Here is a 72,089-nt window from a genome sequence, read left to right as displayed (position 1 = left end):
GACTCTGGGCGGCATGTCCCGCGGTGTCTTGGCCTTGGGCGCTGCCTTGCAGCAACAATCCGGCGCTACCTCAGCCGAGGTGTGGGGGATGGGCATAGGGGCTTTCCGCTGCTGGGCCTTCGGCTCGGAGCGGGTCATCGGCTCCGGCTCGGGGAACTTCTTAGGGGATGCCTCCGGTTCTACTTTCGGAGTCTTCCACGGTAACACCTCCGGGGTGTCGCGGGCTCCGGCTACAGGTCGGCCCACTTGGGCGGGGACGCTGGGTACTGCTACCGGTTGCGGTGGTAGCAGGCCTAGTGGCGGGGTCACGGCCTCCGGGACGGGTGGCGAGGGAGGCAACGGGGAGAGAGGGCTTGGACCGGGCCCCACAGCCGCGATGACCGGCCTTCAAGGGCATCGGGACGTGGGTCACTCACCCTCCCTTTCTCCGCTTCCTCCTCGCGTCTCCGCACGGTGGCTACAACGTCCGCCATGTCGGCCTCCCACTCCTCCAGGAGGAGCTGCATCCTGACCTGCAGCCTTTGGTAGAGCTGCGCGGTTCGGATCTCCACCCACGCCGCGGTTCCAGGCGCGGGGGCTACGGTGTCGCGGGACGGCATCCACATGATGGCTTCTTCTTTTGCTTCCAGGAACGGTTTGTTTGCAGAGTCCTGGCGTCCGTGCCTTTATAGCCGCAGCTACATGCGTCCAGCCGCCATCGCGTCCCCCTTAGCTCTTTCCGGCCCCTCCTCTTTTGGGGCGGGGTTTTGGCCTTCGCGCCTCGACTACTCGAGAAGACGCTCGAGCGGGAACTTTTCGCGCCAAAGATGGCGGCTTCTGAAATTTTTCTGCCGGATACCTCCGGCGGTAACAAGGCGCACCTCTACCAGACGGCAGAGCGGTAAGATCCTGTTCGTGACGCCAAGTTGTCGCGGGCGGGGAGGAGGGTGTCAGCACACTACGCTCACCCCTTCTGCTCGGGTCCGGCGGCTGCTGCTCAGTGGTGGCTCGAGCGGTGGGCCGGATCCCGGGGGTTTCTCGAGCGGCACTCCTCGCCCGTGAGTGAAAGGGGGTTGTTGGGTGTGGGGATGATTATTGTTCGTGACGCCACCCACGGTTGTGGTGATTTCACCACCGCTGCTCTATACGGGGCTCCCGGGGATGGTGATGCGGAACAGCCAGGTGTTGTGTTGCCCCTCCGTGGGTAGGGGTTGGTGATCCCGGGGCCCGGTGATGGTTTGGGAGATGCAGGGCCTGGTGGGTGCAGGGACGCGGGGGCAGCGCTGTGCCTTGCGGCACTGTGGTACTCACTCAGCCTGAGACGTGACACAGTTTTTGCGGTAAACCAAATGGCTGGATAGACGGTCCCACGGACGGCTGCACTTGCTCTCCCGGTAGTTGACGGTGATGTCCCTTTTCCTTGCACCTTGATGTACTGGTTGGTTGCGATGGGTCCCCACCGGTAACCCGCTCCCCGGCTTCAAGCTGGACCGGGGGAGCTCTACTCTTTGCCCGCAGGCGCTGGCCCTAAGAAACGGGTGCCTTGGCGGTGGCGGTGTCTCTTCTATACTGGCTGGGCTGTTGCCTTCAATCGGGACTTTGTTGTTGGGGGATCTACGTCCCCTTCACTGACGGATTCGGCAAATTTGGCGACTCCTAGCCTTGCCGGGGTCCGAGAGGCCCCTGCCCTGGTGCTGACTGTCCTTCGGAACACTGCTCCAGACCGCCGGGCACACAGCCAACGGGGTCCTTCCAGGAACTTCCAAACGGTCCCCCTCCAGACAGTCACCGCCGTTGCTGACCTTGCTGACCTGGCCCTACACACAGCTGGACCCTTCAGGCTTTCTTTCTCTCCTGTCACCTCACTTGCTTTCCTCCTTTCCTACTTTTCTGCTTCCACTACTTGTTTACTCCTTCCACTTCCTCCTCCAAACTCTATCTGCCTGGTTTTCCCACCTCCAGAGCTGTGAGCTCCTCGGTGGGCGGAGCCAACCGCCTGGCCCACCCCCTGGTGTGCATCATCAGACTCCTGGAGGAAGGCAACAAGGATTTCTGGTTAGCTTTGTTGTTCCTACCTGGGATGTGGGGTGTGGTTGTGTGTGACCTGTGTCCCCTGGCTTGCCCAGGGCGACACAATACCAAGCCTGATGAAGAGACCTGAGAAGTCTGGGAAGCTTGCTATGAATTTTTTTTTTTTCATCAGACATACAAGATTATAATGTTGTTTCTCTCACTGAGAGCAATCATTTCTTATTATTACACATCATTACATTTATGGCCATCTATTTTTTTAAATCAAACAAATTTTATTAGGTACAATATAGCCAGAACAGATCATGGCATCATCAAGATACACTATAACTCAAGGTTCACAATATTCTTTATATAACTAAAAATGACCCATCCCTTTCTTCCCTCCCCACCCCGTCCCAATATTCTCCATAGCTAAAGTGAGAAAAATATGCAATACAAGTTATGCCAAATACAATATCATAAAAGCAAACAATTAAAGAGCACATGGCTGGTAAGCTCATCAGAAACCACAGAAGGGCTCCAAATCCACTCACCCCATTGTTTACCGAACTTTGTAATGGCGCCTCTTTTAATATAAATTTTTTTCTCTATTAAAATGGTATTATTTAGGCTGGCAATTATCTCGGACATCCCAGGTGGGCTAGCGGCCAAACAGTGTCTAGCAATCTTTTTCATTGTCTGATACAGACTTTTGGATACTGCGAGTTGTGTAGCAGCAGGGCCGACCTCCTCTCCTACTGACATGCCCACCAGGGCCGTTAGGGCACTCGAAACCTGGCCGGTTCTGTTCCAGGAGGATGTCACGGCAGCAGGGCCCGACTCCGTGAACCTGGCGGTTTTGTTTTAAATGAGTGGGGGATATTTACATGGAATATGCGGCAAGATATGGGCCACTGTACCGCCCCGGGGCTCGGCCGGCTGCCGAGTCGCTCGGATCCGTGCTCGTCGGTGGGTGGCTCGAGCTCCTCCTGGACCCGGGGGTCACGTCGCTCTGAAGGGATGCTGGCGCTACGTGAGGGGTGGTGTTCGGTGGGGAGGTTCATGGCCGGGACCGCAGTTGTTTGAGGGTTAAGTTCGTGACGCCACCCATGGGTTGTGGTGAATGTGGACACCACCGCTGCCGTTAACTAGGCTCCCGGGGATGGTGTTGTGCAGCCTGGTGTTGACCCCTCCGTGGGCAGGGTGTGATGGCCCCGGGGCCCGGTGGTTGTGAGGTGCGGGCGGGATGGTGTGGTGCGATGCGCTGCCCGAGGGCACTGTTGTACTCACTATTATAAATACACCGGAGTCTCTGGTAAACCAAAAGGATGGTGGTTGGTGCCCGCAGCCGGCTGTGCTTTGCCCCTTACTCAGGTTGGTGGTCCCCGCCTTTCTCCTGCACCTGCGTAGTAGAATGCTGACTTCCTTCACTTCAGCGATGGGAGTCCGCTCCCCGGATAGTGGATGTCGGGGAGCCCGTTTGCCCACAGACGCTGGCCCGTAGGATCTCTATGCCTGGGCGGTGGCTTTCTATCCCCCTCGTTGGGCTGTTGCCTTCAGTTGGGACTTGGGTGGGAAAGATCCTAAGGTCCAGACCCCAATCAGTGAATTTGACTCGGTCCAGTGGCTTCTGGGCCTCATACTGGGTCTGAGTACCCCTCCTGGTGCTCCAGTTTCCGTTTGGTTCCCCGGTTCGGTACCGGCGGGCCACTACCCTGTCCCGGTTGCTGACGGTTCCACCGGCTGTCTTCCCGGCTCCTGCAGGCGGCCACCACCGTCTGCCTCCTGGCCACAGGGTATCCGGGCTCCTACCCAGATCCCTGACAGACGTTACTCCTCTACTCTACTTCACCTCCTCTCCTTTTCACTTCCCTAATGGGTCTCTCTGTTTTTCCCGCCTCAGGCTATCCGAACTCCTCGGAGGGCATGGCCAACCGCCTGGCTCCGTCCCCGGGTGTGAACGTCAAGACCTGAGAGGGGTGACTCAGGGTTTTTAGGTTGGCTGATGATACCTTTTTAGGGGCTGGTGTTTGTGCACGGGTTCTACCTGTGACTACCTGGCTATTCCAGGGCGTCACACTGTAACGGGGGCAGGGGGCGCCTCAGGGGTTGTAGTCGCGGTCTCCCGCCCAGGGGGCGGCAGGCTGACCCCCGGCCCGGCCGTCACTGTTAAAACAGGGGTGTTGTTTGTGGGGCAGAGTGTGGGTGGCAGGGACGCGTTTGTGCCGGTACCTGAGTTCTCCGTTACGCCGTTTTCCCTCGGCTCGCCAGCCCCTTCATCAGTTACAGAAAAGAGCCACTGACAGGCAGCTGGTAAACTAAGAAACATTTTATTGAACGAGGCTTCCATTTTCTGTTACACTTCTCAGCAGCAAGTTACTTCAGTACTTCACTTTAACGTTACAGATTACGTTCCTTCCTGACGGTTTCCCCTTTTTGCTGACGGTCACTCTCCTTCACCTGCAGGGGACACTTGTTAACCCCCTAGTAGCTGTACTCTGAACCCTGAATTACTGCAGGGCAGATCTAGCACACACTACCGGTTCCGGATGAGTTCCCACTCCTCTTTACACCTTTCAGCATCAAGTCACATCGGTTTACAGGTTACACTTCTTGCTGACGGTTTCCTCTTTCCCCGGTAACTTTCCCTCGCCTGCAGGGGACATGCGTTAACCCTCTAGTAGCTGCACACTGAACCCGGATCTATAGGGCAGATCTAGCACAGACTACCGGCTCTGGATAAGTTCTCACCTCTCCACTTCTTTGTCAGGGCACTAACCTTCGCCTGCAGGGGCCACTTGTTATCCCCCTGATAGCTGCACTCCACTCTAGTACACACCACCGGCTTTGGGACTAGTCTTGACTCTTCCACTTCTTCTGCCACTGCACCACTTCCACACTCTGCCCCGGCACCTCAGACTCCTCTCTTCAGTCACATCCGACTACTACACTGTCCTGCACACACTGCTCTGCATTCAGAGACCTCCCTTCCTTCCTTCCCCACCTAGGCTGCCCTCCCCTCCTTCCCTGCCACTGTTACCAGGGGAACCACTGCTCTACACTGGCACCTAGTGGGGAAACAGTTTATGACAGGTAACATTTTACCATCAACATTTACAATTTGCCACCATACTACTGTGGCGTCTTCAGGGGGGGAAAAACCGCTCCTTCACTACCAGGGGTCCGACTACCCCTTACATTCCTCCCCTCTTTAACCTCAGCCTCCTGGCGAGGTTCGTACCTGCAAAACAATACATGTAGGAAAACACAATACTTAAAACACACAGACTGGCACACAAGTTTGGTGCCCGGAGTCCCTCCAGGGAAGCTCCTGGTCTTAGTCGCACATCTGCCCGGAGGCCCTCCTCAGGCGCTCCCGGTCTTAGCTGACCTTCTGCCCGGAGGCTATTTCCAAGCGCTCCCGGTCTTTGGGTGGGCAGAAAATAACAAGACAACAAGATTCCTTCTTAACAGTCACGGAAGGAGTCCACGCACAGCTCTGCATTAAGCTCCTCCCGGGTTCAGTACTTTTAACGATACTTGAACTGTAAACATTCGCCGGCTCCTAACAGCACCGGCTCTCAACAACAAACAGCATTCTCTTCCGGATGACCACCTCTTCATGCTGGGTGATATGCATGCAGCCATTCGGCCCGCTAGGCCCTCACAGGGTTGGAGAGGGACTGCCCAGGTAAGCGGGGTAGCCTACAGTACGGCTCATAACATGGCTGTGGCTCCAGTGCTTCTTTCCTCATTTTGGCCCATCCTCCGCCCCCGGCTTCACTCACCAGGTCCGCACAGTGTTGGCGACGCCTTCTGCTTCTTGCAGCACCGCCCACATCTCCGGACCTCTGCAGCTCACAATGGGCGTCATGGGTCTTCTTGGGGCTGGTACCTCCCCTCTTTGGGGAGTGCACTCTGGGCTTCTTCCTCTGCCCAGGCCAGCCCAGCACTTTTCGTTTGACGCCAAATTTTCGCGCCTCCGCTGAGTCCATGAGGACGGCTGCCATCTTGCCGCCATCTTGTGGCCTGTTCAGCACGTCAGGCACCACTTGATCTTCCTCACAGTTTTCAGTCGGGGTCTCTTGCAGGGGATCCTGCCGACTACGCCAGTTTGTAACGGGGGCAGGGGGCGCCTCAGGGGTTGTAGTCGCGGTCTCCCGCCCAGGGAGCGGCAGGCTGACCCCCGGCCCGGCCGTCACTGTTAAAACAGGGGTGTTGTTTGTGGGGCAGAGTGTGGGTGGCAGGGACGCGTTTGTGCCGGTACCTGAGTTCTCCGTTACGCCGTTTTCCCTCGGCTCGCCAGCCCCTTCATCAGTTACAGAAAAGAGCCACTGACAGGCAGCTGGTAAACTAAGAAACATTTTATTGAACGAGGCTTCCATTTTCTGTTACACTTCTCAGCAGCAAGTTACTTCAGTACTTCACTTTAACGTTACAGATTACGTTCCTTCCTGACGGTTTCCCCTTTTTGCTGACGGTCACTCTCCTTCACCTGCAGGGGACACTTGTTAACCCCCTAGTAGCTGTACTCTGAACCCTGAATTACTGCAGGGCAGATCTAGCACACACTACCGGTTCCGGATAAGTTCCCACTCCTCTTTACACCTTTCAGCATCAAGTCACATCGGTTTACAGGTTACACTTCTTGCTGACGGTTTCCTCTTTCCCCGGTAACTTTCCCTCGCCTGCAGGGGACATGCGTTAACCCTCTAGTAGCTGCACACTGAACCCGGATCTATAGGGCAGATCTAGCACAGACTACCGGCTCTGGATAAGTTCTCACCTCTCCACTTCTTTGTCAGGGCACTAACCTTCGCCTGCAGGGGCCACTTGTTATCCCCCTGATAGCTGCACTCCACTCTAGTACACACCACCGGCTTTGGGACTAGTCTTGACTCTTCCACTTCTTCTGCCACTGCACCACTTCCACACTCTGCCCCGGCACCTCAGACTCCTCTCTTCAGTCACATCCGACTACTACACTGTCCTGCACACACTGCTCTGCATTCAGAGACCTCCCTTCCTTCCTTCCCCACCTAGGCTGCCCTCCCCTCCTTCCCTGCCACTGTTACCAGGGGAACCACTGCTCTACACTGGCACCTAGTGGGGAAACAGTTTATGACAGGTAACATTTTACCATCAACATTTACAATTTGCCACCATACTACTGTGGCGTCTTCGGGGGGGGAAAACCGCTCCTTCACTACCAGGGGTCCGACTACCCCTTACAACACTACCGCTGCCATTCAGCTCCCCTGGGGTCGGTGGTGATGCAGCAGAGGTGGATCAGCTCTCCACGGGTAGAGCTTAACACCAGGGCTGGTGGTCGGGTATGATGGAGGAATTAATGTTGGGGTGCAGGACCGAAAATACAGACAATAACTGGACAACACGGGGATGCAGTCGTTAGTTCTTTTACTCCCAATTGGTGGTTCCAGGTTATCTCAGCCGATCAAACACCACCCTCGGAATGCTGGGTTCTGCAGTGCCGGAATCCAGACGATCCCCTGACAATTTGGAGGCACAGAATCGGTGTCCCTTTCTGTAAAAACCTTTCCAGGTCGTCTTGCTGCGCTGCCCTATCTCACCTGCCCACGCATCGCACACAGTGCCCTGAGCTGGTGCCCGCAGACCCTTTTCTGGACGGCTTCTTGCTGTGTTCCCTGGTCCTATCTGGTCACCTTCCAGTGGATTCATGTGTAGTATCAGATTTGGCACATAAAGATACCTCGGTCTCTGGTTTGCTAGCTGAGCCTGGTTGTTCTCCACTAGTCTAGGGGCTGGTTCCTCCTTTGTGGCCTAGTCCCTCCATACCGGTGTGTCAGATGTGGATGCGAGCCCACGGGACAAGCTCCTCTGGCTCCAGTCCCCAGGACCTTTCCCCTCCACTACTTCCTTGTTCTGACCCCTACTTCTGTCTGGTTTCACTTTCTTCACTCTGTTCTAAGTGTCCATCCACTAACCAACCCCACCTCCAGACTGGCTCCGGGACGATGCTCTCCCCAAGGAGCAACCTCACCCCCACCACGGCCCGATGGAGTGTAGCTACACTGAGTGTGTGTGTGTGTGTGCGTGATCTGTGTGCTCCTCCTTACCAGGGAATTAGATATCACACCTCTGGCTAAGGTGCAGTACCTCTGTGGCGACTGGACTCGCAGGGGAGCCACACTACTACTCCCAAGAAGGCCCAATTTTCGGGCTCAAGCGTATATCTACATTAAATACTTTCTCTATCAAGTTGCCTATTTTTTCCCAGAGATTAGTTAAATAGGAGCACGACCAGAATTTATGAAGCAAATCTGCGCCCTCACTCCTGCATCTTGGACGTTTATCGTCAGTTCTAAGTTTCATTTTAAATAACCCTTTTGGGGTTGTGTAGACCCGGTTGACCAGAAATAATTGCAACCTTCTCTCAGTTGTATTAATGGAAAGTGCTTTAATAGACTCTAGGATACTTTCCTATTAATCTGCGATAATAGGACCAACATGCCTATCCCATCCTAACTTTCTGCTACACATGGGTACCACAAGATGCCACCCAGCAAGGAGTTATACAATAAGGAGATGATTTCCTTTGTAGCACTAGACTGTAGCCCACCCTCCTCCATTCTCCAAAGCCCTCCACCCATCTCAAACCCACCCTCCTCCATCCTCCAAACCCCTCCACCCATCTCAAGCCCACCCTCCTCTATTCTCCAAACCCCTCCACCCATCTCAAGCCCACCCTCCTCCATTCTCCAAACCCCTCCACCCATCTCAAGCCCACCCTCCTCCATTCTCCAAAACCCTCCACTCATCTCAAGCCCACCCTCCTCCATTCTCCAAACCCCTCCACCCATTTCAAGCCCACCCTCCTCCATTCTTCAATACCTTCCACCCATCTCAAGTCCACCCTCGTCCATTCTCTAAACCCCTCCACCCATTTCAAGCCCACCCTCCTCCATTGTCCAAAGCCCTCCACCCATCTCAAGCCCACCCTCCTCCATTCTCCAAATCCCTCCACCAATCTAAAGCCCACCCTCCTCCATTCTCCAAATCCCTCCACCAATCTCAAGCCCACCGTCCTCCATCCTCCAAACCCCTCCTCCCATCTCAAGCCCACCCTCCTCCATTCTCCAAACCCCTCCATTTATGGCCATCTTTGGTTTGATTCCTTTGCCTGTGTGGATTACATGGGTTGCTATTGATATCTGATGAGAAATTCATATCAATAGCAGCTTTAGAAATATGTTTACTTTGAAAATTGGTGACATGTTCAATAGTTCTTTCAGCTGCTATCTGTCCCCTAATAACCCAAACACTAAAATGGAGAAATTACATAGTCCAGATGGCATACACCTCCGAGTCCTGCAGGAATGAATTGCTGATATAGTTTTGAGATATGAACCCTGTTTATGCAACATATGACCTATACGTGTGCGATATTTTTTTTTTTAATAAACTTGTTAACGAGAGCGAGTGGAGGAGGGTATATTCAAATAAGCTTTTTTTCTGTGTGTGCTTTTTTAACTCTGTGGTTGTAGGGTTAGTAATGGGGGTGTCTGATAGACGCCTCTACACTACTAACTCCTGGGCTTTGTGCCAGCTGTCAATTCACAGCTGACATCAACCCTAAAATATTATCCCAATCCCTCTATCCCTCTCTCTATCTCTATATCTGATTTTTCACACCTGTTTTACTACTGTTTTGACAACCAAACACGACAGACTTATACTGTAATCTGCTCGCACATTTTGCTTCCTGTACATGTAGCTACCTAGCATTTTTTGTTATTGACCAGCTTTGACTAATTCGGGTTGATAAAATTGTCAAATATTAATAGCGTTGTAAAAAAATTATGGAAAAAAAATGGTGGCAATGCATGGGGGTAAAAGAAAAGCAGTAATGATAATCTCCTGTTGATAAAACATTGATTGTAGCTAAAGGTTATGTTCCCATGATCAGTATTTGAATTTTTGATGCTGTAGAATTTCTGCACCATTTCTAATCATTAGTTCACTTGAGTTTTTGATTCTGCATTTTTATTTAGTTTTGGACTGTGTGTTTCTGTCTCTTGTTTGTTATGCTGCTTTGTTTTTGTAACTTCCTTGTACTGATATTCTTAAGTGCGGATTACATGAATTTTTGACGTGAAAATGCACTAAAAATGCATGTGTGTTTTTTAACCTGTGGATTTTTCTATCTAATGCAAGTCTAAAAATTCACCACAGGTCAGATTACACAGCGTAAAAGAGAAGCATAGTGGACATATGTCTACAAATCTCATCCACTTTGCTTGAACCGTAAAACACTGAGTTTTTAAAGTAATAAAAGTATTCAGCATCAAAAACACGATAAAAACTCATTATGGGCACCCACCCTAATAAGTTGTCATGCTACCACTAGGGGGCGCAGGGATTCAGGTAGGAAAAGAAGTCCTGAGTGTGGGTAGACAGAAGGCCACTAGAGGTCGCTAACAAGAGCAGAGATAGTCGATCAGTCAGGGTCTATGCCAGGACGTCACGTCTGTACCGAGGAGAAAACAAGCCAAAGTCAGGGAACAGAGCCGAGGTCAGATACCGGGAGAGCAAGTAAGAACAAGAGAGGGAGTGGAGGACATGGAACAGGACAGGAGACCGGAGAACAGGGAGTTGTGGAGGAAAGGACGAGTAGAAGGGACGGAGGGAAGGATGGGCAGGAGGTATGCAGTTCAGGACAGGTTGGAGGAACAGAAGTCAGGTACGGGAAATCAAAAGGGCTAGAAATCAGATCGGGCAAAGGGAGAGAAGGTCAGGAGAAACAGTACCGGGTAGCAGGACAAGAACCAGAGAACGTCTCACAGCACACATCAGAGCCAGAAATATCAGTTTCGGCGTCCCAAAGGCAGCAACACCAAGATATGGCGGCGTGACCCCCGGAAAGGAGGCCAGAACAAACAGGCCCCTCCCGGAAGCAGGATACATGCACCGGCTCAGGAACGGCAGAGCCATGCATGAATTGTGGCATAAGTGACACATTACTGGAATGAGGATCTCTGCCCCTACATTATAACAAAACCCGGTACCAGATTCACTTTAAATCAGTGTTCTGTGGAGAACAGTATTAAATTCTCACAAATGATCAAAAGGGATAGTTTTTGGACAATTTTTTAATTGAAGAAAACATGAAAAGTGTGTCAGTGCATGGAGTTATTAAAAGGACTTTTACTTAGTACTGGGGTACTATCTGTTTCTATTGTCAGGGTGTTTTGCAGACTGTTAGGAGACCTCAGTGTTACTCACATCTGTCCTTGGAAATTAGAGGCTTAGAAGTATTATGGTTTGCGATGTATTCATTTGCTGCAAATCAAATTTTTGGGGAACATTTGTTGAAACTAGTAAAATCTAATTTCTAAAAGTTTAGATTACTTCTGGGACACACAAATGGAACAACAGCCAGAGAGACACATGAGCTGCTGATACTTTTTGTTACGTGTTTGAATTACCCCAGTGCAGAATTCACAGCTACATTACTCAGTACTGCTGGATAAAGCCACCCATGCTGCTTTTCCATCTTATAGATGTCATGATCCATGCCTGTGTCAGCCGCGGCAGTGCCATGGCTGATTTTCCAGCTCAAGGTTACAGGTCATAATGAGGTATTAATCCCATCCTGCCTCGTTCTGGATGTCAGGATGCTATATCCTGGTTCTGCACCTCCGGTTCAGTGGCAGTGATAGTTTATGTTTTGCAGCACGTGTTACTGGCTCTGGTGAGTTACCTGATCTGTTCTGCCTCCCTGCTACCTTGTCCTGTTCATTCCCTCCTCTGTTCGTCCTTCCGTTATGGTCCCTGACTACCTGCTCCTGTCTGCTGTGCACCAATCCCTGTCTGCCTGATCTTGGTCATGACCTGTTTGTCTTTCACTTTTGTATGTTTCTTGGACTTTCCGTAATCTGACCTGTATCTTTGTTCCTGACTTCGGCACCGTGTCTCCCCTCTCCTCTGTTGCATACGTGACTTCCCGGCGTCTGAACCTCAGCTATCTTCTGACCACGATTTGATTATCCCGGTGCTATTGATCGTTCTGTGGAGAACTGTTATGATCCGGAACCATGGAAGACCACCATAAATCATTGGTAAAAGGTGACAAGAGCATTGGCAACTAATCTGGCCGCCATCCCCTTACTAACCATCAACACTAGAAGTAGCCAAGGGGTGAACTAACATCCTGTGCACCACGAACCCAGCCGGAGAACTAGCTATCCTAAAGGAAGGAAAGATGAATAACTCTCTGCCTCAGAAAATAGATAAAGAATAGCAAGCCCCCCACATTCAAAGACTGCGGTGATATAGGAAAACACAATACACAGATAGATGATAGGATTAGCAAAAGGTGAGGCCCTCACTGACTAAAATAGGAAAGGACAGGAAAGGGGCTGATGGTGGCCAGAGAAAAACCCTGCAAAAATCCAAATTCCTGACAGTACAAAAAGGCCCTCAGATCGCACGATCTGAACTCCGTGCTATACCATGCGCTCTTGTCATACCAATGAACAGAAAACAAGAATCATTACAAATTCAAAAAGCCACAAACACATGGACTTAAGGGAGCTATACTCCAAAAATAACTGCAGGGAGTTTCCCAGCTAAGCAACTGAGAGGGAAGATCCCTGCATGCAAATAAACTGAAAACAACCACAGCAAATGACAAACTCAGATAAGAGTAAAAGAACCAAACAACAAATAAAGAGCAAAGCACTTATCTGGGGTAGATGTGGTGTGGAGCAGAATGAAGCAGGCTGGTGAACAAAGAACAACTGACATCCGACATAGCCTGCTATCAGACCAGGATTTAAATAAAGAAAAAACAAAAAGCCAGCACCAAATGTGCACTACAGCACTAAACATTCCAAACTGTACTTATTATAAAAAATTTTTTGAGATTTTTGGCAAAAAATTGCAATTTCTTGAGCTGCTTCGCCACGTCACGGCAAATCTCATTTGAAGCAGTCCTACACTAAAATATTTTTATAAAATGTGCCATACGGCCTCACATATGAATAGTAGAACTGCTCTTAGCAGCACTCACCTGGTCTATTTCAATCCCGTACCCATGACTGAGTCATGGCTGTGGGCGGGACAGGTCCAAGCAAATGCTGCATGAAGTAAATAGCCTGTGGACAAAGCCTGATGACTTAATGTGAACAGTCACCAACCGCCAAAATCCAGACAGATGGAATACATCCCAAATTGGGGTGCATAGCAAGGTGGAGGTCAACCACCGACCAATTCAATGAAGAAAAAACAAAAAGCCAGCACCAAATGTGCACTACAGCACTAAACATTCCAAACTGTACTTATTATAAAAAATTTTTTGAGATTTTTGGCAAAAAATTGCAATTTCTTGAGCTGCTTCGCCACGTCACAGCAAATCTCATTTGTATTCCATCTGTCTGGATTTTGGCGGTTGGTGACTGTTCACATTAAGTCATCAGGCTTTGTCCACAGGCTATTTACTTCATGCAGCATTTGCTTGGACCTGTCCCGCCCACAGCCATGACTCAGTCATGGGTACGGGATTGAAATAGACCAGGTGAGTGCTGCTAAGAGCAGTTCTACTATTCATATGTGAGGCCGTATGGCACATTTTATAAAAATATTTTAGTGTAGGACTGCTTCAAATGAGATTTGCCGTGACGTGGCGAAGCAGCTCAAGAAATTGCAATTTTTTGCCAAAAATCTCAAATTTTTTTTTAGAATAAGTACAGTTTGGAATGTTTAGTGCTGTAGTGCACATTTGGTGCTGGCTTTTTGTTTTTTCTTCATTGAATTGGTCGGTGGTTGACCTCCACCTTGCTATGCACCCCAATTTGGGATGTATTCCATCTGTCTGGATTTTGGCGGTTGGTGACTGCTCACATTAAGTCATCAGGCTTTGTCCACAGGCTATTTACTTCATGCAGCATTTGCTTGGACCTGTCCCGCCCACAGCCATGACTCAGTCATGGGTACGGGATTGAAATAGACCAGGTGAGTGCTGCTAAGAGCAGTTCTACTATTCATATGTGAGGCCGTATGGCACATTTTATAAAAATATTTTAGTGTAGGACTGCTTCAAATGAGATTTGCCGTGACGTGGCGAAGCAGCTCAAGAAATTGCAATTTTTTGCCAAAAATCTCAAAATTTTTTTTATAATAAGTACAGTTTGGAATGTTTAGTGCTGTAGTGCACATTTGGTGCTGGCTTTTTGTTTTTTCTTCAGGATTTAAATAAGCAGAGAGTTAGCAATGGAAACGCCCATTGCTCAACACACCTGGTCTATGTCCAAACCATTCCTGGCCACAAGAGGGAGCCTGCCAGCAGCCAAAGCATAACTGACATTCACAACAGAGAACAGTATTGAATTATCACAAATGACCAAAAGGGATAATTTTTGGACAATTTTTTCATTGAAAAAAACATGAAAGTGTTGGAGTTATTAAAAGAACTTTTAGTTAGTACTAAGTTACCATCTGTTTCTATGGTCAGCTTGTTTTGCAGACCTCAGTGTTACTCACATCTGTTCTTGGAAATTAGTGGCTTAGAAGTATTATGGTTTGCGATGTATTCATTTGCTGCAAATCAAATTTTTGGGGAACATTTGTTGAAACTAGTAAAATCTAATTTCTAAAAGTTTTGATCATTTCTGGGACACACAAATGGAACAACAGCTGGAGAGACACATGAGCTGCTGATACTTTTTTGTTAAGTGTTTGAATAATCCCAGTGCAGAATTCACAGCTACATTGCTCAGTACTGCTGGATAAAGCCACCCATACTGCTTTTCCATGTTATAGATGTCATGATCCATGCCTGTGTCAGCCGCGGCAGAGCCATGGCCGATTTTCCAGCTCAGGGTTACAGGTCATGTGAGGGGTTAATCCCATCCTGCCTCGTTCTGCATGTCAGGATGATATATCCTGGTGCTGCACCTCCGGTTTAGTGCCAGTGATAGTTTATGTTCTACAGCACGTGTTACTGGCTCTGGTGAGTTACCTGATCTGCTCTGCCTTCCTGCTACCTTGTCCTGTTCGTTTTCCCCTCCGTTCGTCCTTCTGTTACGGTCCCTGACTACTCGCTCCTGTCTGCTGTGCACCAATCCCTGTCTGTCTGATCTCGGTCCCGACCTGTTTGGTCTCCTCCCTTGTATGTTTCTTGGACTTCCCGGCATCTGATCTCTATCCTCGTTTCTGACTTTGGCTCCGTCTCTCCCCTCTGTTGCATACGTAACTTCCCGGCGTCTGACCCTCGGCTATCACTTGACCACAATTTGATTATGCTGGTGCTATTGATGAGACCTCCTGCTGCTGACCTGGCTTACTGACTACTCTACTGCCCTCTTGTGGTTTGCCTGCTTACTGCACTCTGAAGCTACACTATTTGTAACTTCAGTGTATCTCACAGTACAGCGTGACAATACACCAGAATAAGATCAGTAGATTCATATGTCAATTTGTGGGGGAAAATGTGGTCAAACACATACCGGTATCTTATTCTTCTAAATTCTTGATCTTTCTAAGCTTAGGAGTCCAGTGGGTGGTCCTGATTAGAGATTGACAGGCGCTGTATGCGTAATTAGAGCTTCCACATTCTTCTCACTATTTTCTAATTTATTAACTTATTAGTTTATTTTCAGGTTCCTAACTATGGATTCAATGAAAAAATATGAACCACCATCCCCTAAGAAACAGAGTCCCATGAGCTCTCCTCAAACCACAACCATCCCTCCTCGCACCATTAACCCCAATTTCAGACCTTTTTTAAAGCTCATTGATTGGCCTGGACCACCATCTTCTGCCCAACACTATAACTTCTCCACCAGTCCCAATAAATGTAATTACGATTTTCTGAGCCCACGGGAAGTATATCGAATTGGAGAGAAACTGGAAGTGATTATCACAGCTCGGGATCACAATGGTCAACCAAAGAAATATGGTGGAGACTTCTTCCGAGCCAAGCTCCACTCACAAGCACTTAAAGCCGGAGTGACTGGACAAGTGAAGGACTATAATAATGGAAACTACTTGGTCACATTCCTTCTTCCGTGGCTGGGGGAAGCTCAAGTGCAGATCAGCCTCATTCATTCCAGTGAAGCTGTTGAGATTCTGAAGAAGAAACGAGAGGATTTTCCAGGAAAAGTAATGTACAAAAGAGAAGATAATAATACTGCCCCTATGTACAAGAATATAACTACTATAATACTGCCCCTATGTACAAGAATATAACTACTATTATACTGCCCCTATGTACAAGAATATAACTACTATAATACTGCCCCTATGTACAAGAATATAACTACTATAATACTGCCCCCTATGTACAAGAATATAACTATTATAATACTGCCCCTATGTACAAGAATATAACTACTATAATACTGCCCCCTATGTACAAGAATATAACTACTATAATACTGCCCCCTATGTACAAGAATATAACTACTATAATACTGCCCCCTATGTAAGGAATATAACTACTATAATACTGCCCCTATGTACAAGAATATAACTACTATAATACTGCTCCTATGTACAAGAATAGAACTACTATAATACTGCCCCCTATGTACAGGAATATGACTACTATAATACTGCCCTTATATACAAGAATATAACTACTATAATACTGCCCTTATATACAAGAATATAACTACTATAATACTGCTCCCTATGTTCAAGAATATAACTACTATAATACTGCTCCTATGTACAAGAATATAACTACTATAATACTGCTCCCTATGTTCAAGAATATAACTACTATAATATTGCTTTTATGTACAAGAATATAACTACTATAATACTGCTCCTATGTACAAGAATAGAACTACTATAATACTGCCCCTATGTACAAGAATAGAACTACTATAATACTGCCCCCTACGTATAAGAATAGAACTACTATAATACTGCCCCTATGTACAAGAATATAACAACTATAATACTGCCCCTATGTACCAGAATATAACTACTATAATACTGCCCCCTATGTACAAGAATATAACTACTATAATACTGCCCCTATGTACAAGAATATAACTACTATAATACTGCCCCTATGTACCAGAATATAACTACTATAATACTGCCCCCTATGTACAAGAATATAACTACTATAATACTGCCCCTATGTACAAGAATATAAATACTATAGTACTGCTCCTATGTACAAGCATATGTGCCGCCCCGTGCTCTGCGGCAGCCGAGCCGCTGAGGTCCGGACCTTTAGTGGGTGGCTCGGGGGTCTCTGGACCCTGGGGGTCCACGGTCACTCCGATCTAAGAGGGGTTGGCGGTTTGGGGACGTAGGTGTACGGTCGGAGCCGTGTTTGAGTTCGTGACGCCACCCACGGGTTGTGGTGAAGGTGGATGTGGCGCCCTGGACAAGCCAGGGGCCACAGAGAACAACACCAACACACCCTACACTCCCGGTCAGGCACACCGAAGTCAGACACAAAACCCTTGTTGCCTTCCTACAGGGCTGATGTTCACACCAGGGGGTGGGCCAGGCGGTTGGCCCCGCCCTACGAGGAGTTCACAGTCCTGGAGGCGGGAAAAGCAGACAGATCAGTTTGGGAGTTGAAAGTGGAAGGAGGAAAGTAGTAAAGGAGCAGACTGAAGTTGGTCCGGGTGTGTGGCCCGGACGGATCAGCAAGGTTGGCAGACGGTGGTGACCGTCTGCAGGAGTGGCCTATCGGAGTCTACCGTAAGGACCGTGGACGGGCGGTGGCCCGGCGGTACCGGACCGGTACACAAAGAAGTCAGCACCATCTGGCAGGGGCTTACGGACCCCGGCAAGGCTAGGAGTCGCCGTGAATTTGCCGAATCCGTTAGTGAAGGGAACCTCCTGGGTTTCCCAACAGCCAAGTCCCGACAGAAGGCAACAGTCCAACCAAGAGAGGGAGACACCGCCACCGCCAAGGCAACCGTTTCTCAGGGCCAGAGCCTGCGGGCAAAAGGGGCTCCTCCAGCCCATATCCAAGCTGGGGAGCGGGTTACCGGTGGGAACCCATTGGAACCATCTACCGTACATAAGTGCAGGGAAAGGCAGTCACCATCAACCTGCCGGGAGAAACAACTCCACAGCCGTCTGTGGGACCTGTCCATCCAGCCGTGTGTTTTACCGAGAACTGTGTCCTCATCATTGGCTGAGTGAGTACCACCGTGCCGTGCGGCACAGCGCTGCCCCCGCGACCCTGCACCTCACCAGGCCCCGTAGCCCGCCTGCAATCCATCCCTACCCCCATCACCGGGCCCCGGGACAACCAACCCCCTACCCACGGAGGGGAAAATTAACAACAAAGCTGCTCCCTGTCACCGCTCCCGGGATCTCCGTCTAGAGCAGCGGTGGTGTTGAAGTGGCCGCGGGTAAGACCGCGGCTGAGTTCCCATAATCTGCGCCAACAAAATCCCCACGCTCAGATTTTATGCGAGGGTACATTTCTTTACTGGTAAACATTTCAATGACACACGCAGCTGGCTTAGCAGCACACATAATCAGGGTTTGCTATCCGAGTCTCTAACTTCGGACACACGGCACAGAACACAAAAAAAACAGCAATGATAAACAAGAATTCTGTCCCTGACTTGCCCTATGGGTTACATTACCAGTGCAAAACACAAGGAGGGAGGGCTCCCACGTAGCAGGCCTGGACTCTGGGTAAACGGCGGCGACTCCAAGGAGCAGAGATGGGGAAATCTTCAGCCCTCTCGCCAGAGGACTAGCATTCAGTCTCTTGGTATGGAGGAAGGAGACGGTCCGGAGGTCCCTTGAATCCAGTATCACATCTTCAGCAGTTCTGGCAATCCCTCACACGTCAGCGATGAGGGCAGTCCGAGGCAGGTCTGCTCTGATACAGCTCCAGTGGCTCAGCGAGTTTTTTCCCGCACTTTTTCCTGTACAACCAGTGTTTGTGGGAGGGGATCAGATTTTACAGTGTCCACCCCTCGAGCAATTTCAGCACTTGTCCACAAGGTGGCAGCACCATCCTGTGTAATGTCAGTCTCCATGTCCTTTCCAGTCAAAAAACCGTCAGAGCTGTTCGCCTCATTACATATCCCCCCACTGAAAAGTTGGCAGTCCCTGTCAACATTCACAGGTTCCAGGGCAGCGAGGACTGAGGCTGTGGCAGGGGGAGGCTGAGAAGCGGGCCATACATACTGGTCCCTATAAGACTGCCCAGGAGGAACCCCGGCAGTGGTGCGGGTAGTACGCCGCAGAGGTTGATTTCCCTCCACTCTATCACCGGTTACACTCTCTACCTCCGTCAGTTCCCTAGAGGGAGGGCCAGTCTGCGCAGGCGGGTAACCAGTCCCGGAGTCAACAAGGTCACTATGCTGAGTAATGTCAATGGTGTCAGTCATGTCAGCAGTGTCGTCCTCACCGAGTTACTGTGGTCAGGGAGTCAGGCTGGGATCGGCAGGGGCGCAACATATTCCGGTGCAAGGTGCGAGAGTTGCCGCTATCTTCGCCCCGGACTCTGTACACATGACCATCAGGGTAGGGGCGCTCAACTACCCGATAGATTTCAGCTTCCCACTTAGCTCGGAGTTTTCCTTGAGGCTTCTTAATACGAACCAGGACTAGATGTCCTACTTCTAAGGGTTCTTCCTGTACGGGGAGCGGGTCAGCATGTCTCTGGCCCCGGATTTGTTGGCCTACCAGTCAGTATACAGTTTCCATCTTCTGACGATGAGTGTGTAGCCAGGATGGATAGGTACCGCCGGTATTTTTTTCAGGACTGGTCAGGTTTAGGTCATGGACCCCTTTTCCTGGGCGGCCAAAGAGAAGGGTGTGTGGGGTAAAACCCGTCACGGAGTGGACTTGATTGTTGTAGGCCGACACTAGATCCGGAAGAAATTGGGGCCATTGGTCTTTCTTGTCATCGGCTAAGGTGCGGATCAACTGGAGTAGAGTCCGGTTAAAGCGCTCACACGCACCAATCCCCTGTGGGTGGTAAGGGGTGGTTCTGAACTTCTGGATCCCATACATCCGATGCAGCTCCTCGATAAGTTGACCTTCAAAACAAGCCCCCTGATCAGAGTGCAACCTCTCCGGACACCCATAGACCTGGATGAACTGTCGACAGATGGCCCGCGCAGCTGACTCGGCAGTCTGATCTTTGGTAGCAAAAGCAACTGCGAATTTTGTGAAATGGTCTACCATAACCAGACAGTATTGGTAGCCACCACTCGCCGTCCCAATCGACAGGTAGTCCACCATCAACAGCTCAAGGGGCCGGGATGTCTCAACTGTTTGGACAGGTGCACGCTGCTCAGCAGACTTGTAAAGCTCACAGGTGCGACAGGCTTGGCAGACATCTTCAACCAGCTTGCGGAGTCCCGGACAGTAGATGGACTGTTGGACCCACCGGAAGGTCTTGTCTATTCCAAAGTGGCCGTTCCTCTTGTGTGCTTCTCCCACCATCTCACGGGCCATTTGGGCCGGCACTACAACCTGTAGGCACTCCTCCAGCATGTGGGATAGGAAGATCCTCCGGTATAGCACTCCTTCTCTCAGAATCAGATGATCCCATTGGCTGAGCAGGGTCAGGGTACTGGTGGACAGTCGTGACCGCGTGTCAGAGGACGGCATCTGCTGCTGCTTCACCCATTGTTTGAGTAGGGCACATTCAGCATTCTGGTCCTGGATTTTGCACCATTCCTGTGGGGACAGTGGGGACCCTACTGGAGTGCCAGCCTCATCCACAGCATACTGGCGGCAATCCATCATCTGCCGGGCTAATCTTGTGAAGTCAGGCATCTCGTCTCCTTCCAGCTCTTCATCCCGGTCCTTAGTGGGCGAGGGGGATGTCCTTCTGGACAGGCTGTCCGCATTCTGATTTTCAGCCCCAGCTCTATATTTAATCTTGTAGTTAAACTTGGAGAGCCGAGCCATCCATCGCTGCTCCATAGCCCCAAGTTTCGCATTTTCTAAGTGGGACAAGGGGTTGTTGTCCGTCAGGACTAGTACTTCTGCCCCCGTCAGATATCCGGCAAATTTCTCAGTCATTGCCCACATCAAGGCCAACAGCTCCAGCTGGAATGAACTGTAATTGGTGGGATTCTTTTCACCTTCATGTAGGGACCTACTGGCATAGGCTACAACACGTTCCTTGCCTTCTTGTACCTGTGAGAGTACTGCCCCCAGACCCTGTAGGCTGGCGTCAGTATGTAATTGAAAGGGCAGGGTGTAATCTGCATATGCCAGGATGGGGGACGACGTCAAGGCACCCTTTAGAGCTTGGAAGGACTCTTATGGGTAGGCCCCCAATTGATGCGGCGTCCTCTGGGACTGTTGGTAGTCCCTCTAAGCAGGTCATGCAGTGGTGCGGCAAGCCGGGCGAAGTTCTTGACGAACCGACGGTAGTAGCCTGCCAGTCCCAGGAAAGCCCGGACCTCCTTGACAGTTGTGGGCTGTGGCCAGTCCCGTACAGCGGCTATTTTCTCCGGCGATGGTTGTACACCTTCGGCCGAGATCCTGTGGCCCAGGTAATCGATCTCCTGCTGTAGAAGACGGCACTTGCTGGGTTTCAACTTCAGGCCATGTTCCCTTAGCCTCTGGAATACGCGGCCCAGCTTCTGTAGATGTTCTTCGAACGTGGCTGAATAGACAACAATGTCATCAAGGTAGATGAGGGTGAAGTCGAAATTGAAGTCTCCCAAGCAGCGCTCCATCAGCCTCTGGAAAGTTCCTGGCGCGTTGTTCAGGCCGAAGGGCATCCTGTCAAACTCGTACAGACCCATGGGTAGGATGAAAGTGGTCTTTTCTCTGTCCTTTTCGCTCATGGGTACATGCCAATAGCCGCTGGCCAGATCCAGGGAGGAAAAATACTTGGCTTTCTTCAGAGCCGTCAGGGATTCTTCGATCCTCGGCAAAGGGTATGAGTCTCGGGTGGTGCAAGCATTGAGGCGGCGGTAGTCCACACAGAACCTCAGGGATCCATCTTTCTTTTTAACTATTACCACCGGTGCAGCCCAGGGGCTCTGGCTCTCTCGTACCACTCCGGCATGGAGCATGGAATTCAGGAGGCTTTTCACTTCTTGGTATTGCTGGGGTGGTATCTTCCGGTATCTCTCACGGATAGGAGAAGCGTTACCCGTAGGGATCTCGTGTTGGATACTGGTGGTGCATCCAAAGTCGGTGTCATGCCGGGCAAAGGACGCCTGGTGTTCCTGTAGTAGTTTTTCCACCCGTGACACTTCCTGTTTAGAGTATTGGGATGTATCCAGCTGACACTTCTCTAGCAGCTCCTTTCCAGCTTCAGTGTCATCTGTGGCAGTGGCCATGACAGAAACAGTCACTGTCCAGTCTCCCTCTGTCGATGGGGCAAACTGGAAGGGGCCCCTGGGATTCACCTCTGTAGGTAGGGCGTAGACTCTGGCGAGCTGTGTCCCCGCTTCTAGGTCGACACCTACACTAGCCGTATTGCTCAGCCGGACAGGGATCCTTCCCCTCCTCACGGCAGCCAGAGTGCGAGCGACTAATGGGTTCAATTTTCCCTCCCTCGGGGTTTGCGGCTCAATCAGTACCTCCACGCCTTCAAGCGGTCTTGTGGTGCTAAGGGGTAGCAAGATAATTGTCTCCTTTTCAGCCGGTAAGGTGATCCTAGTGTGGCGAGGCACGGTGATAGTGGCTATGGGCCGTTGTTCCTCTGCCATTTGCTGTAGGCTGCAGGCCCGAACCACTCTTCGGAATGCTCGGCGGGTGGCCCCGTGTGTGGTAACTTCCTGCCAGTACTTGGGTCCCCGCTTGGTAAACAATACCAGGTCCAGTTCTTTCAGGATGTTTATCCCAATAATCATGGGCGTGTCCGAACCGAAGCCTTCTTTGACCACGATTATCCCCCTCTTCCCGAGGTCCTGTCCACACATTTCGGTGCTCATCCAAGCTACTCCCGTTACTGGAATGGGTAGATTATTGGCCACTTTGATCTTGATGACGGTATTCGGGTCATAAGCAGCCCGTGGTTGTAGATATTTCTCGTAAAACTGTTCTGAGATGGTGGACACCTGGGATCCAGTATCCATTAGTCCTTGCACAGCAACTCCCTCTAGCATTACTTTCAGTGTAGGACTGCTTGATGCAAGCTTGCTTCTTTGTTGGCTCCTTTTCTCCGTGGTCTTCCCGGTCGAGTGAGCCTCCTCAGCCGGGGTGTCTAGTTTAAAGGTGCCTGCTGTTGAGAGGCATGGCTTGGCGGTTCTAGTGGATAGGCCTGGGGTTCCATCCGCTGTTTCGAGTGAAACTCCGCTTGTTGGGGTGTTTGAGAGTCCATTCGATGGAACGGCTGCGGGTCGGGTTGGAAAGAGTTCTGGGGGCAACGGTTTGCTCTGTGACGGGGGTCACCACATGTCCAGCACTTCCCCATAGGCCGGCTAGGTTGCCGTCTCACTTGCCTATCCACCTGTTGGTCTAATGTGAGCTGCAGCACCTGCTTCTGTAAATCTGCCACCATCTGCTTCAGTTCCTCCGTGTCGCTGTTCGGAGTATTTGTACTGTACATGGATCTGCAAGTAGCGGTATAAGTCTCTGTTCCCGTAACAGGTCCCCTAGAATGTTCTATGGCTTCTTGTTTAACCTCAGCAAATGTAAGGGCTGGATTTATCCGGAGTAAGTCCTGCAATGAGCGGTTGAGATACGGATCTCTCAGTCCTATTATGAATTGGTCCCTCAGCACCAGGTCGCAGGAGAATGTACCAGCTAGATGTTCTCCATTTTTGCAGGCTTGTTCCAGCAGTACTTGGAGGGCGTTCGCATATCGAGGAATGTCCTCCCACTCGAGCTGTGTGCGCTGGAAGAACATGTAGCGCAGTGTTCCCAGGTATCTTGTTGGCCCATAGGTGTTCTCTAGCACCCGCACCAAGTCATCTAATGTACGCTGGCCCCTAACCATCTCCAGTCTGACCGTCGTCCATGCTTCCCCCTCTAATGTCAGCATAGCCATTTCCGCTAAGGTCTTAGGGTCAGCATTATACATTTCCCCCACTATCCTAAGTTGTTCCGCCCATTCAGGTACAGGGTAATTCCGTCCATTAAACTTTCTCCCTTGATTTACAATAGAGGCTGGAGGAGCTGTCTGACTATAAGCTACCACCGGAAGGGGATTTTGCTGGTCACAGATCCTGCCGACTACGCCAGATGAAGTGGCCGCAGGTCTGACCGCGGCTGAGTTCCCATAATCTGCGCCAGCAAAATCCCCACGCTCAGATTTTATGCAAGGGTACATTTCTTTACTGGTAAACATTTCAATGACACACGCCGCTGGCTTAGCAGCACACATAACCAGGGTTTGCTATCCGAGTCTCTAGCTTCGGACACACGGCACAGAACACAAAAAAAACAGCAATGATAAACAAGAATTCTGTCCCTGACTTGCCCTATGGGTTACATTACCAGTCCAAAACACAAGGAGGGAGGGCTCCCACGTAGCAGGCCTGGACTCCGGGTAAACGGCGGCGACTCCAAGAAGCAGAGATGGGGAAATCTTCAGCCCTCTCGCCAGAGGACTAGCATTCAGTCTCTTAGTATGGAGGAAGGAGACGGTCCGGAGGTCCCTTGAATCCAGTATCACATCTTCAGCAGTTCTGGCAATCCCTCACACGTCAGCGATGAGGGCAGTCCGAGGCAGGTCTGCTCTGATACAGCTCCAGTGGCTCAGTGAGTTTTTTTCCCACACTTTTTCCTGTACAACCAGTGTTTGTGGGAGGGGATCAGATTTTACAGTGTCCACCCCTCGAGCAATTTCAGCACTTGTCCACAAGGTGGCAGCACCATCCTGTGTAATGTCAGTCTCCATGTCCTTTCCAGTCAAAAAACCGTCAGAGCTGTTTGCCTCATTACAGTGTCACCAATATCACCACAACCGTGGGTGGCGTCACGGACAATAAATCCCCACAATCAATCCCCTTTTCACTCACGGGCGAGGAACGCCGCTCGAGTCCCCGGGATCCGGCCCACCGCTCGAGCCACCACCGAGCAGCAGCGGCCGGACCCGAGCAGTGGGAGAGCGCAGCGTCCCCTCCTCCGCCCGCGACATGGACACGACTGCTACAGTTACGGGGCACCCGGGGGAGATGTTACGCAGCAAGTTGTTAACCCCTCCGTGGGTAGGGATGGTGGCCCCGGGACCCGTTGGGGAGAGTTGGGCGGTGCAGGGAGATGGGCGGCTGGCGGGCACTGATGTACTCACGATTAGTAACACACACAAGTCTCTGGTAAACCAAGGTGATGGTGGTCGATAACCGCAGCCGGCTGCAGTCTGGTCCCCCACCCGGTTGGTGGTCTCTGCCTTTCTCCTGCACCATTTGTGTGATGGTGGACTACCTGCACCTGCAACGTCAGGAGTCCGCTCCCCGGCTTGTGGTTGCCTAAGGAGCCCTTTGTCCACAGACGCTGGCCCGTGGGATCTCTCTGCCGTGGCGGTGGCTTTCTATCCCCCTCGTTGGGCTGTTGTCTTCAGTCGGGACTTTGGGTGCGACAGAACCTATAGTCCTGGCCGCAATCAGTTAATTAGCTAGCCCCCAGTAGCTTCTGGACCTAGCTTCAGGGTCTGAGTACCCCCCTTTGTGCTCCGGTTCGAAGTCGGTTCCTCGGGTCGGTACCGGTGGGCCACTACCCTGTCCCGGTCCACCATGGTTCCACCGAGCCGTCTTCCTGACTCCTGCAGGCAAAGGACTCCGTATGCCTCCTAGCCAAAGGTGCCCGGGCTCCAACCCTGGCACCTGTCAGTTAGTTGCAGACCTGACACACAGGCCTGCTTCCACTTTACTTCCCTTCCTAAACTCATCTGACTACTTTTCCCCTCCCAGGCCATCCAAACTCCCCGGTGGGTGTGTCCAGCCACCTTGCTCCGCCCCCTGGTGTGTCCATCAAGCACTGAGGGGGGTGACTAGGGTTTAAATGTTTGGCTGCTGTCACCTTGTTAGGGGACTGGTGTAATGCGGGGCCCTATTTGTGACTACCTGGCCCGGCCAGGGCGTCACAAATATAACTACTATTATGTAGCGCCCCACGGGGCAGGTGGTTAACCTACTCGTTGCCGGGCTGTTTTGGGTCGGGTCAGGCATTGTCATGGGGTGGCCTTGCCCTGTTCCGTTGACCCGAGGCGTACAGTAAATGGTGGGGGAAAGTGGGGTATTTGGCAGAGTTTGTCGTGACGCCACCTGTGGTACGCGGCCAGAAGTAGCTGCCACTGCAGGATTCTTCTTCGGGGCAGGTGTTAAGGCAGATGGTATCGCTCCCCACAGGCGGAGCGGGCTCCGGATGGATTTAGAGGGAAGGTGATGGCGTTTGGTGCCTAAGCGCTGGGTAGCGGCGCCGGTAAGGATGAGCCAACATAATCTCTGCGGGTTCAGGATGTAGTTTACTCACAACTTAAGCTGCTAGTCTGGTCACACTGGTCACTGCCATGATAGGCTTAGGTCAATCCCGGATCTGTGGGAGGTCAGAACTGGTGCAGTAGTCTGTGGGCCCTTCCTCACTGCGCTTTTAGTGTGGGTCCCTGTGGCTTGAAGCACTTAGAGTCCCTTCCATACTAGGTAGAGTACTGGAGTACTGTTCCCTATGCCAGTAGCATGGAACCCCTTGAGTCTGACCGTGATCGAGGGCCCGGAATTCTAGGTGCCACTTGGCTCTGGAAACTTGTGTGGTCAGAGAAGCATAGAACCTCTCCGTCTGTCAGAATCTGGTGATGCAACGTGGAATTGCACCACCCTAGGGTGCTGCACCATGAACAGCACTGGTCCTGGGGAAACTGACACGGTATCTTCGTCAGCGACCGCTAAAACTCCTTAGCCCCACAGGAGCTACCGGGAAAGACATCTGCTCACTGTCCCTCCTGGTGGAGAAGTCCTGTAAAACTGTGTGTGTGACTCCTAACTCCCCCTGGTGGCTGCTCCTCCCCTCACCCAGGTCCTAAGCCAGTGGATTGGGGCCCTGTTGTGATGGCATCCAGTAAATGCCACACTGTTGTCAACCCCTTTAGTACCCGACCCTAGCCCAGTCCCCAGTGGGAGGAGGAGAGCACCCATGTCTGTATGTGGTTTTGGATGACGAAACCGGTGCCGACATCCTTTGGATCCATGATCAGCACAACACCCTAAGTGGGGTGCAGTACCCTGTGGTGACCTGAGCCTCTGGTGCACCACAATAATACTGCCCCTATGTACAAGAATATAACTACTATAATACTGCCCCTATGTACAAGAATATAACTACTGCAATACTGCCCCTATATGTAACGCCTGCCTGGATCCACAGACTCAGATGGGATGTAATGGACAGGCTAGAGGGAAGCCACTCACCAACAGGACCCCCAGAACCTTTAACCCCTATACAGGGATTTGGAATTACACAGGGCCCTGGTGATCACTACCTGTGGAAGGCTGCAGTCTGAGAGAATAGTTGTCAGGCAGGGTCAAACCAGGAATAGGAGAACAGGGACAGAATCGGTAGGCAAGGATGTAATCAGAAAACGTAGCAGAGGTCAAATATGGATCAGGCAGCGAGGTACAAAAACAGCAGGCAGAAGGGTAGTCAGAAAACACGCAGAAGTCAGCACACAGGAATCACTAAACAGAATAGAGCGGACCAGGAGCCAGTAAATCAGAACTATCTCTGGCAGAAGTCAGCAGATAGGAGGGGAATCAAGAAGGGTGTGGTGTCTTGATGGAAACTTCAGCTGGAAGACACACGCCACCCACCGTCAGCCAGTGGTACTGCAGATCCCAAGATAACCCAGCCCAGTGGATGATCGGAGCCTGTACCCACCGTTGCCGCCGACATCGACTCCTCTCCTATCACCAGCACCATCCACGGCAGGAACACTGCTTCGCCTCGCGATCGGAGTAGAAGTCGCTGGAGCGGACTCCGGTGGTGACGTAACACTATGTAGAAGACAAATGTACGTTGTTCAGTGTAACCTCTCATCCATCACAACTTATTGTTAACGTTTTTGATTTCTACCTCTCAGGTCTTTTTTTATGGGTATTTCCAATTTAATGGCAGCAGTGAGGTGATGGAGTGTAATCTCGAGTTGTTGGGAAGAGACATCTGCACATATAAAGACCCTGTTAGTGGAGACACCTGGCAATGTGTGAGACCCCAGAAGCTGCCGTGTGACTCCTTGGTCTATCACTCTATGGGTAAATATCGCAAAGTGACAAACCGACTGGAGGACTCTCTACTTAGTGGGTGAGTGAAGGACGTATTTGCTCTAAATAATAGTGCGTAATGAGGCAATCTCTTATTACTGTTCTCACAAGCCCCTTTAAGGCTTTGGCTTTGACATTTTGTGGTTCTACAGTTACATTGGGCAGATATAGGCCTAATGAATTCCCCCTATGGCTGCCATATGTGTCTTCTCACTAGACGTTCATTAGGTGAGGTCCATAGAGGCAGTGGTTTGTTAGGTGAGGTCCATAGGGGCAGCGGTTCGTTAGGTGAGGTCCATAGGGGCAGTGGTTCATTAGGTGAGGTCCATATGGGCAGGGGTTCGTTAGGTGAGGTCCATAGGGGCAGGGGTTCGTTAGGTGAGGTGCATCAGTGGAGCCTTCATACTCTTCCTTCTGCCGTCTGATTGGATTATATTAGGGGCAGGAAATAAGGGAACACCCATGAAGGTCCACCAAGGAACATCATATTAGTGTGATAGAGGCCCCCAGCCTCGGGTGAGGGCCACAGTTTGGATATGTTGGTAATGAAATGGAGATACATTTATATTAACAAGGAGAACATGTCACTTTATGCCATCACATACTCTGTTAAAGTTCCATTTCTCTTCCAGCTTATTGTTTTTCTTACCTCTTATTGTACTAATCTAGATCTGTCACCAACAAGATTATCCCCGGGTCAGTATCTGCAATCAACGTCACAGCGGACAACAGCTCAGTAGGTAAAATCCTGCAAGTGACAATATTACACAACCGTGCTAAGAGCAGTATCATCAATGCTCACTATTACCTATAGAATTTATTCTATCTGACACGTTCTACACATGGATCAGAATATAATGGTTGTAACATACAGTTGCAACCAGACGTTTCCATCCACTCTCTATACAGACATATCTGCAGATTTTTCCCTCCACTCTCTATATAGACACATCTGCAGGTTTTTCCCTCCCCTCTATAAAGACACATCTGCCATTTTTTCCTTACGCTCTTTATAAAGACACATCTGCAAGTTTTTCCCTCTGCTCTTTACAAAGACACATCTGCAGGTTTTTCCCTCCACTCTCTAAACTCCCTGATAGAAGTTCTCTCACGTATCCATGTTATGTAAATAAACGCTTATAACCTGACTTTAAATTCATCCATTGGTTTTATAAATTACTCTTTCGAAAGCTGAAACCCTCCCAAATTTGGTTTAGGTTATGAAAATAAAGTTGCTCCAAAGTTGAAACATTGATCATTTAATGAACACAGAAAGGTCAGATTTTGGCAAGACAAAAGTTTTGTTGCCCACAGAAAGTAATGTGAAATTCAAACAAATAATTAACTTCTAATGCAAAGATATGTTGCATAACATTGGTGAATAAAGTTGTGGTGCTATTAGAGCCATATTTAATATTTTGTGTGACTTTCATGAGCTTGAAGGACTGCATCAACAATGATTCATACAATTTATTGATGAAGTCATCAGGAATAGCAGAGAATGCATCTTACATGCCTCCCAGAGTTCATCTAGATTCTTTGGTTTTGTCTTCCAAGCTTCCTCTTTCATCCTACCCCAAACATGCTCAATGATGTTCATGTCTGGTGACTGGGCTGGCCAGTCCAGTCCTTGAGCACCTTGATCTTTGCCAGGAGGAACTTTGTTGTAGAGATGGATGTACGATGTATGAGATGGAGCACCAGCCTGCTGCAGAATACTGCCCCCATGTACAAGAATATAACTACTATAATACTGCCCCCCATGTACAAGAATATAACTACTAAAATACTGCTCCCTATGTACAAGAATGTAACTACTATAATACTGCCCCTATGTACAAGAATATAACTACTATAATACTGCCCCTTATGTACAAGAATATAACTACTATAATACTGCCCCCTATGTACAAGAATATAACTACTATAATACTGCCCCTTATGTACACGAATATAACTGCTATAATACTGCTCCTATGTACAAGAATATAACTACTATAATACTGCCCCCTATGTACAAGAATATAACTACTATAATACTGCCCCCTATGTACAAGAATATAACTACTATAATACTGCCCCTATGTACAAAAATATAACTACTATAATACTGCTCCTATGTACAATAATATAACTAATATAATACTGCTCCTATGTACTAGAATATAACTACTATAATACTGCCCCTATGTACAAGAATATAACTACTATAATACTGCCCCTATGTACAAGAATATAACTACTATAATAATGCCCCCTTTATACAAGAATATAACTACTATAATACTGCTCCTATGTACAAGAATACAACTGTTATAATACTGATCCTTTTATACAGGAATATAGCTGCCATTATTTACTTCGTATAAGTACAATATATAGCTACTGCATTTTTTTCTGTAGGTATTACAATATCTTAAAGAATGAGCTACCGTATTTTTCGGACTATAAGACGCACCTGACCATAACACGCACCCTGGTTTTAGAGGAGGAAAATAGGAAAATAAAATTTTAAGCAAAAAATGTGGTCATGACACACTTATGGGGCAAGGATCTGCTGCTGACACTGTTATGGGGTAATGCCCTGCTCATATACTCTCCAGCCTGCTCATATACTCCCCAGTCTGCTATATACCCTCATCCTGCTCATATACTCTCCATCCTGCTCATATACTCTCCATCCTGCTCATATACTCCCCAGCCTGCTATATACCCTCATCTTGCTCATATACTCTCCATCCTGCTCATATACTCCCCAGCCTGCTCATATACTCCCCAGCCTGCTATATACCCTCATCCTGCTCATATACTCTCCATCCTGCTCATATACTCCCCAGCCTGCTCATATACTCCCCAGCCTGCTATATACCCTCATCCTGCTCATATACTCCCCAGCCTGCTCATATACTCTCCATCCTGCTCATATACTCCCCAGCCTGCTCATATACTCCCCAGCCTGCTCATATACTCCCCAGCCTGCTATATACCCTTATCCTGCTCATATACTCCCCAGCCTTCTATATACCCTCATCCTGCTCATATACTCCCCAGCCTGCTATATACCCTCATCCTGCTCAAAAACTCCCCAGTCTGCTATATACCCTCATCCTGCTCAAAAACTCCCCATGCTGCTCATAATATACCCCTATCCTGCTATATGCTCTCATCCTGGTGTATGGCCGCATCCTGTGGCACATAAAAAAAAAAACGTTCATACTCACCTCACCTCACTCCCTGCAGCACCGCTCCTCTTACCGTCTATGTCAGCGGCAGCGCCGCTGAATGCAGCCGTCCCCCTGCAGCATCGCGATGTCCTCCGGTGGTCTGTGCCGGAGGCTGCGTATGGACACGTGCGCACAGCGATGACGTCATCGCTGTGCACGCCGTTAGTCACGCAAGTCAGCTGATCGGACAGACGGGAGGAGGAGCGATGCTGAAGGGGAACGGTGAGTAATCTGTACTGATTCACTGCCCCCCGCACTGATGATGATGCGCGGAGAGCAGTGAATACAGCCGCACATGATCACTCCAGGCTGCAGTTGCCAGGGATGATCATGCGGGCCGACTATTTATCCCTGCCCATCCTCCCGCCCACCTGTCAGCGCCGACTTCACCGCTGAGAGATGGGCGTGCATATTAAATGAGCGGGCCCACGTGGTCACGGCAGGCTGCTACAGCCTGCTCGTGCCCCTGATGACCCGCTCCACCGCTGCACCCTCATTCTCCGCAGCCACAGTCAGACCATAAGACGCACCCCCAACTTTCCCCCAACATTTGGGGGGAAAAAAGTCCTAAAAATACGATATATCTTTTAATCTAATCTTTCGCTACACTCCAACACATCACCTCCAGTCCTCCCAAGATCTCCTTCTCTCCTCCTCTCTCATTCGCTCCTCATGCAACCGACTCCAAGACTTCTCCAGAAAGCCATGGAACCCCCTGGGGTGGAGGGGCGACATGACCAGGGGGAAGGTGAAGGAGTGATGGAGTTAATAGGGACAGTATGTGCAGAGATGCCAAATATGGCATTAGTGGGTGGTTTTGCTGGGGAGGAAGAGGAGTAGGGAAAGGGTTAGTTTGGATGCATTAAGGTGTTACCTCCGATTGACTTCCGGACGCTGAAGGAACGGGACGTGGACTCCAGATGGCGGACCTCCAGGAGATCGAGCGGCTTATCCGGGCAGCGGTAGCAGCGCACGGGCCCCTGGCAGTGCAGTCCCAGATCAGGGCTGCCGGGGTTAACCCGTCTGCGCTTTCCCCTCGCTCCCCCAGTAGCAGCGGGCGGCAGTCACAGCCCCCCCGCAAGTATTCCCCGGGCGCGGGGGGGGGGGTCGAGGAGGAGAGGTCAGAGCCCCTCCAGGGACCCTCCACGGCGGACCGAGCAGCAGCAGAAGATTAGGAAAGAAAGGAATGGGCCCAGCACCAATTCAATAAAATATAAAAAAATTTCTTTTATTGGTATCCAGTTAAAATAATGTCGGGGAACTCACTGTACAAAAATATGTATAGCAGGTGAAACTTTACGCGTTTCGGACGAAAAAATTATCTAAAATCAGAAGAGTCCTTAGTCATAAGTTACCTGCTAGAGGGCCTGGAAGGGAATATAACTATGATTCAAGGGTGGAGAATCCAACCCCAGGGAGGGAGGGGGGGAAGTGTCTTGCACACCACCGCAGGAGGATGCAATCAGGGAGGGCAAAGAGGGTTAGGAAAATAACATGAAAAATTGAAAAAATAAATAAATTAATATGATATAAAAACACAAAAAATACTATTGAAATGCATATCAACAGTAGATGCCCCAAAGGAGTCATTTATATACGTACAATGTCACAAAAAAATCCCAAGTCTCATAAACCGAAGGGCCATTGATTATATGTCAAAACCAAAAATAGAAATTGTTCATTATAGCTGGTTGATTAATGAAATCCATTAATGTTTGTTCCTATGGAAGCATATGTGAGGATATATCCTAAGTATAAAGTCGAGACAATAGCTCAATGCATTCAACAAATGCTGCTGCATGGAAAAAACAAACAAAAAAAAACAAAACAACAAAACACATAACATGCACCTCTTAAAATATGTACCGTAAATCGGAACAGAAGTTTAAGCCCGTCGGATACCTGGAGTCCAATTTGAGTATCCACTTAGCCTCCACCTGCAGTAATGTGGCAAAACGATCTCCCCCCCTGGCCGATTTGGGGACATGCTCGATACCTGTGACCACCAGAGTAGAAAAGTTACCTCCATGCGAGTCCAGAAAATGCCGCGTGAGCCCTGAAAGGAAGCGCTTCTTACTGGACTCGCAGAATGCCAGAGACGGAACTGAGGATGCGGTTCTTATATGTTCAGATAATCGCACTCTGAGGCATCTAGAAGTGCATCCTATATAGTCCTTTTTACAAGAAACGCAAGAAGCCTTATACACCACAAATGCGGATGAGCAATTAATAAAAGATGTTATTTTAAAGGTTCTACCATTAGAATCCTGGAATCGTTGAGTGCTACATTACTCACGCCATTTCTCCCAGCCTATACAATCCTAGTAATAATAGAGTACAAACTTGGCTCAGCACCACTGGCTCGTACTGGTGCGGTTCTAACAGATGTGGACTTTGCAAATATATGAGTAGCACTCAACGATTCCAGGATTCTAATGATAGAACCTTTAAAATAACATCTTTTATTAATTACTCATCCGCATTTGTGGTGTATAAGGCATCTACTGTTGATATGCATTTCAATACTATTTTTTGTGTTTTTATATCATATTAATTTTTTTTTTTTCAATTTTTCATGTTATTTTCCTAACCCTCTTTGCCCTCCCTGATTGCATCCTCCTGCGGTGGTGTGCAAGACACTCACCCCCCTCCCTCCCTGGGGTTGGATTCTCCACCCTTGAATCATAGTTATATTCCCTTCCAGGCCCTCTAGCAGGTAACTTATGACTAAGGACTCTTCTGATTTTAGATAATTTTTTCGTCCGAAACGCGTAAAGTTTCACCTGCTATACATATTTTTGTACAGTGAGTTCCCCGACATTATTTTAACTGGATACCAATAAAAGAAATTTTTTTTTTCTATTTTATTGAATTGGTGCTGGGCCCATTCCTTTCTTTCCTAATCTCCTGTTACACGCACCGGTATGGACTGACCGGCAGGCCTCGTGCACCTTGGAGGGGAGTATGGACTCTAATAACAGGTGAGCTGGATACACTTTCTGCCTTTCACGAGCAGTAGCAGAGTCTGGCGGCTGCTCCGGCCAGCGGGAGGAATCTGCGTTCCAGCCGCGGTGGCCAGGAGGTGGGAGTGGCCAGCACGGGGCCTACTTCCAGTCCCGGTCCCCGGGCTGGATTTCGAGTGACGGCAGTGGCTCCTGGTCGGGAGCGCGTTCGGCAGCGGAGGTGTCGCGGGCGGAGGAGGGGACGCTGCGCTCTCCCACTGCTCGGGGCCGGCCGCTGCGGCTGCCGCTGCTGCTCGGTGGTGGCTCGAGCGGTGGGCCGGATCCCGGGGAGTCGAGCGGCGCTCCTCGCCCATGAGTGAAAAGGGGGATTTTGATTGTGGGGGTTTTGATTATTGTCCGTGACGCCACCCACGGTTGTGGTGAGATTGGTGACACCACCGCTGCTCTGGACGGGGATCCCAGAAGCGATGACAGGGAGCAGCCTGGATGTTAGTTCTCCCCTCCGTGGGTAGGGGGTTGGTTGTCCCGGGGCCCGGTGATGGGGTAGGGATGGATGGCAGGCGGGTTACAGGGCTTGGTGAGGTGCAGGGTCGCGGGGGCAGCGCTGTGCCGCACGGCACGGTGGTACTCACTCAGCCAATGATGAGGACACAGTTCTCGGTAAAACACACGGCTGGATGGATGGGTCCCACTGACGGCTGCGGTGGTTTCTGCTCCCGGCAGGTTGATGGTGACTGCCTTTCCCTGCACCTAGATACGGTAGATGGTTCCAATGGGTTCCCACCGGTAACCCGCTTCCCGGCTTGGATATAGGCCGGAGGAGCCCCTTTTGCCCGCAGGCGCTGGCCCTGAGAAACGGTTGCCTTGGCGGTGGTGGTGTCTCCCTCACTTGGTTGGACTGTTGCCTTCTGTCGGGACTTGGCTGTTGGGAAACCCAGGAGGTTCCCTTCACTAACAAATTTGGCAAATTCACGGCGACTCCTAGCCTTGCTGGGGTCCGTAAGCCCCTGCCAGATGGTGCTGACTTCTCTTTGTGTACCGGTCCGGTACCGCCGGGCCACCGCCCGTCCACGGTCCTTACAGGAGACTCCAATCGGTCACTCCTGCAGACGGTCACCACCGTCTGCCAACCTTGCTGTACCGCCCGGGCCACACACCCGGACGCTGTCAGTTAGTTGCTCCACTACCACTTCACTTCCTTCCACTTTCACCTCCAAAACTAAACTGTCTGTTTTCCCGCCTCCAGGACTGTGAACTCCTCAGTGGGCGGGGCCAACCGCCTGGCCCACCCCCTGGTGTGGACATCAGCCCCTGGAGGAAGGCAACAAGGCTTTTGTGTTCTGACTTCGGTGTGCCTGCTGGGAGTGTGGGGTTTGTGGGTGTTGTTCTCTGTGGCCCCTGGCTTGTCCAGGGTGCCACATTCCCCCTTAGTTAAATGCAGACCGTCCGCGGGCTGCCCGTCCATCACCGGTTTTATTTTCATCAACTGAAAAATAGAAAAACGGTAACACACATTACAATTAAAATAACATCTTCCCACATCGGGAGGTACTCTTACTTAAACGTTATGGTTACGGCTTCCGCTCTCTCCCACCCAAGCAACCTGGCCCTGATGCTGCCCCTAAGCAAACAGGCAACACCCCTTTACCCCAGTCCTGCACAAGTTGCCCGAGCGGGTTCAGTCCTTTCCAGGGGACCCACGTCCATGGGGAACCCTCGAAACCCCCAGAGGATCGCCACCGGTTCCGGTGGTGGCTGGGCCCCAGCCTGCTCCACTGCGGGCCCTTCCTCCAATTTGCCTCCGGAGGCGGTAACGGTAGAAGCCACAACAACATTTTTATTTACATGCCACTAGTTTGTGGTTGCCCTGCTAGTTCTCGGGCCTGTTCATAAGGAGTCCCTTATGCAAAATAGTGAAGGGGGGTCCCAACGGGGACCAGTTGCCGGCAACGACCGGTTTCAAGCAGGCTTACAATCAGGTGCAAATCAGGTGACTTTTCCACGATATCATTCACTTATCATTCATTTTCAAAACTTTTCAAACGGTACTTTTAACACACAATGTTCTTGGTCCCAACGGGGACGGTGACAACAGCATTCCGCTGCCATCACTCTGATTCCTCTGATGAGGCGGCCCCATCCTCCGCCACCAGCATATCAAACATGCAGTGACATGCCTGCTGTGACAGGGGTGCCCGGTATCCGTTCCCACCATTACGCGCGGTATAATAGACTACCGGTTCTCCCACGTAACGGAGATGCTCACTTGCCTCTTCACTTCCAGGGGTGGGCTCAGCACCGGAGCTGGAGTCACTGGAGTCACTATCACTTGTCTCTGCGTCAGACAGGTTGCCGCCAGCTGCCGCAGCCTCCTGGCTTCCAGTATCCAGCACTTCAGATCCTTCCACGGTAGCGTGGGGTAGTAGGTCAGGTTGGCTAACACTGAGGCGCCCCAAGGATAATGATAGGGGCGATACGAGGGCCGAGACAGGGCCGGGCCCCCCAGCCGCAGTGGCCGGTCCCTGTGGGACATGGAGGCGTGGGTCACCCGTCGGCTCCATCACGCCGGCTCCCATCGCATACATCGGGACAGTCGCCACCAGCGCTTCCACCTCGCTGGTCCACTGCTCCATCATCCGGAAGATCTGATTCTGTTGACGTTGGTTGAACTCAACCACTCTGGCCCTCATCCACGCCACAGTCCCGGGCTCGGGCACGGAACCCGGTGCAATCACTGCCGGGGCCTCCAACACATTTTTTTTAAGGGGCCTCGGCTCCGGTGGCCTCTGGGGAAGCAGTTCAGGGCTGCCCCGGGCGTCTGCAGCCAGTCGGTCCACTTGGGTGGACGGGCAGGGTACCGCTACCGGTTGGACATGTAGCGGGCCTAGTGGCGGGGCGGCAGCGGCTAACGCGGGTAGCGGGGGAGGCAGCAGGGTGAACGGGTGTAGGCCGGGCCCCTCAGCCGCAGTGGCCGATCCCTCGGGAATACAGGGACGTGGGTCTCTTACTCGTTCCTCCAAATCTTCCTCCAACTCGCATCTCCGCATAGCAGCCACCACGTCCGCCATGTCGGCCTCCTACTCCTCCAGGAGGAGCTGCATGCGGGCCTGCAGACGATGATTCAGCGGGGCGGTCCGGTCCTTCACCCACGCCGCTGTACCGCGCGCAGGAGTTTCGCTGCTGTTAATTGGAGCGGACATCTTAGCAATCGTGCTCTCCAGGAACTAGCAACAAGATGGCCGCAGGGTCCTGGCGTCCCTGCTTTTATAGCCGCGCTCACATGCGACCAGCTGCCATTTCGTCCCCCTTAGCCTCTTTCCGGCTCCTCCTCTACAGGGGCGGGGTTTTGACCTTCGCGCCTCTACTACTCGAGGAGACGCTCGAGCAGGAATTCTTCGCGCCCAAGATGGCGGCTTCGCAAATTTTTCGGCAGGACACCTCCGGCGGTCACACAAGGCGCACTTCCACCAGTCGGTAGAACGGTAGGATCCTGTTCGTGACGCCAAGTTGTCGCGGGCGGAGGAGGGGACGCTGCGCTCTCCCACTGCTCGGGTCCGGCCGCTGCTGCTCCTGCGGCTGCCGCTGCTGCTCGGTGGTGGCTCGAGTGGTGGGCCGGATCCCGGGGACTCGAGTGGCGCTCCTCGCCCGTGAGTGAAAAGGGGGATTTTGATTGTGGGGGTTTTGATTATTGTCCGTGACGCCACCCACGGTTGTGGTGAGATTGGTGACACCACCGCTGCTCTGGACGGGGATCCCGGAAGCGATGACGGGGAGCAGCCTGGATGTTAGTTCTCCCCTCCGTGGGTAGGGGGTTGGTTGTCCCGGGGCCTGGTGATGGGGTAGGGATGGATGGCAGGCGGGTTACAGGGCCTGGTGAGGTGCAGGGTCGCGGGGGCAGCGCTGTGCCGCCCGGCACGGTGGTACTCACTCAGCCAATGATGAGGACACAGTTCTCGGTAAAACACACGGCTGGATGGACGGGTCCCACTGACGGCTGAGGTGGTTTCTGCTCCCGGCAGGTTGATGGTGACTGCCTTTCCCTGCACCTAGATACAGTAGATATTTCCAATGGGTTCCCACCGGTAACCCGCTCCCCGGCTTGGATATAGGCCGGAGGAGCCTCTTTTGCCCCCTGGCGCTGGCCCTGAGAAACGGTTGCCTTGGCGGTGGCGGTGTCTCCCTCACTTGGTTGGACTGTTGCCTTCTGTCGGGACTTGGCTGTTGGGAAACCCAGGAGGTTCCCTTCACTAACGAATTTGGCAAATTCACGGCGACTCCTAGCCTTGCCGGGGTCCGTAAGCCCCTGCCAGATGGTGCTGACTTCTCTTTGTGTACCACCGCTCGTCCACGGTCCTTACGGTAGACTCCAATCGGTCACTCCTGCAGACGGTCACCACCGTCTGCCAACCTTGCTGTACCGCCCGGGCCACACACCCGGACGCTGTCAGTTAGTTGCTCCACTACCACTTCACTTCCTTCCACTTTCACCTCCAAAACTAAACTGCCTGTTTTCCCGCCTCCAGGACTGTGAACTCCTCGGTGGGCGGGGCCAACCGCCTGGCCCACCCCCTGGTGTGGACATCAGCCCCTGGAGGAAGGCAATAAGGGTTTTGTGTTCTGACTTCGGTGTGCCTGCTGGGAGTGTGGGGTGTGTGGGTGTTGTTCTCTGTGGCCCCTGGCTTGTCCAGGGCGCCACAGAGGGAGGCCAGCATATCCCCCTGCAGTCAGCGGGGGGACCGCGGGGCTGCAGACGGCGGGAGGTCCGATGCCAGGAGGAGGTCGGGGGTGCCAGACCCTGGTGTGGCGGTGAGTGGGAGTGACAGCGGGAGCTCTGCGGCGACCGCCCAGTCACTCAGATCTGCTGTGCAGCCCCCGGTAGCAGCGGTCTCCCTTGGGGGAGGGAGGACCCGGTGGCAGGAGGCCTGCGGTGGCCCTGGAGGGCCGGAGGTGGCGACGGCTGGGACCCAGAGCCGGGCGTCTGTGCGGTTGCGTGCAGAGCCCCCTGGCAATCGGCAAGGGGGAGGGCGCAGTCGGAAGAGGTCGAGACCCGAGGTGTCGGCACGGGGGACAGGACGGTCTCCTGGGCTGTCACCGCGGGACAAGAGACGGGTCGTAGATGACTTTGCCCACGCAGCGGCCCGGACGGGTGGCCGTGGTGGGGGAAGTGCTGCTGAGGTGCCTCCTGGATCTCAGATGAAAGAGGAGGACGGCGGCGAGGAGGAGGAAGAGGACATCGGGCTGTCAGACAATTCAGACGGATGGAAGACAGAGGACAGCGAGGCGGCAGTTCCGGGGGACGGCGAGCCGCGGTTGGGTGAGATAGCTGCGGTGTCGGCAGGGTTTGTGCAGGCGGGGTGTTCTGGGGGAGGGTGGCTGCAGATACGGCAGTGCCCGGGGGATCGGCAGTGTGGAGCCAATTGTTGGGGCTGTTGCAGGGGTTGGCAGCGGCTTCCGGTGCAGTGGGGGGGCGCAGGCACCGGCAGCAGCGTGGGTGGGGACGGCGGGTCAGGGTACGGCGGGGTTGAGTGTGGCCGGGGGCGCGAAGGAGAAAGAGAAGGAGGACGAAGTTGTACGGTTAGATGATAGGGCAAAAAGCGAGGTACAGTATATGTATGTTTTGAGGGCCCCTTGGGGGCACATTTAAAAAAAGGAGGTGAGGGACAAGATTTGGAAAGGGGAATATGTGGAGATATTTTCGCTGCTGCCCCTGGAAAAATTTAATCTAGATAGGGTCAAGCCGAGCGACTCCAAGAAGGAGGATGAGGAGGAAAAACGCTGTTATAGGCTTATTCCTCGGATTTTTGCGAACTGCCTGCAGGCGTTTGTGATATTGGCAAGTGTTATTGGGGAAAAGGAGCCGGAGCATTGTTCAGGTTTGTTTGGCTATAGGGATGCGGTAGGAGAGGCCTATCGGGTTTACGGCGGGTTGGCGTGGCTGCGCTATGACGAGCAATTTAGGCAGAGGAAGGCGTTGCGGCCGGGTATGCGGTGGGACCATAAGGATATCTCCTTATGGATGCAGCTGATGTCGGCGCCGACTCTGCCCTTTCGGGGGGGTGTCGGGGGACCGGCAAGCCAGAAGAAAGGTTTCTGTTGTCAGTACAATGAGGGGCAGTGCAGGTTTGGAGCTGCCTGTCGCTTTAAGCATGAATGCTCGGGATGTGGAGGGGGACACAGTCTGTCCAAATGCTTTAAGAAAGGGAAAGGAAAAGCTGGTGACGGGGCTGGTAAGAGGGAGGACGCCGGTGAAGGTAGAAGTGATGGATCCATTTTTAAATAGGTATCCGGATGGTGAGTCGGCAGCGTCGTTATGGCTTGGTTTTTCTGACGATTTTCGTATCCCGTCGGTTGTTAGTTCATCGGTTCCGCCGTATCAAAATTTGCGTTCTGCTAGGGAACATGCGGAGGTGGTAGTTGAGAAGCTAGAAAAGTAGGTGGAGCTGGGAAGGATGGGGGGCCCTTATGACGCCCCGCTGTGTTTAGATTTGGTGGTTTCGCCGCTGGGGGTTGTGCCGAAGAAGGAGCGGAACAAATTTTGGCTCATTCATCATTTATCTTACCCGGAGGGGGTGTCGGTGAATGATGGCATTGCACCAGAACTGTCGGCGGTGTATTATGTGTCGTTTGACAAGGCGTTGGACTTGGTCACGGCAGCGGGTCGGGGAGCATTGATGGCGAAGGCAGATGTGGATGCGGCGTTTCGGTTGTTACCGATTCATCCGGATAGTCAGCATTTGTTAGGTTGCTGGTGGGATGGCAGTTATAATGTTGATCGCTGTTTGCCAATGGGCTGTTCGATTTCGTGTTCATATTTTGAAGCGTTTAGTTCGTTTGTAAAGTGGGTAGTGCGGGATGTGTCCGGGCTTACGTCCATTATTCATTATTTGGACGATTTATTTTGTGTTGGGCCGGCGGGTTCGATGGTTTGTGCGAGGTTGCTATTTTCGTTGCAAAAAGTTGCGAGCTGCTTCGGAATTCCTGTGGCACCGGACAAGGCGGTAGGCCCGGCGCCGGTGATGCATTTTCTAGGGATTGAGATTGATTCCATTGCTATGGAATGTAGGTTGCCGGAGGAGAAGGTTCGTGATTTGAGGGCTGCGGTGGAAGGGGTGAAAGCGGCAAAGAAGGTGTGGCTTAAAGTGGTGCAGTCCTTGCTGGGTAAATTGAATTTCGCTTGCAAGATTATGCTGATGGGGAGAGTATTTGCGAGACGGTTGGCGACGGCTACAGCAGGTGTGAAGACACCGGCTCATTTTGTGCGAATGACTAGTTCAATTCAGAAAGATCTTCTGGTATGGGATATTTTCTTGCAGTGTTTTAATGGCCGGGCATTGGTGATGGAGAAGGTGGCGTCTAACGGGGCGTTGCAGCTGTACACAGATGCGGCTGGGTCGGCTGGGTTTGGGGCGGTCTTTCTGGGTCACTGGTGTGCGGGTGAATGGCCAGAGGCGTGGCGTGAGAACGGGCTGGTTAGGAATTTGGCTCTGCTAGAATTGTTTCCCATCGTAGTGGCGGTTGAGTTATGGGGGTCACAGTTTTCCGGGAGGAAGGTGTGTTTCCATTGTGATAACCAGGCAGTGGTGCATTCCATTAACAATTTGTCTGCAAAATCAGAGCCGGTAGTGGTGTATTTGCGGCATTTGGTGTTGAGATGTCTGCAGCAGAATGTACAGGTGGTGGTAAAGCATGTTCCAGAAGTTGACAATGGGGTGGCTGACGCTTTGTCTCGTTTTCAGTTCAGCAGGTTTCGGGCACTGTTGCCATGGGTCGACGAGGTCGGAGTGGAGTGTCCAGAGGAATTGTGGAATCTGGTGAGGCTGTGATCCCGGACTTGATCTGGAATTTGGTGACCCAGGTGACTTGGTGAAGTTACGCCAAGGTGTGGGCTGAATGGGAGGAGTTGTTAGAATCAATGTTTGAGGGGGAGAGGGTGGATCATTTGGTGGCGTTATTGACGATGGTGAGTAATGATTTCTCGGCTGGACGATCGGCGTCAGCCGTGGCTCATCGGGTGGCGGCGGTTGTGTTTTGGTTATAGATGAGAGGGGAGCGGGATGTTTCACAGGATTTTCAGGTTCGGCAGGCTTTGAAGGGTTTTCATCGCGGTGTACGGGGAAAGGGATGAGAGGCGACCTATATCGTTTGGTTTGTTGAGAAGGTTGGTGGGTGGTCAGAGTGGCATTTGTGCATCGGCTTATGAGACGGTTTTGTTTACGACGGCTTTCAGCCTTGCCTTTTATGGGGCTTTTCGTATCGGAGAGCTGGTAAGCCCGTCCAGGGTGACGGGTGGTGGTCTGATGCTCGAGGAAGTGCGTGTGGGCAGTAGACAGGTGGAGTGCCGGATTCGCCGGTCAAAAACGGATCAGTTGGGTCGCGGTAGGTTGGTTGTGTTATACGCAGTTCCAGGGGAGGAATTGTGCCCGGTGCATTTAGTGTAGAGAGTTTTGGCCGTGAGGGGGGGGCCTACCGGGACCGTTTTTGCGGCATATGGATGGCTCTTTCTTGTCGAGATATCAGTTTGTGGCGGTTTTGCAGAAGAGTTTACGTGGGGTGGGGGAGCACCTGGAGTGTTTCGGGTCGCATTCCTTTCGGATTGGTGCAGCTACGGAAGCCTCTAGGTGGGGGTGTGGTGCCCTGGACAAGCCAGGGGCCACAGAGAACAACACCTACACACCCCACACTCCCGGTCAGGTACACCGAAGTCAGACTAAAACCCTTGTTGCCTTCCTCCAGGGGCTGACGTTCACACCAGGGGGGTGGGCCAGGTGGTTGGCCCCGCCCACCGAGGAGTACACCAGTCCTGGAGGCGGGAAAGTTAGACAGATCAGATCAGTTTGAGAGTGGAAGTGAGAGGAAGTGAAGTGGTAGTGGAGTCAGCACCATCTGGCAGGGGCTTACGGACCCCGGCAAGGCTAGGAGTTGCCGTGAATTTGCCAAATTCGTTAGCGAAGGGAACCTCCTGGGTTTCCCAGCAGCCAAGTCCCGACAGAAGGCAACAGTCCAACCGAGAGAGGGAAACACAGTCACCGCCAAGGCTAAAGTTCCCAGGGCCAGAGCTTGCGGGCAAAAGGGGCTCCTCCAGCCCATATCCAAGCTGGGGAGCAGGTTACCGGTGGGAATCCATTGAAACCATTTACCGTACATAGGTGCAGGGAAAGGCAGTCACCATCAACCTGCCGGGAGCAACAACACCGCAGCCGTCAGTGGGACCCGTCCATCCAGCCGTGTGTTTTACCGAGAACTGTGTCCTCATCATTGGCTGAGTGAGTACCACTGTGCCGTGCGGCACAGCGCTGCCCCGTAGCCCGCCTGCCATCCATCCCTACCCCATCACCGGGCCCCGGGACAACCAAGCCCCCTACCCACGGAGGGGAGAATTAACAACAAAGCTGCTCCCTGTCACCGCTCCCGGGATCCCCGTCCAGAGCAGTGGTGGTGTCACCAACTTCACCACAACCGTGGGTGGCGTCACGGACAATCACCAAATCCCCCACCATCCAAACAATCTCCCTTTTCACTGACGGGCGAGGAACGCCGCTCGAGTCCCCGGGATCTGGCCCACCGCTCGAGCAGCGGCAGCCGCAGCAGCAGCGGCCGGACCCGAGCAGTGGGAGAGAGCAGCGTCCCCTCCTCCGACCGCGACAGGGGGTTGGAGATGAGGTGGTGAAGCGTATTGGCAGGTGGGAATCCTGTTGTTTTCGGCGGTATGTGCGACCGCAGTTGTTGTCACAATACGGTAGCTTGGGGTTAGGTGAATGTGGATTGACGGTTTTGAATAAGTGTGTATGTATATATGTATATATATATATATATATATATAAAAAAAAAAAGATGAAAATAATGAGTTTTTTGTTTTATTGATGTTATAATCTTGTTTTGTTTTGTTTTACTTTGTTGTAGGGGTGTGCCCGATATGGATTTTGGGGCATTCCTTCGTCTTTTGGGGTGCCCGTCGGGCTGAGACTCTCCCGAACTGTCAGCAGCTGGGTCTGGATCGTGCGCAGGCGGCAGTTCGGTGGATCGGCGTCCGGGGCATGGAGTGGTGCAGGGTGGTCCCGGAATTTCGGTTTTATTGTAAGATGGAACAACCTCCGGATGTGCTGGTTTAAATGTGGGAGGTAATGATTTGGGTGTTTGGGCATCGCGGGATTTAATACGGGATATCAAAATTGACTTGCTGCAATTGTGGAAGCAGTACCCGGGATTGATTGTTGTGTGGTCCTACATAGTGGCCAGGTTTTCGTGGAGGGGGGCTCGGTCGGTTAACAAGGTTAACAAGGCCAGGGCTCAGGTGAACCAGATGGTGGCGCGGTTTGTGACCAGGAATGGTGGGATTGTGGTGAGGCACAGGGAGTTGGAGTTGCCAAATTGGCAGTCTTTGAGGGGGGATGGTGTGCATCTCAACTACATTGGTTCGGTTTTATGGGCGTTGGGCTTGCAGGATGGTGTGGTGCGAGCTTTTGGTGTGTGGCGGCTCCAGGCCACGTAAGGTGTCACGTGGTCTGTCCTGTGGCGGGGGGTAGGTCTGGTCCAGAGGTTTGGAAGTGATTGGTAACTGGACTGGGAGTCATCGTCTTGGTATGGTGGCTCTCGATTCCAGGATGTTGCAGGCATGGGGTTCTGCTAACGTGTGGGGTATCAATCCGTGGGTGATTGGTACCTCATCCCTGGGTCGGTGTGTTGTGGCCAGGGATAGGGGGAGTAGTAGTTCATGGACTGGGCCTGCCCCTGGGGGGTCATGTTGAATTGTATTGTCTATTGTTACCTTTATGTTGTTGGTTGGACGGCGTCCCCAAGGTTTTAGTATGTAGATACTAGGCAATAAAAAGGCTGCTGTGGCCATTTGAACCAAGTCGCATGCGGTCCGTGTGTTTATTTACATATGTGAAGGGTTTGGTAACACAGACATCACGACTGGAGAATCCTCCCTCAGCTGGTCATGAGCAGCCAGTCTTCTGGAACTCGCTGCCTCAACAGGTCAGACTATCTGCTACCCTTGCAAACTTCAAACGGAACCTGAAAACCCATCTGTTCAGAAATGCCTATAATCTACAATGACCTCACTGCTTCACCACCGTGCGGAGCTGTCGCCCGACCACCGAGCGGAGCTGCCGCCTGACCACCGTGTCGAGCTGCTGCCCGACCCCCACCCCACCTACTGTCTCGTCTCCACAAATCCTATAGAATGTAAACCTGCAAGGGCAGGGCCCTGTTCCCTCTGTACTAGTCTGTCTATTGTTACTTGTGTATGTATTCTATATGTAACCCGCTTCTCATGTACAGCACCATGGAATCAATGGTGCGCTATAAATAATAATAATAATAATAATAATCTGCGCCTCTAATTATGTGGCGCCCTGGACTAGCCAGGTCGTCACAGGTAACACACACACACCCCCACCCCCACTAGACAGTAACATTAGCCAAACACAAAATCCTTGTTTCCTCCCTCCAGGGTCTGATATCCACACCAGGTAGGGCGGAGCCAAGTGGTTGGCCCTGCCCACCAAGGAGTTCACAGGCCTGGAGGCGGGAAAAGCAGTCAGTTAGAGTTTGGAGGAGTTCAGTCCAGGAGGCGGACGTGAGAGGAGTAAAGTGGAGAGTGTCTGGGTTTGTGGCCCAGGCACTGACAACAAGGTTGGCAGACGGTGGTGGCCGTCTGCAGGAGTGGTGAATCAACGCGGAACCGTAGGACCAGGGATGGGCGGTGGCCCACCGGTACCGACCGGGGAGCGAAGTGAAGCCAGCACACACAGGCAGGGCCATCGGACCCCGACTAGGCTTGGAGTCGCCGTCAACAGTAAAATCCAAGTGTGACAGGAACCCCAGGGGTTTCCTAACAGCCAAAGACCCGTTAGAAGGCAACCGTCCGCACCGTGAGGGTATACAGCTACCGCCTAAGGCTAGAGACCCAAGGGCCAGCGCCTGCGGGCAAACGGGCTCCTCCGGCATCCATACACCAGGGAGTGGACTACCGTTGGGGACCTATCGTAGTCAAACAGTACACAAAGGTGCAGGGAAAGACAGCCGCCATCACCTGTCCGGGGAGAGACACTGCAGCCGGCTGCGAGACCCATCCATCCAGCCGTTTGGTTTACCGAGGACTTTGTGCATCTCTTACTGAGTGAGTACACCCGTGCCATCCGGCACCGCGCCGCGCTGTCCCTGCAACCCTGCACCTCACCAACCCTGCCTCCCCGTCACACCACCGGGCCCCGGGACCACCGATCCCTACCCACGGAGGGGGAAAACAACATCCCAGCTGCTCCCTACTGTCACTCCCGGGATCCCCGTCACCAGCAGCGGTGGTGCCCATCTTCACCACAACCCGTGGGTGGCGTCACGGACTAAATCCCCAAACAAACCAACCACCCTTTTCACTCACGGGCGAGAAGCGCTGCTCGAGTCCCCGGATCCGGCCCACCGCTCGAGCCACCGAGCAGCAGCCGCAGCAGTGCCGGACCCGAGCGTTAGCGAGCGCAGCGGCGGCGTCCTCCCCGCCCGCGACAATTACATAATTGCCATAGACTCTGCACCGTGTGATAACTGGTGATGCTCAACATACATCGTGAAGTTGATACAGTTAGGTCCAGAAATATTTGGACAGTGACACAAGTTTTGTTATTTTAGCTGTTTACAAAAACATGTTCAGAAATACAATTATATATATAATATGGGCTGAAAGTGCACACTCCCAGCTGCAATATGAGAGTTTTCACATCCAAATCAGAGAAAGGGTTTAGGAATCATAGCTCTGTAATGCATAGCCTCCTCTTTTTCAAGGGACCAAAAGTAATTGGACAAGGGACTCTAAGGGCTGCAATTAACTCTGAAGGCGTCTCCCTCGTTAACCTGTAATCAATGAAGTAGTTAAAAGGTCTGGGGTTGATTACAGGTGTGTGGTTTTGCATTTGGAAGTTGTTGCTGTGACCAGACAACATGCGGTCTAAGGAACTCTCAATTGAGGTGAAGCAGAACATCCTGAGGCTGAAAAAAAAGAAAAAATCCATCAGAGAGATAGCAGACATGCTTGGAGTAGCAAAATCAACAGTCGGGTACATTCTGAGAAAAAAGGAATTGACTGGTGAGCTTGGGAACTCAAAAAGGCCTGGGCGTCCACGGATGACAACAGTGGTGGATGATCGCCGCATACTTTCTTTGGTGAAGAAGAACCCGTTCACAACATCAACTGAAGTCCAGAACACTCTCAGTGAAGTAGGTGTATCTGTCTCTAAGTCAACAGTAAAGAGAAGATTCCATGAAAGTAAATACAAAGGGTTCACATCTAGATGCAAACCATTCATCAATTCCAAAAATAGACAGGCCAGAGTTAAATTTGCTGAAAAACACCACATGAAGCCAGCTCAGTTCTGGAAAAGTATTCTATGGACAGATGAGACAAAGATCAACCTGTACCAGAATGATGGGAAGAAAAAAGTTTGTAGAAGAAAGGGAACGGCACATGATCCAAGGCACACCACATCCTCTGTAAAACATGGTGGAGGCAACGTGATGGCATGGGCATGCATGGCTTTCAATGGCACTGGGTCACTTGTGTTTATTGATGACATAACAGCAGACAAGAGTAGCCGGATGAATTCTGAAGTGTACCGGGATATACTTTCAGCCCAGATTCAGCCAAATGCCGCAAAGTTGATCGGACGGCGCTTCATAGTACAGATGGACAATGACCCCAAGCATACAGCCAAAGCTACCCAGGAGTTCATGAGTGCAAAAAAGTGGAACATTCTGCAATGGCCAAGTCAATCACCAGATCTTAACCCAATTGAGCATGCATTTCACTTGCTCAAATCCAGACTTAAGACGGAAAGACCCACAAACAAGCAAGACCTGAAGGCTGCGGCTGTAAAGACCTGGCAAAGCATTAAGAAGGAGGAAACCCAGCGTTTGGTGATGTCCATGGGTTCCAGACTTAAGGCAGTGATTGCCTCCAAAGGATTCGCAACAAAATATTGAAAATAAAAATATTTAGTTTGGGTTTGGTTTATTTGTCCAATTACTTTTGACCTCCTAAAATGTGGAGTGTTTGTAAAGAAATGTGACAATTCCTACAATTTCTATCAGATATTTTTGTTCAAACCTTCAAATTAAACGTTACAATCTGCACTTGAATTCTGTTGTAGAGGTTTCATTTCAAATCCAATGTGGTGGCATGCAGAGCCCAACTCGCGAAAATTGTGTCACTGTCCAAATATTTCTGGACCTAACTGTATATGAGACTCTCTGGATATTATTTCGTATGTGTCAGTCTTTTACAGTAATCATTTCAATAATCTTTCCTTTTTTTCTGTCCCACTGTCTTGTAGGACTCACCTCCAACCTCTCGGTCTGCAGACCTGGCCAAGACTCTCCGCAGCCTTCAGGGTTCTATTATGGTGATCGATGGACATCACTTTCTTGCTTGGGGCGTCATTTTCCTCTGCCTGCGGATGCTCTCGCCTGCCTGAAGTCGAAAAACATCTACATGTTTGGAGACTCAACTCTACGTCAGTGGTTTGAATATCTGGAGAAATTTATTCCGAGTAAGAAGTTCATGAAATTAGATATTTTTTTCGACGTAAAATCTCACCTGCTGATAAAACACCGTATTGACATATCAAAACACATCCTAATAAGTGACATATTACTGGAATCAGGATCTCTGCCCCTACATCATGGTGCTCTCAAATTACATAGTAACAGATTCCATTTAAATCCCTTGCAACCAAGATTTAATTACCTACCCAACAGTTAGAGGATACATTACAAGTCAAAATTTTGGACACCTTTGTTCTTGGAATAGTTTTCCTTTTTGATATTGTAATGTGCACATTCTAGATTCAGACTGAAGACAGCAAAATCACCAAGGAACATTGTCATGCATCAAACCCTTGAGTTGTCTTGAGTTGCGTAGCAAATGTGGTGCCATTATTCAAAAAGGGGACAAAATTTGAGCCTTTTATAGTCCGGTAAGTTTAACGTCTACTGTGGGTAAAATCCTAGAGGGTTTCCTAAGAGATACCATCCTGGAGTATCTCAAGAAGAATAACCTCATGACCCAGTATCAGCATGGGTTTATGAGGTATCGGTGCTGTCACACTCATCTGATCAGCTTCTATGAGGTGGTAAGTTCCAGTCTAGACCATGGAAATGCAGTGGATGTTGTCTATATGGATTTTTCAAAGACGTTTGATACAGTGCCACACAAAAGTCTGATAAATAAAATGAGAATAAAGGGAGTAGGGGAAAATATGTGTAAGTGGATTAAGAACTGGCTCAGTGATAGGAAATAAAGGGTCATTATTAAAGGAACACACTTGGACTGGGTCACAGTCAATAGTGGTTACCACAAGGATCAGTATTGGGCCCTCTTCTTTTTAACATATTTATTAATGACCTTGTTGCATGCAGACAAAAAAATTCAATATTTGAAGATGATACTAAAGTATGCAAGGTAGTTAATACAGAGGAGGATAATTTAATATTACAGAAATTTATGTAAGCTAGAGGTTGGGCTGAGAAAAGGCAATTGAAGTTTAAAGTGGATAAATGTAAAGTCATGTGTGGCGCCCCTGAGGCTTCAGACACCACAGAGTATTGCACCCAACATTGGGTGTAATGCTAAACCCGGTTCCTGAGGAGGTCAGTCCCGGTTTCACCACATTACACACTCAATACACACCAGGTTGCCCTGTTCCCACTGGGGACTGGGCTAGGGTCGGGTAATCAAGGGGTTTGCCAACAGAGGAAGCATTTACAGGATGCACTCAACAGGGGCCCCAGTCCCACTAGCTTAGGACCTGGGAGGTTGGAGGTGCACCCAGTAGGGGGAGTCAGGAGCCAACACAACAGTTAACAAAACTAGTGAGCCAGCCACACTCAGGCAGGCAGTCTGGAAGATTTCTCCAGCAGGAGAGGAAGGGAGCAGTCGCATCTACAGGTGCTCCAGTGGGAAGGAGGAGAAGTTCCCAACGATTGCCGCGGGGAGAGGGATTTCTGCTACCCACGGAATTGACGCCACACAGGGTGGCAGGACCCTAGGGAAGATCATAATTCACGTTGGTTTTTCCGAATCTGCCTGGACGGGGAAAGTTTTAAGCTTCCTTGACCACACAGTGCCCGACAGCAAAGTGCTATATAGAATCTGGGGTCTCGCATCAAGCCGGAACCCACATCGGAACCGTGTCACCTGCATATAGGGACAAGAGTATGTACCGCCCCCATGCCGGCAGCCGGACCCAGATCTGTGGTGGCTTGAGGGGTCTCCGGACCCGGGGGTCGTGCGGCCACTCGAATAAAAAGGGGGGAAGAGTATTTACACTGGGCTGTTTGGTTAAAGTTCGTGACGCCACCCATGGTGCGTGGTAAGATGGAGTACCACTGCTGCGATTAGGAGTTCCCAGTGGCGATGGTGTGGGCAGCTAGGTTGAGACATTAAGGGTCACTTGTGTACTCACTCAGTCCAACAACGCTGACACCGACAAGTGTAGTAAACCAAAGTTCTGGACACTGCTGCCGCTGAGAAGGGAGCACGCCTGGATCCCGTGCCCATTGGTGTTGCCTGTTAGTCTGTGACCTTTGCCTTGACACCTAGTCTTCTGGTTGGTCCCTCTAGTGTAAAACTAATCGGGTCCTGCTCACCGGTAAGGCTAACTGGGTGAGCTTGCTCTCAGGGTTCACGCTTGGGATTTTCTGGACCATGTAGTGGGAAAGTCCTATCCCCCTCATTGCGCTAGTACCCCGATTTTGGAGCGGGTGGAGAATGGATCTTGAAGGCTCCGTTCTCGTCGGGTAAATTGTCAGGACGCCTGAAGCTACTCCCTGACCTAGGGTCCACGTACCCCGTCATGCCCTGGCCCCTACCCAGTGATGGTACAAGGCCGCCCGCTGTCCTCCTCGACAGTCCGTGCCCCTTGTCCCAATCCCCTGCGACCGGGGTCCAGCTCCTACCAGGCCCAGACCAACGTCTGCCACCTAGTAGCTCCAAGGAGCCCAGCTCCTGACCTCCTCTCACTTTCATCTCCAACACTACACTGGCCTACTCCTGACACTCCTGACCCCCCTTTAACCAACCCCCCAAGTGGGCGACCCTATTCCACTCATGCCGTCCACTGGTGTGTCTGGTGGGTGTGGTGCAGAGTGTTCCTAGGATTTTGATTAGCTTGTTCTTGGCAACACCAAAGGTCAGGGACCTGTAACCAAGGAGGAGATGGATACTGTGCAGAAGGGCAGATTGCACAATACCCTGTGACGACCTGATAGGCCAGGGCATCTCTACTACATCTTGTGAAACACAGGGTCCCCTCATAGCTTTAAGCCAGGGGATCCACAGACAGGCGTTACATGGAGAAACCCACCGAACATCAAACCGGACTGACCTCTAAAGGGATTCGGTTTCGACGGAGCTCATCATAGCAAGTGACTGGTATTACCTGGATGAGCGGCATCGTTCAAAAGTGAGTAAACAACCTGGAATTGCAGTCATAGACTCTGACTCTTTATTACCCGTACTGCCACTCCCTGCCGCCATTACTAGTCCCCTCATCATCCTCCCCGGGACCCGCTCTACATGTGGAGAGCGATACCATCCCTGGCTGCTACTACCATCTGCCCCGGAGGACAGCAGTGGTGACCCATTCCCTGGCTGCATACCACAGGTGGCGTCACGACAAACACCTCCCTACTACCTCCATCATCTCTACCCTGCCGTTATCTGAATGCCTCGGGGCAACTGAGCCGGGCTAGGCCGCCCGTGACCTCTACAGTCGACCACCCGGCGACAAGTAGGTTAAATTTGATCTGCCCTGTGGGGCACTACACAGACACTTGGGCAGAGGGAATTAAATGCATAACTAATTATAAAACACTAGGTAAACTATCACTACAAAAGACTTGGGTGTATGGGTGGATGTGAAACTCAACTTCACTGACCAGTGTCAGGCAGCTGCTGCCAAGGCTAATAAAATAATGGGATGCATTAAAAGAGGCAGAAATGCTCGTGAGAAAAACATAGTTCTCTTTACAAGGCACTAGTGTGGCCACACTTAGGGGCCCTTTGCACACTATGACATCGCAGGTGCGATGTCGGTGGGGTCAAATTGAAAGTGACGCACATCCGGCGTCGCTGTCAACATCGTAGTGTGTAAATCCTTTATGATACAATTAATGAGCGCAAAAGCGTCGTAATCGTATCATTGGTGTAGCGTCGGTCATTTCTATTAATTGGGAAATAACGATGTTACGATGTTGTTCCTCGTTCCTGCGGCAGCACACATCGCTGTGTGTGAAGCCGCAGGAACGAGGAACAGCTCCTACTTGCGTCCCGGCCGGCTATGCGGATTGCGGAAGGAAGGAGGTGGGCGGGATGTTTACGTCCCGCTCATCTCCGCCCCTCCGCTTCTATTGGCCGCCAGCCGTATGACGTCGCTGTGACGCCACACGACCCGCCCCCTTAATAAGGAGGCGGTTCGCCGGCCAGAGCGACGTCGCAAGGCAGGTGAGTGCATGTGAAGCTGCCGTAGCGATAATGTTCGCTACGGCAGCTTTCACCATGATATCGCAGCTGCGACGGGGGCGGGGACTATCGCGCACGGCATCACAGCATCGACTTGCGATGTCGTAGTGTGCATAGGGCCCCTTAGACTACTGGGTACAATTTTGGTCTCCGGTGTATAAGGACATACAGTAGCTGAACTAGAGCGGGTGCAGAGAAGAGCAACTAAGGGGGGATTGCAGAAGACAGGTTATTGGGGTTATTCAGTTTGGAAAAACAAAGGCTCAGGGGTGATCATATTTCAGTGTACAAATACTGTATATGAGGGGACAGCACAGAGATCTATATAATGTTCTTTGTACACTTAGGCCTGGAACAAGGACAAGAGGGAATCCACTACGGTTAGGAAGTTTAATCATAATCACAGATGCAGATTCTTTACTGTAAGAGCAGTGAGACTATGGAACTCTCTGCCACATAATGTTATACTGGTTGATTCACTACTAACATTTAATTGAGGCCTGGATACCTTTCTTGAAAGATATAATATTATTCGTTTGGGCACTAGATTCTGTCATCTGTAACGCCTTGCTGTTAGTCAGGCTGCTCGTGTAGCGCCCTGGTCAAGCCAGGACGTCACAGGTACTGCAACAACACACCCTACACCCCGATTAGGAACAGCAAGGTCAGACACAAAATCCTTGTTGCCTTCCTCCAGGGGCTGATGTCCACACCAGGTGGGGCGGAGCCAGGTGGTTGGCTCCACCCACCGAGGAGTTCACAGTCCTGGAGGCGGGAAAAGGAAGGCAGTTGAGTTTTGGAGTTGAGTCAGGGAAGTGGTAGTGGAGGAACTGACTGGCCGTGTCCGGGTACGTGGCCCGGGCACAGAAACAGGAAGGTTGGAAGACGGTGGTGTGTGTGACAGCGAGAGAGCGACGAAATGAAGCGAGCAGGGAGCAGGAGCCGGTGTCTGGCAGCTGCGGTAAGCTGTGACCAGCGTAAACATCGGGTAACCAAGGGAAGACCTTTCCCTGGTTACCCGATATTTACCTTCGTTACCAGCCTCCGCTCTTGCTGCCAGTGCCGGCTCCTGCACTGTGACATGTGGCTGCAGTACGCATCGGGTAATTAACCCGATGTATACTGTAGCAAGGAGAGCAAGGAGCCAGCGCTAAGCAGTGTGCGCGGCTCCCTGCTCTCTGCACTGTGACATGTAGCTGCAGTACACATCGGGTTAATTAACCCGATGTGCACTGTACCTAGGAGAGCAAGGAGCCAGCGCTAAGCGCGGCTCCCTGCTCTCTGCACATGTAGCGACGTTATGATCGCTGCTGCGTCGCTGTGTTTGACAGCTAAGCAGCGATCATAACAGCGACTTACAAGGTCGCTGTTACGTCACAGAAAATGGTGACGTAACAGCGACGTCGTTGTCGCTGTCGCTTAGTGTGAACCCAGCTTTAGGGTTTAGCTACATTGTTTATCTCTCAAGTCGTTAAGCTACGTGCTGTTCCTGCTTTGCAGTCCCAGAGGAGGAAAGATATTCTTTTCGGTTGATTAAGGTTTGTAGAGAAATTTAAAAAGGTCTTTTGATAATTTACGATTGGACCAAGAGAATTGCAAACCGCAGATGTAGGAGGGCTTCTCTCTTTAGGGTAGGAGATTTTGTGTGGCTATCCTCAAAAAATCTACATCTAAAAGTTCAATCAACGAAATTTGCTTCTAAATTTGTCCATTTGTACAAGGTAATTAAGATAATTGATCCTGTGGTCAAGCTCCAACTCCCGGTTACGTGGAGGATTAATAATTTCTTCAATTCCTCTCTTCAAAAGTTTGAGAGGATGCTCGGTCGTCAGGATATCATTGAAGTTGACTTGGAGGAGGACAAGGAGTATGAGTTGGAACGCCTTTTGGGTTCTAGACGTGTCAGACATCCCCTGAAATATCTTGTTAAATGGAGGGTTTTTGATAATTCTTTGGTTGATGCAAGAGATTTGCATGTGGATCAACTAGTGAGAGAGTTCTGCAGCTGTGTCAGTGGTTGGGGATCTCTGTGGGTCCAGTGGCACCTCAAAGAAGGGGTGTACTGTCATGCACCTTCATTTGAAACCTTGACTCTGTGGTTGGCTTCTCTGTCCACTGAACCACTGTACATACACCTTTCCTTTGAGTGTTTAGTTTCTGTTATCCTTGCTTTAGCTCTATTAGGGTGACAGGTGTAGTTATTTACTTGATTGCCTGTCCAATCACCTTTCAGGGTATTTCCTGCTAGTGATATTCTCATTGTGATTTTCTCATTGAAGTCCAGCCATATTGGTGTTAGTTTCTGCCAGTCTTTGAAAGACCAGCTACCAGTATCTCTCTGCTGTTTATGTTCTCCACTCTCCACCTATCTTCTGTTGTTGTGCTGGTATTTTGTTGTTAGTCTTACTCCTTCTGGGATCCCTTTATCCTTCAGCACACCTTCCTTTTTGTAGGTAATTTGCACTTTGCTCGGCCCTCCGGTTCTTTAGGAGGAAAGTGAAGCACTCGATGGCCGACCAGGCATAATATGTCTGAGCTGTCATCATCTACTCTATGGTCTGGGCTATTCCAACTACCACAGGAACCACTAGGGACTGTAGGGTTGGGATCTCTAGTCTGTACAGGAACCTGCAAAGTTAATTGCAGTTTTTTAATGTGCTACCTTTATCGTTTGTGAGTTGCTAAACGAACATAATAACTAATAGGAATGTCAACTAAATATCACTATCTGGTTTATAAGATTATTTATTATATGTAATATTCCTATGTAAAAACTGATATTCAATATTCTTATTTTGCAGGTCTCAAGATGATAGACCTGCATGTTAGTTACAAGTCAGGACCTCTGATAGCTGTAGATGCCACTGCTGGTCTGGTCATGCGATGGCGAGCTCATGGATTACCTATAAGGACCTCCAAGTCCATGATGTCCGACCTTCACTATGAAGCGGCCGACTTGGCTGGGATCGGAGGAGGGCCCCACACTGTGATCGTTCTCACCCTATGGGCCCACTTTACCACTTACCCTGTGAGGATTTATCTAGAAAGGCTGGAGAGAGTCCGTCGGGCAATCACATCTCTACTTTTTCGAAGCCCTGAAACAACGGTGATCATCAAATCAGCCAACACTGGTTATAAGTCGATATACGGCAGTGACTGGTTGTCTCTTCAGCTGGACATTTTACTGAGGGCGGCCTTCAAGGGAATGAGGGTGATAATCCTGGATGTCTGGGACATGACATCCTGCCACTATCTTCCCGACAATATCCACCCAGGACCCCCGGTCATCAAGAACGAGGTGGACCTTATGTTGTCTTATATATGTCCAAAATGATGGTCAGAACACTTACCGTAAATCCCAAAAGCAAGTACACCCCTCACATTTTTGTAAATATTTTATTATCCAGTGGGTACGGAAAGTAATCAGACCCCTTTCAAATTTTCACTCTTTGTTTCATTGCAGCCATTTGGTAAATTCAAAAAAGTTCATTTTTTTTTCTCATTAATGTACAGTCTGCACCCATCCTCCATCTTGTCAGAAAAAAAACTATAAATGTAGAAATTTTTGCAAATTTATTAAACAAGAAAAACTGAAATATCACATGGTCATACGTAATCAACCGCTTTGCTCAGTATTGAGTAGAAGCCCACCTCCTTTTGAGCTAGTACAGCCATGAGTCTTCTTGGGATCCTGGATTTGGGGATTCTCGGCCATTCTTCCTTGCAGATCCTCTCCAGTTCCGTCAGGTTGGATGGTGAATATTGGTGGACGCCATTTTCAGGTCTCTCAGAAATGCTCTATTGGGTTTAGGTCATGGCTCTGGCTGGGCCAGTCAAGAATGGTCAAAGAGTTGTTCTGAAGTTATTTTCTACATTTGTTTTTTTTTTCTGACAAGATGGGGTGCATTAATGAGAAAAAAAATAACTTTTTTGAATTTACCAAATGGCTGCAATGAAACAAAGAGTGAAAAATTTAAAGGGGTCTGAATACTTTTTGTACCCACTGTATCTTTTCAAAACTGCAGATCTGACCCTGTGATACAGTATCAGTGTGCAGCTTGTATAACAGTGTATATTTGGTGCCTTCTAAATAATCCAACACACAGCCATTAATGTCAGAACTGCTAGCAACAAAAGTGAGTACACTCCTCAGTGAAAATGGCCAATGTGTACCCAAGTAGCCTTTTTTCCCTATAAATAAACACTAGCAGCCAAGGGGGTAAAAATATTATATTTGGAATCGCCATGTCTGTCTCCATAATCATGAGCTGGGTATAATGTACGAGCACTATCTTGTACTGCGCATTAAAAGGACTTTTTTTTGGATAATGGATACCAATCCATTATCCCGATTTTCTGTTGAATTATATCTGCTGGTAAATAAGGCCTTTGATGATGGCATAATTAATAAAAAAGTTCTTGATGGCCTTTTGACTGTGTCCCCCAAAATTCCAACTTTCTGCCTTTTACCTAAAGTCCACTGAGACCCCATTGACCCGCCACGCCGTCCGATCATGTTCGGCATGGAAGGCCTCAATGACCCTATTTGTAAATTAATTGAATATTAATTAAACCCATTGTGGAAACATTGACCCCCTATATACGAGATACGACAGATGTCTTGAGGAGGGTCGATGGGGTCTTTGTGGACAATGATGTACTTTTGGTAACGGTTGATGTCGAATCATTGAATATGTTGCATAGCTCATGATGACGGTCTGCTTTTTCCTGCGGATGATCAATCAGAATGCTCGATTGTGCGAATTAGTCCTTGAGCTACTCCGCTTTGTCCCAACACAATATCTGTCTTTGAAAACAAAAATATTATCTAAAACTAAGGGGTACTGCCATGGGCACGACCTGCGAGCCCTCATACACTAACCTCTTCCCGGGGTACTGGGAGAGGGGCCTTTTTGGCGAGGTCCCCCGGCCGTTGATCATGTGCAGTGCTTGTATCGGTATATAGATGATGTTTTATGTTTTTGGCAGGGCACAGCGGAGTAGCTTGGACTATTCATGAAGGAGTTGAATAATTTCCAATTTATAAATTGGACTTGCAAATGTTGACTTCCTGGACATCAGTTTCGAGATCCGTCGTGCCTTACAGACTGATGTTTTCAGGAAGTCAACATTCATCAACACCTTATTACATTCTACTTCAGTGCACAATACATCTACATTTAAAGATTGGTCAATTCCTCAGGATGAAGCGGATATGCTTTACTGAGGATCGCTTCAAAAAACAATCCAGTGTTTGAAAGGAAAGGTTTAAAGAAAGGAGATACAGCAAGAGGTCCATCAAAAAAGGATTTATTAGGGCCAAGATTACCACATGTGGTCAACTTCTGCAGTCATCTTGCCCCAGAAAATCTGAGTCTAATAAAATTAGATTCATCTTTACCCAGAATCAACAATGGGACCGAATGCATAAACATTGGCCAATTCTTGTCAGAACCATCTTTACATTGCCTCCCTGATGCTTCATCTATGAGGTGCAGTATATAGGAGTGTAGTGATGTATATTACAGGTGCAATATATAGGAGTGTAGTGATGTATATTACAGGTGCAGTATATAGGAGTGTAGTGATGTATATTACAGGTGCAGTATATAGGAGTATAGTGATGTATATTACATGTGCAGTATATAGGAGTGTAGTGATGTATATTACATGTGCAGTATATAGGAGTGTAGTGATGTATATTACAGGTGCAGTATATAGGAGTGTAGTGATGTATATTACATGTGCAGTATATAGGAGTGTAGTGATGTATATTACATGTGCAGTATATAGGAGGGTAGTGATGTATATTACATGTGCAGTATATAGGAGTGTAGTGATGTATATTACAGGTGCAGTATATAGGAGTGTAGTGATGTATATTACAGGTGCAGTATATAGGAGTGTAGTGATGTATATTACAGGTGCAGTATATAGGGATGTAGTGATGTATATTACAGGTGCAGTATATAGGAGTGTAGTGATGTATATTACAGGTGCAGTATATAGGAGTGTAGTGATGTATATTACATGTGCAGTATATAGGAGTGTAGTGATGTATATTACATGTGCAGTATATAGGAGTGTAGTGATGTATATTACATGTGCAGTATATAGGAGTGTAGTGATGTATATTACATGTGCAGTATATAAGAGGGTAGTGATGTATATTACAGGTGCAGTATATAGGAGGGTAGTGATGTATATTACATGTGCAGTATATAGGAGGGTAGTGATGTATATTACAGGTGCAGTATATAGGAGTGTAGTGATGTATATTACAGGTGCAGTATATAGGAGTGTAGTGATGTATATTACAGGTGCAGTATATAGGAGGGTAGTGATGTATATTACAGGTGCAGTATATAGGAATGTAGTGATGTATATTACAGGTGCAGTATATAGGAATGTAGTGATGTATATTACATGTGCAGTATATAGGAGGGTAGTGATGTATATTACATGTGCAGTATATAGGAGGGTAGTGATGTATATTACAGGTGCAGTATATGGGAGTGTCACGAACCACCGGGGGGGTCACTCAGAAATTCCCCGCGCTGGCTACCAGTACGTCACAATCGGGGGGTAACAAGTGGGGGTCACCCCTCCTTTATACCTCCCGACCGACAGACAGAGCACGTGACGCGCTCTCTAGCGACCCTCTTATAGTCAGGCCAATTATGGAATTGCCCGACAATAAGCAAGGAGGCCGCTATACTACTTATGCCGATTATTGAAGGGTCCCCGGTGAGAGTAGGGTATATATTCCCCCGACCGCCGCGGGCGGAATATATAAAATCTCCCCGAATCTCACTGACCTCCCCACAATAATCCTTGGCACAACTCGCTGCCACCAACCGATTTACGGTAACTATTAACCCAACACACAGACGTGGGATTCAAGATCGAGATAACAGAACAGCCCAAGATTAATTATATAATTTAATCAGCCTAAAGCACACTAGAAACTACAATATATACAATAGGGAATCTACAGAATATACATAGGTCAGAGTACAGTTACAGATAAAGCATGGTTTACAAACAGGCATACACAGTTCCAGCAGTTACCTTGTGCGTCTGGCCACAGGGGGGGCGCCGTGGACCAGGTTTCCGGGATCTCTCTCACAGGTCTTCCCTGACCAGACCCCCGAGCAAAAGAACACTGGAAAATGGCCGAAGTAGGGTTATCAACCTGGGCAAATCCAGGTCCCCTCCTACCTTAGTGACCTCAGAGGGAGCACTGCTCCACCCCTGGCTGGAGTTATGGACAATATCCACAACAGGGAATATGGGCCATAACTTTGCCTGGGAGCGTCGTAGGCGGACGCCAACGCTCTCATTGTGACAGCTATGAATTTAGCTACAGAACGAGAGGACTCATGACTTGTCTACTAGTTCCCCACCGGCCGATATCACGCCTGGGGTACTTCCCAAGCTCCCGCTCCCATAAAAAAGGTGTGCCAGCATCATCCGCATGCGGAAACACCATTTTTATGGTTGCCATATTTATCGGAAATATGGCTTGCGAGATATGAACCATTTTTTACTGGAGTCGTTCTGTCTGGATAGTTCCATAGCCTTATAATGAGATACAACTCTTGTTACAGGGTCACGGCAGGGAGTCATCCTGTCTCCCTTGTTCCCAGGTCATCTAATCTCCATATCACAGGAGATGGCCATGGGATGTGTTGCTAGGATGTGACACCTTTCCAGATGTCGGACATTGAGAACAAGAAGGGAGGGGGCACTGCCAGGGAGTGATGAGAGCGATTATGACTGGAAATCATAATTCCTCTTCATATCCCAGGATTTCCCTCACACCTCCCCCCTTTTGAGGGCGCTAGGGGGCAGCACACTCCGGTGTTCCCCCGTGCGCCCGTCCGCAACCTCTCCTTGTCGGGACAGCCCGTCTGCGTTACCGTGGTCCCGGCCCCTTTTGTGGCGAATGGTGAAGTTGTATTGCTGGAGCGCAAGGCTCCATCGCAACAATCGCCCATTCGTCCCAGAGACGGTGTGCAACCAGCTGAGGGGATTGTGGTCCGTCTCCACGATGAAGTGGCGCCCGTATAGATAGGGTTGCAGACGCTGCAGGGCCCACACTATGGCCAGGCACTCCTTTTCCATCGTGGAATAGGCCACTTCCCTTGGTAACAGCTTCCTGCTCAGGTACAAGACTGGGTGCTCTTGGCTCGCAGAGTCCACCTGGCTGAGCACCGCACCGAGGCCGAAGTCACTGGCGTCGGTCTGTACTACAAACGGCCGCGTGAAGTCGGCTGCCTGTAGCACGGGCGGGCTGGACAGGGCGTCCTTTAGGGCCCGGAAGGCTGTCTCGCAGTCCATTGTCCAATCGACTGCAGAGGGCAGCTTCTTCTTGGTGAGGTCCGTCAAGGGCTTTGCCAGGCTACTATAGCATGGAACAAACCTCCTATAGTACCCAGCGGTCCCCAAGAAGGACATCACCTGCTTCTTGGTCCTGGGGGTGGGCCAGGACGCGATGGCCTCCACTTTCTCAGGCTCGGGCTTCAGTGTTCTCCCGCCTACCCGGTGACCGAGGTACTGGACCTCGCTCATGGCCAGCTGACACTTTCCCGGCTTGATGGTCAAACCTGCCTGGTGGATCCGCCTTAGCACCTGTGCTAGATGCTCTAGGTGGTCCTCCCAGGTGGGACTGAAGACGGCAATGTCATCCAGGTACGCGGCCGCGTACCCTTCAAGTCCCTTGAGCAGGGTGTTGACCATCCGCTGGAAAGTGGCAGGGGCATTCCTCATGCCGAATGGCATCACCGTGGACTCGTACAGTCCAAATGGGGTAATAAAGGCAGAGCGTTCCCTGGCCTTGCGAGTCAGGGGGATCTGCCAATATCCCCGGCTCAGATCCATGATGGTCAGGTACTGAGCCCCGGCCAACTGATCGAGCAGGTCATCGATGCGTGGCATTGGGTACGCATCGGCGACCGTGACAGCATTGAGCCCCCTGTAGTCCACGCAGAACCGAGTGGTTCGGTCCTTCTTAGGGACGAGGACTACAGGCGAGGCCCAAGCGCTGTTGGATGCCTGGATCACCCCCAGCTTCAGCATCTCGTCAATCTCCTGGCGCATGTGTTGCTGCACCTCCAGGGAGACCCGATATGCTGAACGCCGGATCGGGAGATGATCCCCAGTGTCCACGTGATGGACAGCCAAGTCAGTCTTTCCGGGCTGGTTGGTAAACAGCCCCCGGAAGAGGTGTAGGGTGGCCCACAGCTGGCACCGTTGGTCCTCCAAGAGCTGGTGGCCAACCTCCACATCCTCAATGGATCCGCCTGCCCTAACCTGGGCTAGCATATCCAAGAGGGTTTCCGCTTCTCCCTCCTCGGGCAGGTTGCACACGGGGAGAGCACACGCCTCCCGCTCATGATGTGCCTTCATCATGTTCACATGGAAGGGCTTCCGCCTTCCACGGGCAGGGTCCAGGGTGACCAGGTACGTCACAGGGTTGAGCTGCTGGTACACGAGGTACGGGCCTTCCCAGGCTGCCTGAAGCTTGTCCTGTGGTACGGGGACCAGTACCCACACCTTTTGACCCACTTGGTAGGTCCTCTCACAAGCGTTCTGGTCGTACCAACGCTTCTGATCGGCCTGGGCTTGAGCCATATTGTCGTGTACCAGTTGCGTCAAGGCCTGCATTTTGTCCCGGAAGCGCATAACATACGCGATAACCGACACTCCAGGGGTGGCCAAATCCCCTTCCCAAGCCTCTTTCACCAGAGCCAGGGGGCCCCGCACACGTCGCCCGTACAGGAGCTCAAACGGTGAGAATCCTGTTGAGGCCTGTGGAACCTCCCGGTAAGCAAATAACAGGTGTGGGAGATACCGCTCCCAGTCACGCCCGTGGGAGTCGACCAACATCTTAAGCATCTGCTTTAAGGTGCCATTGAACCGCTCGCACAGGCCATTAGTCTGTGGATGGTACGGGCTGGCCACCAGATGTCGCACCTGGACTTGCTTACAGAGGGCCTCCATCAGCTGGGACATGAATTGGGTCCCCCGGTCAGTGAGCATTTCCTGGGGAAAACCCACTCGGGAGAAAATCTCCAGCAATGCGGTGGCCACCTTGTCAGCCCGAATGGACGACAAGGCCACTGCTTCTGGGTACCGGGTGGCATAGTCCACTACCGTCAGTATGAAGCGTTTCCCAGAGCTGCTGGGGATGGCCAGCGGGCCGACCAGATCCACAGCCACCCTCCTGAAAGGCTCATCGATGATTGGCAGAGATACCAGTGGGGCTTTGGGGTGTGGCCCCTCCTTCCCCACTCTCTGACAGGTTTCACACGAACGGCAGTAGGCAGCCACATCGGCCCCCATTTTTGGCCAGTAGAAATGCTGGTTTAACCTGGCCTTGGTCTTAGCGATCCCTAGGTGTCCGGCCATCGGAATCTCATGTGCAATCCGCAACAACTCTGCCCGGAACGGATAGGGTACCACTAACTGTCGGTCCCTGGGCCACGCCTCCGGTGAACCCTGCTGGACCGTGACCCGGTACAGCCGTCCTTGGTCCCAGACCACTCGCTCCGGGTCCGAGTCCGAGGGAGGCTGTGCCGCCTGCTCCTTTAGAGCTTTCAGGCTGTCGTCAGCTTCTAATGCTGCCTGAAACCCGTGACTAGATGTGGCCAGAATCGACGAGACTGTCACATCTTCGGTCAGTACCCCGGGACCTGTGTCCTGGCCTCCACCTGACTCGGCTGCCACTTGGTCAGAAGGGGAAGAGCTATCGGACCTCCGGGAGGCCCCTTGGCTTCCAGCACTCCCACTGCGGGTGACAGCGGCCACAGCCGCTGCGACCGTGGGTCGTGCTTGCTCCTCCTCCGTTCCTGACCAAGTCGCCGGTTCAGGCAGACCTACCTGGCTTCCTGACACCCCGGTTGTGGGGGAACCATGTACCGAGATCTTACCTGGGAGCACTTCCGCTCCGGGACCGGCCCCAATCTCACCTGCCTGTTCCCCCCCTGCAGCAACAGAACCTCGCTGTGAAATCTCTGGGGACCCCACATTTGCTGTGGTAGCCCCCACCCCACACACTGGTTCTCCCCCTGCAGCACCCTGCTCTCTGCTTATCCCTGCAGAGGGCAACAGATCCCAGCTCACTGGCTGATTACTTGTAGAGGCATTGTCACACCTTTCTCTGACCCCCTCCCCTCCTGTCACAGCTGCAGCTGTGTGTGTGTCTATGGTGTCTGTGCAAGCAGAGAAATCAGAGTTCACTCCCCCCTCCCTTACATCATTCACAGATAACACATTAACATTGTCCGGAGGCATGTCAGTACTGGCTGAAGGTTCAGCCCTTGGGGGGGGCCCAAACTGGGAGGTTATCTGCCCCAAATCTGTCCCAAGTAGCACGTTTGCGGGGATCCGATCAGTTACCCCCACCTCCCTCACCCCTCGCCCTGCGACCCAGTCCAAATAAATGCCAGCAACAGGCAGCGCCGGGTCAATGCCTCCAATCCCGGAGACAGCGAGGGTTTTTCCAGGTATCAAGTCTTGGGGGGACACCATCTCAGGCCGCACCAGAGTCACATCCGAGGCGCTGTCTCGCAGTCCTATGGTCACAGACCGGCCGACGGTGACAGGTTGGAAGCTGTCCAGGGACCTACCACCACCCCCACCCACACAATACACCTTGGGCGGCCCTTGGGACGGGGACGGAGCCGGGGCCTTGGGACGCTGAGGGCACATGGCCTTGAAGTGTCCAGTTTGGTTGCACTGGTGGCACCGTCTTGGTTCTGCCACGGGCCTGGAGAGGGGAGTTGAGGGGGACACCCCCTGCAGTCTAGGGGCAGGTGGGGCAGTCGCAGAATTCATCTTACCCCCTCTCCAGGTGCTGCTGGTGGCTGCTCTCCTGGCCTCAGGGGCCCGATTGTTGGTGTAGTCATCGGCCAGGGCAGCTGTAGCCGTGGACCCCTTAGGCTTTTGGTCTCGGATGAACTGGCGGAGATCCTCCAGGCAGTTCCACAAGAGTTGCTCTGTGATGACCAAGTCTAGGATCTCTGGTCCGGTGGAAAGCTGCAGGCCTTGGGTCCAGTGGTCGGCAGCTCGGGCAAGTGCCCGCCGGTGGTCAGCCCAGGAGTCCTTTGGTCCCTTCTGCAGGGTCCGGAACTTCTTGCGGTAGGACTCCGGAGTGAGGTTGTACTGTTGGATCAGGGCCCGCTTGATGGTGTCGTAGCCCTGATCTGCCTCAGTAGGCAAGTCCCCAAGGATTTCCAGGGCCTTACCCCTTAAACGGGGGGTCAGGTATTTGGCCCACTGATCCTTGTCCAGATGGTGCTGCAGGCAAGTCCGTTCAAAAGCGGTCAGGAAAGAGTCCAAGTCTCCATCCTTCTCCAGCACTGGGAAGTCCTCAACACGGACCTTTGGAAGTTTGGTGTCTTGAAGGTCACGTGTGGCCGATTAGGGCTGGAGCTTGGCTAGATGCAGCTGGTGGTCACGGTCTGCCTGTCGCTCTCGCTCTTCACGCGCTGCCTGCCGCTCCGCAGCCTCACACGCTGCCCTGCGCTCCGCAGCTTCACGTTCTGCCCTGCGCTCTCGCTCCGCAGCCTCACGCTCTGCCTTGCGCTCTGCCATGAGTTCCTTGTAGCCCTCCCGGTCTCCAACCTGGAGTAGGGCCATAGCCATTTGAAGAAGGCTATCCGAGCCTGCCAGGCTCGGTGGAATGGCACGTGGTGATCTGCGGCCCGCTGCGGAGCCTGGTGATTCACTGGCCATTGCAGAGCGGAGGGCTGGCATCTGGCTCGTTGAGGACCCTTGGGTGAGCTGCTCCTCATCTTGTCCATAATTGCCAGGTTGTGCGCTGTCCTCTGCAGAACGGTTCTCTGGCGTCGGGCTCCTGGAGGACTCGTGGACAACCTCCTCATTGCTGTCCACAGCACCGTCCTCCCTCTCTTCGGCTCCTGCCTTAGCATTGGCCAGTTGCATAGCTCTGCTCCTGGTGCCATCAGCCATTCTTGCAGACTTTGGTCACTGATACAGAACTGCCACCTGATGCACCCACACACCTTACAGTATCTGCACTCTGACACTCTAGTGTTGGTCTGGTCTGAAGACCCCAGCAGCCACAGCTGCTGCAGGCAGTCTTTAGTGTCTGGGAGTATGGGTCTCACACTCACACACACTATTATCTCGATCCCACCGCTATGCCACCAATATGTCACGAACCACCGGGGGGGGTCACTCAGAAATTCCCCGCGCTGGCTACCAGTACGTCACAATCGGGGGGTAACAAGTGGGGGTCACCCCTCCTTTTTACCTCCCGACCGACAGACAGAGCACGTGACGCGCTCTCTAGCGCCCCTCTTATAGTCAGGCCAATTATGGAATTGCCCGACAATAAGCAAGGAGGCCGCTATACTACTTATGCCGATTATTGAAAAACGTAGAACAGTAAAAATGGATCTTAACTATGGTGAGAGGCAAAGACTTCTGGGGACATATATGTATACAAAGAGAATAGAAGTCATTCATTTTTGCCAAAGTCTCTCCATACCTCATAGCCAGAAAACTTTAAGAAGTAGTCATAAGCACAAGTGTGCAGATAAAAGATTCTTTAATGAACAGGCAGTGATATAATACAGGGTATGGATATATAAACAGTATACAAAAGGTTACAAAGACATGGAGGGTGATTGATTCCCCAAATGTGACTGCATACAAAATCACACCAAATTAATCATATGTAGCTCACTGGCATGGTTAGTGCTAGGAAGGGGTTACTAAACAAAACAGTGTAACCAGGAAGGTCAGCAGCTGAAAAGATCAATATACCAGCTACACTTAGAAAATAACCATATTGCACAAAACCAGAGACCAGTCTAGAGCTTACCAAGGTAGCAGAGGAAGCAGGCACACAAGGGGACAGTCCCAACACGTGTTTCGTGTGGTGACTTCTTCAGGGGACCGTGGACAACAAGGGGGGAAGGTGGGTCTAATATACCTGCCGTACTTGTGCGGATTAGCAGCAGGTGTCGCGGTTCCATGGGGCACGGAGGCGCGGCGTCAGCATGGGCGGCTGCTCCAGCGTCATCCGGGTAGGGGAAGTTCCCTTGTTGTTCCTGGATATCAATGTATCCATTACTGACCAGCGTTTCTTGTCCACTGACATCTATCGCAAGCCCTCCTCCGTTAATGCCCTTCTCCACGCATCCTCTGGCCATCCGAAATTTACTATTAATGCCATCCCCACGGGACAATTTATCCGTCTTAAGCGGATTTGTTCCGATACGGGGGTATTTGAGGATCGAGCCAACGAGATGCGTGAGAGGTTTAAGGAGAGAGGTTATAGTGCGAGATCTATAAAAAAGGCATATAAACGTGCGAGGTCAGCCCCACGAGATCAGCTCCTGCTGAGATTCAATCCCAATAAGACACACTGCACGGAACCCAAGATCCGCTTTGTGTCATCGTTCAACCGTCAGTGGGAACACATCAGAGGTATCCTCACTAAACACTGGCCTGTTTTACAAACAGAGCCCGTGTTTAAAAACACTCTGCCCGAACGCCCTCTTATGACGGCCCGGCGAGGCCGTAGTTTACGCGATATGCTGGTCCACAGTCATCATTTAAGACACAATAAACTACCTTTTCCTACCGGGCGACCTTTATTTGGTTCGTTCCCCTGTGGATCATGTATCGCGTGTCGCCATGGTAATATTATTCGGGCAACATCTTTTATGCCCTCTAATGGCTCTAAGACATTTGATATACGACATTATATTTCTTGCAATAGCACGGGCGTGATTTATTACGCCACGTGTGAATGCAATTTAATATATGTCGGGCTGACTAGCCGGGAACTTAAGAGTCCGGACGAGGGAACATATAAGAGATATCATGGCCGCAAAACAGGTCAAACTGGAGGATGCTGACACTCTTAAGACTATTCCCCGCCACTTTAGGCTGCATCATCGATCGGACCCCTCAGGTTTTAAGGTAAGGGGGATCGACCAGATACACCTTGGACTGAGAGGTGGGGATATACATAAGATGTTAGCAAGGGCAGAGTGTCGGTGGATTTTCCTCCTTGAGACTGTGATACCCAACGGATTGAACGAAAGACAAACCTTTGCGTCTTTTCTATAATCCAATATGTCTCCTCCTTGCGGGTTTTTGATAGTATTTGGTGTCTGGCTGGTTGCAGGTTCCATGTGCTGTTCATGTTTTTTCTGAGTCTTTTTAACATTTTTTATGCCTGATTTTTAACTTCACTTTTATGTGTCTTTTCCTTTTTCTCAGTCAACTTTGTTCGTGTCTAATATCCCTGCCGGATTTTTTCATATTGCCTGTTTTGAAGCTACTGTTTCAGTACTCACAACATTGAATATACAGATATGAATAAGGAAAATGGATTTCACTACAAAAACTACTCTGGATTATCAATGCAGCGAACCTTGTGTATTATAATATGGCTAACGCTGATGTTTGTACTTTACATTCTGATGTGACATATCAGACCCAATGTATGTATCCTTCGTTATTACTGTGACTGCACACTTGTGCACTGCCAAGTACAGCATATTATTGATATCTCTTGGCATGAATATTTCTGGGCTGTTCTTGTTAGAACTAATATGTACTATACTGTATGTTCACTTGCCACATCTAAGTTACCATCTTTATGCATGATATTTGATGTCATCCGCTGGATATTTACTTATATTTACTTGCCCTCACCGTTGCCAGTACTCAATATGGGATTCGCGATCGCACTTCCTGGTTGCGGGATCGCGCATGCGCAGTAGGGACGGCTCTCCTCCCAGCGTCCTCCGGGCTTACTGACGTCAACAAGGGAACTTCCCCTACCCGGATGACGCTGGAGCAGCCGCCCATGCTGACGCCGCGCCTCCGTGCCCCATGGAACCGCGACACCTGCTGCTAATCCGCACAAGTACGGCAGGTATATTAGACCCACCTTCCCCCCTTGTTGTCCACGGTCCCCTGAAGAAGTCACCACACGAAACACGTGTTGGGACTGTCCCCTTGTGTGCCTGCTTCCTCTGCTACCTTGGTAAGCTCTAGACTGGTCTCTGGTTTTGTGCAATATGGTTATTTTCTAAGTGTAGCTGGTATATTGATCTTTTCAGCTGCTGACCTTCCTGGTTACACTGTTTTGTTTAGTAACCCCTTCCTAGCACTAACCATGCCAGTGAGCTACATATGATTAATTTGGTGTGATTTTGTATGCAGTCACATTTGGGGAATCAATCACCCTCCACGTCTTTGTAACCTTTTGTATACTGTTTATATATCCATACCCTGTATTATATCACTGCCTGTTCATTAAAGAATCTTTTATCTGCACACTTGTGCTTATGACTACTTCTTAAAGTTTTCTGGCTATGAGGTATGGAGAGACTTTGGCAAAAATGAATGACTTCTATTCTCTTTGTATACATATATGTCCCCAGAAGTCTTTGCCTCTCACCATTGTTAAGATCCATTTTTACTGTTCTACGTTTTTCAATTGTTTGTTTCTGTGTCTTTTCACAGTGTTGTTATTGAACAGTATGGACTATAGGGCCCACGAAACTACGTGGCAGACCCAATTGAATAAGGTCTTTGACACCGAGGGTGAAGTGGATAACATGGCAGACTCTAGATCGCACAGGGAACTCTGCAACCAGCTTAAGCTTTTGTATAACCGCAGGATGAGACTGTGGTGGAATAAGGCGTTTATGCAGCGTTATATTGACCGTGACCTAATACCGAGAGGCCTCAGGGTACAAGTCTTTCCCTCTTTTAATATCACGGATGAGGCCTTTAAACGAGACTGGGAGGACGCAGCTTCTGCGTGCTCTAAGTCCTTTATGCTGCTATTGATTAAAAACAATGAGGCCTCCCTCCGTGATCTTGACGGAGAGATTGCAATCTTATTGGATCGGCTACCCAAGGAACTAACGTCTGTGGAATTATCCAGTTTTAATGAAACAATGGATAAAGAATTTGTTAAATGGGAAAAGGAGCTGGTCTCAAACAAAACTAAAAAATATCAACGGGATGTCACCGATTATAAGACTCAACAAGTATATCGCTGGAAGGGAAATGTGCGCCGCAGAAGGCATTTTGTTGGTTTGGCAGCCTCTGTATCTGCCTCCTCGATTTCTTCAGTGGAGGACGAGAATTTGACATCGCAAGCTTCATCGAGACCTGTGACCAGAGGGTTTGTGGGGAAAAATCGATCCAGCAAGGCACCTTCTGGTCCCCCTAAATCCTCTTCGGGTGCAATTGCCAAAAAAGGCAATAGTAGCGAACTGGAGGTGATTAATTTGTCTCAAATTATACTTTCTGACGACCAGGTTGAAGTGCTGAAATTGGGGTTAACGTTTGCACCTAACTGTAACTTTGACCTTTTTACAGTTGCAAAGGACTTGAACCTGTTCCTTAGAAAGTTGACCCTCCACAAGCTACATTCCAAAAAGCCTGGTCCAGGTTTGTCCATCACTGAGGCTGAAGAGGAGGCAGTACATACACTCGAGGAATTGGAGGGCCAGGCATCTGGTGAGTTATCTGGTATCTTCCCTACACATTTGCACCCGCGCTCCACCACGTTCCCCCCGCTTTCGCTATGCCCCCAGGTTCAGATCTTTCATGACTTAGTCATGGGAGATCTTAAATCCCTCTCCAAGAGCAACATATCTAATAATCTCTCAGTAAAACATCAGCGGGCTCTTGGGGAATTGAAGAAGTTAGAAGGGGTTGTGATTAAACCAGCGGATAAGGGGGGTAACGTGGTGATCTGGCCTACCACCATGTATGAGCGCGAGGTGTATAGGCAACTGAAGAATGCTGATTTTTACCAGATGCTCCCTTCAAATCCGACTAACACCTATGTAACCCAGCTGACTCTCATACTCGAGAACGCTCTTACCGCAGGCACCATTACAAAAAAGATCTATGATGGTCTCCTTCCAAGGCTGCCGGTGACGCCCACGTTCTACCTATTACCAAAAATACACAAGAACCCTCGGGTTCCCCCTGGACGTCCAATTGTCTCTGGCATTGGAGGGCTATGCGATGCAGTTTGCAAGTTCATAGATTTCTATCTCCAACCTTTGGTTGAGACGCTGCCCTCCCATGTCAGAGACACTTCAGACGTCCTTAGGAGGCTTAATGGCCTGACGGCGGACGTGGGCGTTTCACTGGTGACCTTGGACGTTGAGACTTTATATACCAATATCCGTCATGAACATGGTTTGCAGGCGGTTGAGTATTTCTTGAGTATGAGCAACTGGGCACCCACCCTACAACAGCTGATTTTGGAGTTATTGGAGTTCATACTGACGCACAATGCCTTCACCTTCGGGGAACGGTTCTACCTCCAGCGGCGCGGCACTGCGATGGGGGCGGCTTGCGCGCCATCGTACGCAAACCTCTTCCTGGGCTACTGGGAGAGGGAGGTTTTCGGCGGTGGCGTGCCGGCCAGCTCCCATGTGCAGTGCTGGCTCCGCTACATTGATGACATCTTTGTCATCTGGGGGGGAACCACCTCGGAGCTTGAGGGCTTTGTGCGTCACTTGAACTCCAACTCTTTTAACATCTACCTTACTTTTCATGCTGATTCCAATAAGGTGGAATTCCTGGATATCAATGTATCCATTACTGACCAGCGTTTCTTGTCCACTGACATCTATCGCAAGCCCTCCTCCGTTAATGCCCTTCTCCACGCATCCTCTGGCCATCCGAAATTTACTATTAATGCCATCCCCACGGGACAATTTATCCGTCTTAAGCGGATTTGTTCCGATACGGGGGTATTTGAGGATCGAGCCAACGAGATGCGTGAGAGGTTTAAGGAGAGAGGTTATAGTGCGAGATCTATAAAAAAGGCATATAAACGTGCGAGGTCAGCCCCACGAGATCAGCTCCTGCTGAGATTCAATCCCAATAAGACACACTGCACGGAACCCAAGATCCGCTTTGTGTCATCGTTCAACCGTCAGTGGGAACACATCAGAGGTATCCTCACTAAACACTGGCCTGTTTTACAAACAGAGCCCGTGTTTAAAAACACTCTGCCCGAACGCCCTCTTATGACGGCCCGGCGAGGCCGTAGTTTACGCGATATGCTGGTCCACAGTCATCATTTAAGACACAATAAACTACCTTTTCCTACCGGGCGACCTTTATTTGGTTCGTTCCCCTGTGGATCATGTATCGCGTGTCGCCATGGTAATATTATTCGGGCAACATCTTTTATGTCCTCTAATGGCTCTAA

General features: G+C 50.7%; 1 protein-coding gene across 1 annotated transcript; it reads left to right on the top strand.

The window, feature by feature from the left end:
- The first annotated feature begins 15,627 nt into the window (after positions 1-15,627).
- On the top strand, positions 15,628-56,300 carry LOC142302110 (NXPE family member 3-like). Its single transcript, XM_075343196.1, has 5 exons — positions 15,628-16,134; positions 27,965-28,185; positions 28,815-28,885; positions 48,660-48,875; positions 55,648-56,300. Exons 1-5 carry the CDS (start codon positions 15,643-15,645, stop codon positions 56,178-56,180), a joined length of 1,533 nt encoding a protein of 510 aa, XP_075199311.1. The 5' UTR covers positions 15,628-15,642; the 3' UTR covers positions 56,181-56,300.
- Positions 56,301-72,089: the final 15,789 nt, after the last annotated feature.

The sequence above is a fragment of the Anomaloglossus baeobatrachus genome, chromosome 4 (genome assembly GCF_048569485.1).
Source record: "Anomaloglossus baeobatrachus isolate aAnoBae1 chromosome 4, aAnoBae1.hap1, whole genome shotgun sequence".
Taxonomy (NCBI): domain Eukaryota; kingdom Metazoa; phylum Chordata; class Amphibia; order Anura; family Aromobatidae; genus Anomaloglossus; species Anomaloglossus baeobatrachus.
The sequence above is the reverse complement of the archived record's forward strand: the minus strand, read 5'-3'. Positions and strand labels throughout refer to the sequence as shown.

What these genes read in the sequence shown, in the direction of transcription:
- LOC142302110 (XM_075343196.1), top strand. Translation starts at nt 15,643, where the DNA reads ATGGATTCAATGAAAAAATATGAACCACCATCCCCTAAGAAACAGAGT. An exon ending in GAGAGGATTTTCCAGGAAAA is followed by an intron (nt 16,135 to 27,964) that starts GTAATGTACAAA and finishes TCTACCTCTCAG; the next exon opens with GTCTTTTTTTATGGGTATTT. An exon ending in TCTGGAGAAATTTATTCCGA is followed by an intron (nt 48,876 to 55,647) that starts GTAAGAAGTTCA and finishes CTTATTTTGCAG; the next exon opens with GTCTCAAGATGATAGACCTG.